Consider the following 72,089-nt stretch of genomic DNA (forward strand, 5'->3'; position numbering starts at 1 on the left):
GAGATTTTAAGAACATGTAGCACGAATAGATAAAAATCCTAAGACTATAAGAACATGTAGCATGAATTGATGAAAATCCTAAGACACATGCACCCTCAAACTTTCTCCCCTTTTTTGTCATGAATTGTCAAAGAAAGCTCAATCAACTATAGTGAAAGCATAAATCACACAAGTAAGGATATGATGATGTAATTAGCAGTAGCACGTAAGAAGGAAACCATAAAGAAGCAGTGCTTAGCAACATGTAAAACAACTAAAGCCAATCTCTCTTACCAAACAAATCAAAGTGTTCATGCTAACAAACACTTGCAATGATAAACCAAACTCTCCCACACTAAAAGCAACCACAAACACTGTACTGAAAACAATGAACAAGAAGAAAAAGACAAAAACAAAATATGGTGAAGCAAGCAAGGAATTTCTGATTTGTACCTTAAAATACACAAGATTATCCAAGAAACACAATTACATGAAAACACAATGTGCACTGCCTCTAGAAGATTCCTCATAAAAGAAAGTGATGCATTATGTGAAAAACATTGATCCGTGATAAAAGTGTGTGTGTGATTCTTGGAATTCGACAAACACAAGATTCAAATCCTAGTGGTGATCTAATAGCAGGACCTCCAGCAAAAGAATCTAAGCACAACAAAGGAAAGTCAAACCATTAGGAATCAAGGGGTATTTGGTAAGTAAAAGCGGAGGCTCTCCCTCAATCAATGAATCTTTTTCCTTTTTTTTTCCTTTCTTTTGCACATTTTTTTTTTCTTTTCTTTCTTTTGCACATTTTTTTCTTTTCTTTCTTTTGTACATTTTTTTCTTTCTTTTGCACACTCATTGGCGGCTAACACGCTCAAGAGTACGGAAATTGAACTCGAGAAGCATGGATATAATAAGGATAGCCTGGTTAGTGACTCTGAGGTAACCTTTTCCTCATGGCTGAACTACAAAGAACTGAGAGGAAAGCCGTGGAGATGCAAAAAGATGGAAGGTGGTTAAGAGATTCAACATCACCCATGATATGCTAATATAGGTCAATTTCTCTAGGAAAGCAAAAGATACAATGCCAGAAGTCCATAGAGAAAAACGATCACTAAGGCGGAAGACTCCGATATTTGTTAATCCAAGAGTGTCTACAGAATGAGACATACTAATCAAAGAATACACACTCCAAAATGAGTAATGACTAGAGAAAGCACACACATATTAACATGCAATAGATATTCTCATCAATTCCAATATGCAACAAGAACTTCTCAAAAATTTCAAGCTTGCAAAACCATACTAAGAAAATCTTTTTTTTTCTTTCTAAAATAAAGCAAGACAAAAAATAAACAAGCACACACTAAATGATGCCACACATTAAATGAACCAAAAAGAAAAAACACACAGAAACCCAAAAACAAAAAAAAATGAATAAACACCTTAACACAAGTCAAGTTTTCTCACCCAAACCACTTTAGTATAAACAAAGTTATGAGAATTGCGGTTCTTGAGTGGTGTCTTGACATTATGGTTCCCTTCCCTTTCAATGGGAACCCGTTTCGATGTGGTTTCCAACTTCCTATTCCTAAGTCTAGGCAAATGCAAACTCGCTCCATGTTTGGTCTCAAGCACATCAAAATAGCAAGGTCTATTATGACCCTTAACCTCATTACGATCAATGAAGTGTCTCCTATCCCACGGGATGTTGGAATTTCTTCCATCTCTATGAGACACTCTCTCTTGGATAGATCTGTTGTAGCTCATTCCTCTCTGTCTCACAAGTCAAGAGTTTTGCACAAAAAGCTTGTCGATCACTAGAAATCTTAATGACATCATTCTTAGCCTCATAAATCTCCTTCTTTAATTTGACATTCTCACTTTCGTAGGCTTTGAGTTTGATAGTGAGTTTGTCATTCAATTTAGATAAGTTAAGAGATTCATTGTACAACTTTACATAAGCTTGCTGAAGCTCTTCATCATCACTCCCTGAGGATTCATCATACGTGATACTCTCAACTAGCCTCTTCGGATACTCTATTTGTCTTTCAGTTTCGGAAGCCACTATGAAAGCAAGGAATTGTTTATGCCCCTCTTCACCTTATGCTTCGTTGTAACTTTCATCTTTATCAGACTCGAATTCATCATCCCAAGTGATAGTGAAGGCTTTCTTCTTCCTCAATCGATTAGGGCATTCTGAAGCAAAGTGACCAAATCCTTGGCATTTATAGCATTGAACTCTTTCATAGTTCCCTTGTGTCTTTCCTTTCTCCTTCTTGGTTATAGAATTAATTTTGAGTTTATCTTTGCCTTTGGATTTATGAGTTGATTCCGAAAGATTATGATTCTTTTTCAAAAAGGACTTTTTAAATTATTATACAAAAGTCTCTGTAATCTTGGAATCAATCTCACAATCCTCATCAGAATCTTTTCTAACTCTATAAGCACTACTCAAAGCAATATCATCCTTTTGTTTCTTTTTAAAATTCCTATGTGCCTCATATGTTTAGAGATTTCCAACCAAATGATCTAGCTTTAGGTTGTCAACATCTTGAGCCTCCTCAATAGTCGTAACTTTTGGTTGGAAGTGATCGGGCAAGGACCTTAAAAATTTTCCCACAATCTTGGATTCCGGTATTTTTTCACCTAAATTGAAGCTAGAAATTACAATGTCACTCAATTTCGCATAAAATTCATCAAAGGTATCACTATTTTTCATTGAAAGGTTTTTGAAACTAGACGTAAGCCTTTGAAGTTTTGAGCATTTAACCGAAGGACTGCCCTCATGAATAGTTTGTAAGATATCCCAAGCCTCTTTTACGACTTCACAATTGCAAATACGACTAAACTCTTCAGGTGTAACGGTACAAAAGAGTGAATTGATAGCTTTACTATTCCAGCTACTATTTTGGTAATCGATTGTGTCCCACTTATCAATTGGTTTGGGAAAGGTTACTCCATCAACAGTAATCGTTGGTTCAGTCCACCCATACATGACAGATTGCCAAACTTTTTCATCAATAAATTTTAAAAACGATCTCAACCGAGCTTTCCAAAAAGAATAATTGGATCCGACAAGTAGGGGTGGTCGAACCATAGAATTTCCCTCACAAATTGAATCCATTATCACAAATCAAACAAGATCTCGCTCTAAAAGAATATTTTTTTTTTTTTAAATAGACCAACTTGCTCTGATACCAATTGAAAATCTAGAAATCCCCTAGATATTGATTTGTGATTATGTATCAATTTTAAGCAGTAAATAACAATCCCAATCAAACAATCAAGATAAATCGACACAACGATTTTAATATGAAAAAATCACAATTGGAACGCCTCCAATTGTGATAAAAAACCACGGGCAAAAGTCACAAAATAATCCACTAAGAAGACATAAAGGAATTACACTAGTGTACTCTCAATTACCTAGCGAATCTACGTCCAAATCGGACCGACCCCTATGTGCCTCTTCCAACCCCGTCTTCACCTTGGAATTGTCTTGTACAACGTTGAATCCACAACGCCAATATCGAATATATGACGATGAGCCACTCCAGAATCCACCAAAGCTTCAGGCCCAAATTCCCTAGAACTTATCGAAGAACAACTCTCTCTTTTGTATTGAATGAAACAATCCTTTGATATATACTTCTCAAACCATGACTTAAACTCAAACAAACATCAAAGAAAACTAGCAAAGAAGCTCCAGATATAAACCCTAATATCAAAGAAGAAGATCTGGAAGTCGTCCTCTAAAATATGACTAAATCGCACTTTTTATAGCAAACAGATCCGCAATCTTTGCTCGAGCGCAAGAATGGCCACTTGGGCGGGAAAAAACAACTCCTAGTACTTTTGCAGGTGAGTGAAACTTCTGAACGATCGCAATCTCCGCTCGAGCGCAGGAATGGCCACTCAAGCGGACAAACAACTTTGACTGCAATTTTGCCTTTTACTTCAGGGGCGCTGCTCTGGACCCCCACGAGCTGACCGGGCAACTCGATCCCCGACATAGTCAGTGAAGTATCAATCATTAAAGAATTAAGATTACAAACTTCTCTACATAGGCACAATTCGGGTTGGATTCGCATCTAAACTCATAACCTCACTGAAATAAAATATCAAATACAATTACAACAGAAAGGAGTTTTGTCAAACGGGATTGCCAAGAATAAAAACATAGCAAATGTGATGAAGAACAAGAGAAGGCTTGGAGGAAACCCTAAGGTCTGATACCATGTTATAAGAGTAGTGAGAAAAGAGAAAAGAGAAACTCTTGTATTGACTTGCATAACAATGAATAAGTACAAACTCCTTTATATAGGAGAAAAGAAGCTAACTATGGTAATACACAAGTAAGGTATGTAAATATACAGAGAATATATACTATATTTAAAACATCAAAAAAATAGATATCTATATCAAAAATTATGGACTTATAAAATTTAGAAAATGAAATAAATAAAATTTTCGATAATGAAAAATGTAATGTCTACAACTCGCAGACATTGTGGTCGCATTGTACTAATGATGGAAAAGTTATATGAAACTTCTCAGTGTATAAAAATTTTATTGTGAGGTACTTTCACCAAAATCTTTGTTTTTATGATTTGTTATAATCAACCATATCATTTTAAATTTTTTAAAAAAAAATTAATTCTTGGTTCGAAATAAGTACACAAAGTCGATTAGTATTGTAGACGCCACACAAAATCACCCAATCATGACTAAACATGTGTTCGATCAAATTTTTAGACCACATGGGCTATAGCAACACTTATATTTTTCAATATTTCAAAATAATTGTCTATTTTTAAAATAGTCAAGGTATTTAATTTATAATTTTACATTATTCTCCATTTTGGATAAGTGTGAATACATTTAATTAATAAAAGATATTAGTTTTGAAAATTTTGGATAACATTACAAATTACAATGGCATTTAATGCATTTAGAAAATTCGATATGGACTACAATAAAGTGAAAAATATTTTCACAATGATTTTTGTAAAAAAAAAAAATATTTAGAAAAATATGACAATAATATTTTTAATATGAGTAATGTCACACATGCATGCATTTCTTACTCTTTTACCCATTGTATACAAGATAACAAGACACACGTTGCATAATACATGAAAAATCACTTGTTCATATTTAGTGAGAAAAAAAATGAAAATTAAATTAACTATTTCAATTTTTTACTTGCTAATAAATACCAGATGTATTCACAAGTACCTTAAAGTATGAAATCTTATACCTAATTTGGAGTATAATTATGACAAGTTCGTAGTGATAAAACAATATGTACTAGTATTTTGAAGAAAATATTTATTAAAAAATCCTATGAAATATCAATTATCTTTGTTGTTCACCATAGCAACTTGCCAAGTGGAAAAATGAGCACCCTCACGTCACCAAAAATTTATTGTATATGGAATAATATCTCACATAAGGGTGACGTTTTATTTTTCATCAAATACTTAACAATAAATTGACAAAATAAGTACATTACAACTTGATTGAAAATACAATGAATTAATCATTATAATTAAAAGATGAGAATCAAAATAAAATTGGATATTAAATATAAGAGTGTAAAGTGTAATTTATCATTTCTTCTTTAATGATAAAGTTTAGTATTCACAACTATGTGGTATATAAATTAGAAGTAATTAAAATTTATCTTTGCCTTGTAAATAGATTGATATCCATTATTTTTAGTTGCCTAAAAAAACAAAAACTACTTAAATATTTACTAAAGAGAGCATAAAAGAAAATCTTCATTAATTCACAAATAGTACTTCCAAAACTGAATCAAAAAAATTTGAATTCCTTACAAATTTAGAAAATCTTTACATTTAGAAAAAAAAAAATTTTAAGCTGAAATTGAGAGGGACTCCATCAGTCTCGCTCTCAGCCATCAACATTTCAAAGATATGGCTGCGTTGTGGTTGTACCCTCTTTGGTATTCCTATGTTTTCTTGGTTGTTTTTGCTGTGACCTGTATTGTACATTGTTATAGGGACATATTTTTTGAATAATGACACGTGGCCAAGGTGGCACCGAAGTGCCAGCCGAGGTGCCACGTGTCCTGGTCATGGCGCCGAGGTGATCTCGGCCAGGCCGAGGTTATCTGCGGAGATACTAGAATCCGAGATGAACGGATGAGGGACAAGAGTCCTAGAATGGGAGAGGACCTCAGCCTGGATAAGGATAAAACTTTTAGGGAGTTTATCTTTATCTATTGGAAATTCCAAGATAAGCATTAAGCTAGAGTCCAAGAGAAGCTAGACTTCTACAGGGATCAGGTAAGTGCTGGCTATAAAAGAAGGGCACCCTCGTGAGTCTAAGGTACGTTTTTTGTATTCTGGCTAGTGAATTAAGCATTGTTTGCCATCTTTGAGAAATATTGATTGCTGACTTGATCGTTGGAGTGTCCCTGAGTAGACGAACCACCGCCGGAGTCTTATCTTTCTGTGACAGGTCGTTCGGGCGCAATCTATTCTTCCGGTATTCTCCAACTGAGTACCTGTTTGGCAGTGTGATTACAAAACAGCACACACAATTTGGCGCCATCTGTGGAAAAGAAAGGAGAATAGATGGCCAACGATGGACAAAAAGAGAAGATTGGAGACGACATCCCTACTGGAAGTGGCAAACACTTTGATCCTAACGTAGAGGAAGATAACTGCAACGAAGAAACTCGAGATCAGAATCCCAGAGAGAAACACGTCGGCCAAGAGGGCGACGTACCAAAGAAGTCAGACCGAGGTGAGTATTATAATGAGGACGACCTCCAGGTATGGAAAGATTGTCTGCAGAGGGACGGCGAGATGAAGGGAATGGCGAACAAATTGGCAGACCTACAATCGGTAGTCAATTTCATGATGTAGAACAACGTCATGCTGCCACCGTTTCCGTTACAAGATATGTCGATTCCAACGGCCAAAAAAGATGCCCAAAAAGGGGGGCAGAAAACAGTTCCTCCAGTCCCCCAGCACACCAAGACCAAGGAACACTCTCACGGACCTTCAAGGGAGGTCGGGCGAGGAAAGTCAATGAAGGGAGATTCTCGGAGGACACATCATATCAAAGAAGCTAATCCCAAAGAACATCGGCATGTTCAAGGGAAGGAACTTTGTTTCGACACGACCAATGGAGGGAGGTCCAAGAGGACCCATAACGATACGGGGAGTAGCGCGACAAAGAGGAGCCGAGCTCCTGGACGGACCAAAGAGGATTTGAGAGATTACCTCCGGAGGAAATGAAAAGATGCCAAGGTAACCTCTCCGATCAAGCTGAGAACGCCATTCTCGGTAGAATTGGACAAATTTGAGGCCCCAAAGAGGTTCCACATACCGAGATTCCAGATATTCGACGATAAGTTTGACCCTAACTTTCACGTCGACTTGTACCTGAACTCAATGGCACTATACACTGGGAACGAGCCATTGCTCTGCAAGGTGTTCCTCTCATCCTTTGGGGAAATCGCATCAGACTGGTTTCACAAATTGCCGAAAGGAACGGTGAAAAGCTGGGAAGGCCTGGCCGAGATGTTCGTGGTCAGGTTTGTGACAAACAAGCTACAACCATTGAGGGTGGACTCCCTGATGGCTCTAAGAATAAGCGAGGATGAAAGTCTCAAGGCTTATGCCAAGAGGTATTATGAGGTATTCAACCGAATACCAAGATGCAACCAAGAAGTGGCGGTCGTGTCTTTTAAGAATGGCCTAAACGATGATTGTCCGCTTTGAAAATCACTGGCAAAGACACTGCCAAAAAGTATGGAAGAACTTATGGCCAAGATAAAGAAGTATGCGAGAGCCGAGGAAGACACGCCGGGGACAAAGGCGTCAAAAGAAGAGAAGAGAAACGGCTCGCCAAAGCGAGGCCAGGGTAACACTGGATACAACAAGCAAGAGACAGGATTGAAGGCTGCACAGGCAATCACAACTGTATTCTGAATTCCAGTTTACAAAGTCTTGGAAAGAATTCAGAATCAGCCTTATTATAGAGCACCTAAGAAAATTCCTGGCGAATTTATGGAAAGAAGTCTGGGGAAGCACTACGCCTACCATAATAAGGATGGGCATCTAACTCAGGGGTGCAAAGCCCTAAAAACACATTTGGAAGCCCTGGTAAGACAAGGTCATTTAAGGGACCTTGTAGAAGAGGCCAGAACGAGGGAGGAACAAGCAAGACTGCATCAGGCTCCGGCAGCACCACCCCCGCCAGCACCACAACCGTAGGCAGGCGAACCTCAAGTGATCAATGTAATTCACTCGAAGATGAATGAGAACGAGATACGTAGGAAAACTCAGAAGGTAAAAGACTTGCAGCATGTGTATCAGGTCCGGCAGAAAAGAACTAGGGCAGATGAGTGCCGAGGACCAATGGTGTCCTTTACTGAAAACGACCTAGAGATGGTGCAGCATCCGCACAACGATGCCTTGGTAATATCCCTCCAGGTTGGAGATTGCCAGGTAAAGCTAATTCTAGTTGACCAGGGGCAGCTCTTGTGACATTATGTATGTTAGGTGTTACAAGGAGCTTAACCGTCACCAAGATGATCTGGAACAATCCAATGCTCCAATGGTTAGGTTCAACGGAACGCCGACGTGGCCCCTAGAGACAATAAGTTTGGAAGTGCAGGCTGGAACCAAGAAGGTAAAAACGGAGTTCACAATAATTGACACCCCCTCCCCTTACAATGCTATCCTGCGAATGGCATGGCTGCATGCAATGGGGGCAGTTCCCTCAACATTACACCAGTTATTGCGGTTCCCAACAGAACATGGAATTGAGGAGGTCACGGGAGATCAAGTGTAGGCAAAAAATTGGTCCATGGCAACAATGAAATCCACCTACAGCATACGAGAAGCGGAAACAGTAGAGATTGAGGATGAGGGCATGGAGGTCCTAGAGGACGTCGGCAAAGAACTAGTCGAGAAAAGTGAGGAAGCCCTGAAGAAGATCTTAGTCCAGTAAGGGGATGAAGAGCGCTTCTTTCTTCTCGACTCTGGATTGGCCGAGGAAGAGGAAAAGGAATTAGAGGCATTCTTGAGAGCAAACCTTAAGGTGTTTGCCTGGACACCATACGAGATGCCTGGAATTGACCCCGAGGTCACTTGCCATAAACTGAATGTCGACAGGTCGGCCAAACCTGTCATCCAGCGAGCAAGAAGGCCTACGTTGATGCATGTTGAGGCAGTAGAAGAGGAAGTGGATAAACTTTTGGAAGCCAGAGCCATTCGAGAGGTAAACTACCCAACATGGCTATCAAACATGGTTGTTGTGAAGAAAAAGAATGGGAAGTGGAGGGTCTGTGTAGACTTCACCAGCCTGAACAAGGCTTGTCCCAAAGACAGTTTTCACTACCCAAGATTGACCAATTGGTGGATGCCACTTCAGGACATGGAATGATGAGTTTCCTAGACGCTTACAGGGAGTACCATCAGATAGCCATGTACCCCCCCCCCCGGATGAGGAGAAGACTGTATTTATCACCCCAAAATGGCTATATTGCTACAGAGTGATGTCTTTTGGGTTGAAAAATGTAGGAGCAACTTACCAAAGATTAGTGACTAAGATGTTCAGACATCTAGTAAGCAAAACAGTGGAGGTTTACATTGATGACATGGTCGTGAAGACCAAGGAACGCGAGGATCATCTAGCCAACCTAAAGACAGTCTTTGATATCCTAAGGACATTTCAGCTCTGACTCAATGCATCAAAGTGCGCATTTGGAGTTGGGTCAAGGAAGTTCCTAGGATACTTGGTCACCAGAAAGGGCATTGAGGCAAGCCCGGATCAAATCAAGGCCATCTTAGAATTGAAGAGCCCAACGTCTGCAAAACAAGTGCAGATGTTGACTGGAAGGGCTACACCCCTAAACAGAATCATAAGTAGAAGTTTTGACAAATGCAAACCTTTCTTCAATTTAGTGAAGAAAGCCACAGACTTCTTATGGACAGAAGAGTGCGAAGCCGCCTTAGCCGACTAGAAGAAATACTTGACCACCACTCCAGTTCTCTCAAATCCAGTACCTAGAGAGGAACTGTTCTTATACTTGGCGGTATTAGGACATGCAGTGAGTGCAGTGGCAATCAGAGAAGAAAAGTGAGAACAAATGGCAGTCTACTACATGAGTAAAACCCTAGCAGATGCAGAGACCAGATACCCACCCTTGGAGAAACTAACACTGGCTTTAGTAATGGCCTCCAAGAAGCTGAATCATTACTTTTAGGCCCACAAGATAGTGGTGTTAACTGAACATCCTTTGAAGTCCCTGTTGCAGCAGGGAGATCTGACTAGAAGGATAGCCACATGGGCAGTGGTGTTGGGCCAATATGACCTGGAATTCAGACCCAGAACAGCAATCAAAGGCCAAGTTTTAGCCGACTTCGTGGCCGAATTCACACCAGGCGCCATCATACATCGGGCTCCGTTGAGCCAAGGTTTACGATGTCTAGGTAAACGAGGAGAAACCTAGCTGGGGATAGCAGAACAGAGAAAATAAAAGAAACTCAGGCCCTGCAGTATTTACATCGACGACTCATTCCGCCTGTTTGTTAATGGAAGTTCAAATCGACAAGGAGCGAGGGCATGAGTAGTGCTAGTATCACCAGATGGGCAGATGCTGGAACAATCCATTCATTTGGAATTTAAGGCCTCAAACAACAAAGCAGAGTATGTAGCACTGATCGCAGGATTAAAGTTGGCAGCAGCAATGAAAGCCGACGAGGTGATGGTCTTTTGTGACTCCTAGCTTATCATCAACTAGGCAACGGGCGAATACGCAGCCCGAGATGAAAGAATGATGGCCTATGCAAAAGAGGTAGGCAGACTGATAGCATTATTCCAAAATTGCCGACTACGGCAAGTTAGCCGAGATGACAACAGCCATGCTAATGCCTTGGCCAATCTAGCTAGTGCAATGAAACTAGGAGAGACAAGGACAATAATGGTTGACTACTTGTCAGGTCCAAGTGTAGAACCACTGAACACAGAATATGAGGCAATGTGTGTAGAGATGGGACCAAGCTGGATGGATGTGATAATCATGTTCCTCAGAGATGGGAAACTACCAAATGATCATAAAGAAGCACACAAGATCAGACTGAAGTCGGCTAGGTTTAGTCTAACAGCAGAAGGACATCTCTACAAAAGATCTTTTACTGGTCCCCTTTTGAGGTGTGTGCATCATTCACAAGTTGAAGACTTCCTGTATGAAATACATGAAGGAGTATGTGGAAGCCACACTGGAGGCAGGTCACTTGCTCATAGGGCCATTATTCAGGGGTACTGGTGGCCCTACATATAGAAAGATGCTAAAACTTATGTTAGGAAGTGCGAAAAGTGCCAGAGGTTTGCACCTTTAATACACCAACCAGCAGTAGATTTGAACCCAGTGTCCAGCCCTTGGCCATTTGCCCAATGGAGCATGGATCTTGTTGGACAACTGCCTCAAGCAATTGGACAAAGGAAGTTCCTGCTAGTGGCAACAGATTACTTCACCAAGTGGGTGGAAGCTGAACCCCTTGCAAAGATTCGAGATATTGATGTGAAGAGCTTAATATGGAAGAATATCATTACCAGGTTTGGAATCCCAAGGGCAATAATAGCAGACAATAAAACACAGTTTGATAGCAAGTTGATCAAAAGCTTCTGTGCAAAGTACAAAATCAAGAATTATTACTCTACTCCAAGCTTCCCTCAAAGCAATGGACAAGCAGAAGTATCCAACAAAACTATCTTGGATAGGATTAAGAAGAGGCTGGAAGCAGCAAAGGGAAAGTAGGTAGATGAGTTGCCCAGTATACTCTGGGCATATCGAACTACGCCGAGAAGATCAACTGAAGAATCCCCATTCGCCATGGCCTATGGCACAGAAACAGTTATTCCACTGGAGGTCGGCATCCTAGGGATCAAAACCTAGGGGGTGAAGAATGAGACTAATGATGCATTTTTAGCCCAAGATCTGGACCTACTGGAAGAAAGAAGGAATAAAGTAGCAATTCAGCTGGGGGCATACTAGCAGCAGTTTGCTAGGGCTTACAATAAGAAGGTCAACCCATGAGAGTTTCAAGTCGGGGACCTCGTCCTGAGAAAGGTTGTCGACAACAAAAAGGATCCAGAGAGGTCAAACTTGGCCCAAATTGGGAGGGACCTTATAGAATCATCTCGGTCCTGGGCAATGGAGCATATCGGCTTAGAGACAGTGAAGACAAAGAGTTGCCAAGACCCTGGAATACTTGCAACCTGAAGTTCTTCTATCATTAGATTTTTTGTTTTTTAAAGCTTTTGTCAATTAGCCAAAGTAAATAATAAAATTTTTAGTTCGATTCTTTTTTCAAACTTGTGTAAACTAATTGACCAGTCCCTTGGCGATGTTTCTACTTAGACTTATTATATGGCAGAGTTGAATTGTACTTGTATATAATAGAGTTGAACTAAGTTGGCAATGTTTCTAATTGAAACATGACGAATAATTTAGACTTATTATATGGCAGAGTTGAATTATACTTGCATATAATAGAGTTGAACTAAGTTGGCGATGTTTCTGATCAAAACATGACGAATAACTTAGATTCATTATATGGCAGAAGTGAATTATACTTGCATATAATAGAGTTGAACTAAGTTGGATTAACCTAGATTTGCCATATTGGCAGATTCAAGCACAGATTAAAACTAAGTACATTTGAGTAAGATTAACAAAAGAACCAAGGTTGAGAACCTCGGTTAGTCTCTATTTGAATATAACTTCAGCAACAAGGTCATAGCCACATGCATAATGAGAAACTAAGTGGAACTTAAGTTCACATTAAGGGGCACGGAGTTGGAGAATAATGCTTAGGAGTTGGAATCTACAAGCTAAGGTTGGTTTAACACTTGTTGAAAATTTTTAAGAAAAATTTACAAGTTGAAGTTAAGCCAAGGTTATGTTGAAAGAAGTATCTATGTACTTGCCAAGATTACCATGTTGCCAAGACTTGGAAGATAATGGAAGACAAAAGTCTTGATAAGTAAAAGTAAAGTGGCAAGTTTTAAATAACACTTGTGAAAATATTTTTTACAATGTTTTCAAGTGTTAAGCCAAGGCCGAGATGAACAAGATTGGAAGTTATGTCTGAGGTATGTTAATCCAAGGAGACTATACAGCTAAAGGCATAAACTGAAGACATGCAAAATATTCTAAGTATGCAAGCAGTAGAGCTTACAAGCATATAAAATACTTGAAAGAAGAAATTATAGAGTGCATTCAGATAAGGAAGGTCAAGTACAAAAAGGCACTTCGGCCTGACATTGAAGATTACTTGTTTAGAGTACAAAAAGGCACATCGGTCAAATAAAAGCTAAACATTGTTCTAAAGAAAAAAGCACAAGGTACAAGAAATAAGGAAAAGCTTCAAAACTAGACTATTTGGCGTCATCGGCTGAATGGGTTTGGGGCTCAAAAAACATCTAGGAACTCTTCTCGCCAGCCTTCTCAATCGCGAGCTCGGCATCAATCTCTTCAAGAATCTGGTCGAGGCTCTTCTCGGCGCTAGGCGCCTCGGATGTTGTCTTCCCAGGGGAGACACCTTTTGAGACCTTGTCCCCCTCATCCTGAGTCAAGTCTAAGACTTGCTCATTCAGAGTTGGAGACTTAGCCCCAACTGCCTCAACCTTCTCGGTCTCAATGTCCTCGGCTTCATCCTCGAACTCAGCTTCGTCATCCGATCGGCTTGAAGTATGAGGGCATGGCAAGACAAGGCAGCTATCTTCTCAGATAGGTGAATCCTCGGGTACAGCCAACTCCTTCAAGGCAGCCATCCAACCAAGGGTGTAACCCTTGTTGCATACCTGTTTGACTTGCCTTTTGTAGTCCTCGCGGACATCGGCTGCCCCCTCGGCATATGTCTTCTCGTCCGCCGCTTTATCTCGGCGTCCTTTGTGGCCAAGGCAGCTAGGAGCTCGGCTTGGGCTTCGGTAATTTTTGCTTCAGCCTCTTTTTTTTCGACTTTAAAGACCTCAGCAACAGCCTCAGCAACGCTTGCCCTCTCCTCAGTCTCGTCTTGAGCTTGCTTGGCTGCCTCGGTCTGGTCTATCAGCCCCCTCATCTTGGCCTCGACGTAGTTTAGTGATTTGAGCAAGCCAGTAGCTTCCTTGGTCTTACGAGCCAATTCCTTCTTAATGTCGAAGGCTTGCATCGCGAAGGAGTAGGCGTGCTGGATAGCCTAGAAGAAATGAAAAAAACAAAAGTTAATAAAACTCTCTAAGTGTGGAAAAATAGAGAATGGAGAGTATTAAGTGTTAGGGGCTTACCTGTACAGAGTGCTGCAATATCAGTTCAAAATTTTCGTATTCGCTGACCTCGACATTGGGTTCGAGGTCTTGGGGAAGGAGCAAGGCAGTAGAGAGGGCATTGCCGACTTCAATGTCAGTCGCGCTGCCGACTCTGATTGGCTTGTCCTCGATTGTGATTGAAGAGGCCTAGGGGGCATCAAATTTCAGGGACCCCGAGGTTGTAGCAAACTTCGACCTCGGCTTCTTTGACCCGGTGGATTCGGAAGGAGCAGCCTCTGCGGGCCTCTTTTCGGCGGCGGAGGAACTTTTTTCCGCCTTGGCCATTTTTGAAATCAGCAAGATATCCTCAGACCCGACCTGAGTCACCATTGCCTTTGCTTGGGCTTTCTTCAGCCTCTTTGGCTTTGGCTTTGGCTTTGGCTTTGGCTATGGCTGGGATTGCGATGGGAAAGATTGGACCATAACGACACCTGGGATGTCGACCAACAGGTCTTCAACAACAGCCTTCTTGCGTCCCATCTCGTCAGAGGTCGCGGTAATTGTGACTCTTGTGCCGAAGTGGATTGCTGGCAGAGCTGCGGGTGGATTTGTTGGGTCATAAGCCGACACCTCAGAACTTCGGCATTTCTGGCTACGAGTTCTTTCTGCGGGGGCAAGCAGTGGAGCTCGACGTCGGCATTGGCGTTGAGAGAGTGGAATAAGTTGTGGAGTTGAAATTGATGGCTACTCTGCTGGGTCAGATGTGGAGGCTTGATATGGCCGAGGTGACGAAGTTGTGGAAGGAGTTGTTGCTGAAGGAGGAGACTTGCTCTTCTTCGGGACGTCGGGAAAAATGGATTTATAAGTTAGGATGTAGTTGAGCAGCAGAGGGGCTTTCCACTGGTCAATTGGCAAACCCAACAATTTCTTGAAATCCTTACTGGGATAGAATGTTTTGCGAAGTCCTTTGGCGGTTGAGGAAAAACTGCAAAGTAAAATAAACAGACGTTAGAACATAAAAAAGTGTCAGAAATAATAAAAGACTTGAAAGCAAGTAAAGTGACACTTGGCTCTTACCATTCCCCTCTCTGAAAACTGTTCGGCTTAAGGGGTAGAGGTGAAGGTCATCATCTACTAGGAACTCCCAGCTGCCCAAGACTATGAAGTAATCGTCTCCGGCACCCTTGTTGGAGTCTGGGAGGTCGGCGATGAGTTTGTATTCTGTGGATCTCGGTTTAAGGTAGTAGACATAACCCTTTTCTGACTTCAGGCCATACATTGTATAGCAGTATTGGATATCAGCTAGGGTTGTCCTAGCGTTTTCTCGGCTAGCTAAGGCAATAATACCGTTGATAACTCTATAAGAGTTAATTGCTAATTGCATTGGGTTGAGTTTATAGTAGTGAAGGATTTCTCGGAAGAGGATGTGAACAGGGAACCTAAGTCCACACTCTATGAAGGCTACTACTGGGAAGGGCATGGAGTCGTCTTGGGGCATGATGGAGTTCTCCTCCCCAGCCAACCTGAGATGAATGTCGGCAGGGATGGAGAACTCTTGTCTAAAGTACTCTAGCTTAGCAGAGGTATCTACCCTCCACCTAAACATACCCATGACATCAGCTAAAAGGGACAAGGTGTTGGATTTCAGAAGGAAGTGTTTTGTCTGGGTTTGAGTGGACCTTGGCTTAACTCAAAAACAGAAACTAGGGAAAGGGTTTTCAAGATCTAGGAGGAATTCGTTTCAATTTTTCCTAAGGACAGGAGTTCTAAAAAAAATCCCAAAACCTAAGATTATGAAAACAAGAATTGAAGGAAGAAATCTGGAAAACACAACAAGAAAACAAAGAATAACAAAAATTCAGACTCAAGAAAACCAGAAGGGGTTCAAAAACATTGCATAAAATGTAAAACATGCACAAATTGAAGACAGTGGCAGTTTACAAAGAACATCAAGTTTATGAATAGCATGTGTGTGTGTGTGTGTACCCAGAAACAGATTGGACAAAAACAAACTTATGAAACAAAACATGTTTAAACATGCGAAGGATGAAATTTAGAAAACAAGCAAAAGACTGGAGAATATGAATACATTCACCATGGTAGTAAACAGAAACAACAGAGTATGAAATTAAAAAGGGGAAAAATAGTAACTCACAGAAGAAAATGAAGCCGGTGTGAAGTACGCCGAGGTCAGACGGTGGTAGTGAGTAGAGAAGAATAGCAAATGCTTCGCCGGAGAAGGTGATCGGAGCAAGATGCAGAGCTTGAAGAGTTCAACAATGGAGGTAAGGGATTTTTAGAGAGATAAACTTGAAAGCTTGAAGAAAATCAAAGAACGTAAAGTGAAGAGACAGGAAGAGGGGAGAAATTTTGATCAAAATGCGAAAAGGCGGCAAAAACGCAGTTAATGTTCCTAGGACGACGTGTCTATCAAGCAGCGTGTGTAGAAGCGACGCGACCTGATGGCGCATGTCAGGTACAGTTCAATAGGGAAGAGACGCGTGGCAGAAACGATTGAGTTACTATGCGTGACAGCTCACACGCGTGTAAAAACTCTTAGAGTTCTTGATTTAATGAAGTAAATACCTCGGCTTGGGGGACGATCTCGATTAAAGAACTTGAAAAACTTGGTTCTTGGTTCTAAAGGCATTTGAGAAAACAGACTACAAGTCTTGGACATATAGAGCCGATGAATGATGACCTTGGTAATGAAGGATAGAATAAACTTAGCCGACATGCTATATGGTCAAAAGATATAGGTTCCATCACCTCAAGATGCCGAGGTAATAGAACCTAAGGGGCAGTTGTGGGGACGTATTTTTTAAATAATGACACATGGCCAAGGTGGCACCGACGTGCCAGCCAAGGTGCCACGTGTCCTAATCATAGCGCCGAAGTAATCTCGGTTAGGCCAAGGTTATCTGCGGAGATACCGGAATTTGAGATGAACGGATAAGGGACAAGAGTCCTAGAATGGGGAAGAACCTCAACCTGGATAAGGATAAAGCTTTTAGGGAGTTTATCTTTTATCTATTGGAGAGTCCAAGATAAGCATTAAGCCAGAGTCCAAGAGAAGCTAGGCTTCTACAAGGATCAGGTAAGTGCTGGCTATAAAAGAAGGGCACCCTCGTGGGTCTAAGGTACGCTTTTTGTATTCTGGCTAGTGAGTTAAGCACTGTTTTCTATCTTTGAGAGATATTGATTGCTAACTTGATCGTCGAAGTGCCCCCGGGTAGACGAACCACCGCCGGAGTCTTATCTTTCTGTGACAGGTCATTCTGGCGCAATCTATTCTGCCGGTGTTCTCTAGCTGAGTACCTGTTTGGCAGTGTGGTCAGAAAACAGCACACACAATTGTGATGCTAATGGAGAAGAAAGGAAGGCAAGCTATATTTTGTTTTTCAGCTATTATTTTTCTTCTTATTTGTATATATGTAGTGGTTTACTTTTAATTTTGAAAAAAAATTCAATTTTCCCCTCTACAATTATACATATGCCCCTCTTACGTTTTCCATATTCTTCTTTCAACAAACTCAGCACACCATTAACTAGAACACGGACATTGATTAACTCCTTATTTGCTTCACAAATAAATCTAAGAAAGCATTTAATTTATCATGTGTAGTTTACTAGCATTTTTTATTTTTATTTCCATTTTTTTAATTACTTTTGAGTTCTATAGATTTGAATGTTTGTAATTGTATGTTTGATATTGGAAATTTTTTGAAATATTGACGATTGATATTTTTACTAAACATGACCAAACTAAGTCTTGTGTGTCAAACCAACCTGGCCTAATAATTTGTTTTAGTACTGAACAAATATGAGGTTTGTTTATTATTGCAAGCACACAGACATTGCGTTATGATGATATTGCAGATTCACATTGTGTACATGGGAGCCCTTCCTCAAGGGGATCAGCATTCACCATCATCTCACCATCTCAGTATACTTTAAGAAGTTGTTGTGATGCAGCACACGCAGGTTTGAAGCAAGTTTTAAGCTAACTTAGGGTTAGGTTCAGTGAAATAAAGCTAAGGGTGGTTAGGGTTTGGTTATGAATGGTTTGGGCTTAAGGAAACAAGAATTTGTGACAGAAGAAAGACTGTTTATGGGCTGGAAATAGTAAACTATGAATAGAGACAATAGGAAAAGAGAAAAGGATGAAAAAAAAAAAAAAAAACTAGGAATCACTCCTATAATAGTAGAATCCCTTAGGCATCACACCTAGGGTTGGGTTGCATCACACAAATCCTAAATAGGCTCAAAGCTTTAAAAATTATATAAATTATGATTGTTATTTTATTAGAAGCAATAGATTGCTTTATATAGGACTATAAAACTTCCTAAACTAATTAGGACCAAAATAGGAAACTACTAAAACTATTACAAAATCTTTGACTTCTAAAACCTATTTAATATCAAATAAGACTCATAAACATATTAAACCAATACCAAGACCCATGGGTCAACCCAACGACCCTTTATTGAGACCCGCTCCATAAATTTTGCAAATCACAAAAATAGCCTTGACCCTAAAACTTAATAGGTGTTTTAGGTAAACTAAAAAAATACATTTTTTTTTACCTATATATATTTATTTGGGTCACATCAATCAATATCTATCAATATCTCCTCTCTACTTTTCTAACTACTTTCTCTATTTTTTTACATTTTTCTTTTATAAAAAATCAAAAAGTATACTTATTTAGAACATTCCAAACCACCTCATAAATATAAATTAATTTGAGTACTCAAATTAATTTATTCTAGATCCCAAGTGAGCCAGGCATCATCCAACACATGCCAAATCAAAACTTGAGCCTTAGAAGCATCTTTGCCACGCGGTTTATAAACTTTAGTATTACGCTGCCACTTTTCTCCATCAGATTGATTACAGGTAAACTCTACAAGCTTTTGATCTTATTGTTGCTATAAAGCTACTTTGTTGTGTTTACGCTTGTGCTCTCTCTCATTCTATGTCTCCAATCTCCATCTCTAGTTCTATAAACCAATCCTTCATCAGAAGCTATACAAGGAGTTTCAATGGATTTGCAGCCAATCTCACTGAACAAGAAAGACAAAAGTTGGCTAGTGAGTTTTTTTTTTGTTTTTTTTATTTTCTGTCATGTAAGTAATTTCAAGATAATAAGTATCGGATTTCATTTTTAGCGATCTTGATGCAGGGATGTGTGTATGAAATTAATATAAGAAAACAAGAACAATCACGAATAACTCGAATTCTCTGTAATTTATTAATAATGCAACAAAAGTTTATTTTACCTAAAAAAAAAGAATAATGCTTGGGACCCCCTTTTGGGGGTCACCCCCTCACCCCCCTTTGCCACGTGGCAGGGGGTGATTGGAGGAGCAGGAAAAAAAAGAAAAAGAAAAAGAAAAGGTAACCAATGAGAGAGAGAGGGGGTCAAAGGGGGTGGGGGGAAAAGGGGGGATGAATCATTACTCAAAAAAAAAATAGAAAATTTACTCATAAATTTTTTTATGAACCAATTAGCCCTTTGTTTTGGAAAGTTATATTTATTCGATTTTGTATCATTTGAATTTAATTGAATGTCTTTTTGTGATTCATTTTTTCAATTTTCTTATTCATTTTTGGAATGGAAATGGAAATGTGAGGTGTGGAAGATTCTTTTTTGGGGGATTGGTGGTGAAATGTTGATTGTCGAGTATGAAAATTTATATTTCTGTTCATGTGGTTTTCTGGTAATACATTAGGGTGTTAGAGTGCTACGTTTAAAAAAGTACACTAAAGAATTTTTGTGTGTTACATTGATTGGAGTGTTACGTTTAAAAAAATGCATTAAGAAGTTTTTTTAGAATGTTACGTTGTTACGTTTAAAAAAAACACACTAAGGAGTTTTTTAATATGTTATATTGGAATGCTACGTTTAAGAAAAATATGTTAATGAGTTTTTTAGTGTATTACATTAGAATGTTACGTTTGAGAAAAGTACACAAATAATTTTTTATGTGTTACATTGATTGGAGTATTACATTGATTGGAGTATTACATTTAAAACAAGTACACTAAGAAGTTTTTTAGAATGTTACATTATTACGTTTGAAAAAAGTACACTAAGGAGTTTTTAAGTGTGTTATATTGGAGTGTTACGCTTGACAAAAGTAAACTAAAGAGTTTTTTAGTGTATTATATTAGAGCGTTACATTTGGAAAAAGTACACTAACGAAGAAAAGTACACTAATGAGTTTTTTTAGAATGTTACGTTGTTACGTTTGAGAAAAGTATACTAAGGAATTTTTAAGTGTGTTATATTGGAGTGTTACGTTTAACGAAAGTAAACTAAGGAGTTTATTAGTGTATTAGAGTGTTACGTTTGAAAAAAAAAATGTACTAACGAGGTTTTTAGTGTGCTACATTGATTACGTTTGGAAAAAGTAAACTAATGAGTTTTATTGAAATGTTACGTTAGGGGTGAGTAGTGGATATACTGATCTGCCCAAACCGATCAAACCGAACCGAACCGAACCGATCCGCTACATTTTGGACGGATGCGTGATGACGAGCAGACGGTTACAAATTGATTTTTTCCAATCCGCCTAGTTTTAAACGGATGGCAGATTTAAGGTTCCTTAGGCCGCAACCGAACTGTCAAACCGCGAGCACCCTTAGTAATTTGTAAGACTTTGTATTTTTAATTTGTTTAGATATTATGTTTATGTTTTCAATTGAATTTTTTTAAAAATATTCTATTAAATATATTCTGTTGAAAAAGAGTTTTTAACTTGAATATATTTTTTGATTTTTAAATATAACTCTAAAAATAATAAATAAATAAGATGATATATGCTGGTTGGTTTTTGTTTTCTAAAACAAATATAGATGTAATAATACCGAGGCATACAATCTCTACTACTGTTCTGTTTATGGTTTTGGTGGTTTGAATTATTTTTATATTTTAAGAACCACAAATTGTAATATTTTACGTGGATGAGGTATGTTGTGATTGTAATATGTGGATTAGGCATGTAGTGATTGTAATATTCTAAAGTTTCAAACTTTCTTTCTTTGGATAAGGCATGCAGTGATTGTAATACTTTCTTAAGTCATTGGAGATTCCGTGACCGCAACCGACCCGCTCCCACCCCTATACGTTGTTACATTTGAGAAAAGTACACTAAGGAATTTTTTTGAAATGTTACATTGGAGTATTATGTTTTTAGAGTATTACGTTTGAAAAAAGTACACAAAGAAATTTTTTTGAATATATGTTACGTTTAGTAATTTCAATATTATGAGAAAACCTACATTTGTCCCTCAGCACATAACACACGTGTGTTCATGTTTAGCTCTTTATGTAATTCATACTAGAATAGCACCGTTGAATCTATAAGAAAAAATGGTGAACCAAAAAGTTCATAACATCACTATTTGATATTTATTGGTGTTTTACCCAAAAAAATATTTTGATCTAATTTTTCCTAAAATTTACATTTAGATTTTTATACTAAAATAACTCTTCATAATCAAGAAATATTTTAAAAAATGACATAAACTAATTTTTACTACTCAAAAATATCTAAAAAGGATAACACTAATTATTGTAGAATAAAAAATAGAAAAAAATAAATTAATACGAATGAAAATGTAATATTTTTAGTATATTCTATACTAAACAAAATATTTCTAATCAATTATTAATTCTAAAATAATAAAATAAAAATATTGATCTTTTTAAATCTTGTCTACGTCATATTCTCTATCTCAAAATACTTATACCCCATACTTAATGCACATAAAAGATAGAAATTTTAAAATAGAGGATTCCATGCAAGCTTTTATAATTATGTGTTTGACTATAATAATACATTGTTCATACTTTAATGTGCAGGTTTTGAGGGAGTAGTGTCAGGTTTTCCAAGTAGAGCTCTTCAACCTCAAACAACAAGATCCTGGGACATTATGGGATTCTCTGAGTGTGTCCCTAGGAATCCCACCTATGAGAGTGAGGTTATAGTGGGTGTTATTGGCACTGGAATATGGCCTGAATCAGAGAGTTTTATTGATGAAGGCTTTGGTCCTCCTCCCAAGAAATGGAAGGGTAAATGTAAAGGTGGCAAAAATTTACTTGCAACAAGTAATTCTTTCTTCTCCAAATCAAAACTTCTCTATATAAGAACATACATAAAGGTCATGTTTGGAGTATAGATTTAGGTAAGAATTTAAAAAGAGAGAGAGAAAGGGAAATATAACTACATTTCAGCTATATTTCACACACTTTTTTCTTTTCCCTTTTCATTTCTAAATTCCTACTCAAATTTATACTCCAAACATAGCCAAAAAAGGTAAAAGAAAAAAAAAGGGTGAAATTTATCATTTTTCTTAATCATTATGGTAATGCTATATATAACCAGTTTCTTTTCACCCTGATAACATGATAATATATTGTTCTTATTGATTTTTTCCCTTGATAATTACTTCCAAATGGGAGCTAATAATCCCTCAAATACTAGCATACGGTGATATCAAACAGTTATTACAACACTTTTGTATTATCATTGTTGATACTTTAGTACTATTGTGGTATATGTCTTGATTTTTAGGATCAATAAAATTAGAAACTCATAATTTAAACCATAAATTTTATCAAGAAAGGTGATATGTTGTTTAGATTCAATTCTTATATGATGAATCCTACATTTAAAATGAATCTAAATCACACATTAATTTTTTTGAATAAAAATTTTGGATGCGTAGTATTGTTATTTAAAGATTTCCAATTTTAAGCATCATGTTGAGTTTTATAGCAAGATCATTGGAGCAAGGTATTACAACTCGTATTACAACTCATTGACACCCACGATGAATCTGCAAGGGACACACTCACACTGCCTCCACAGCAGCTGGAAACAACATTCCAAATGCTAGCTTTATGTATTGCAAATGGAACTGCAAGAGGTGCACTACCCTCTGCCAGGATTGCTGCCTACAAAAACTGTCATCCAGACACTGGCTGCCAAGATTCTGACATACTCTCTGCCTCTGACGACGCCATCTGCTGATGGCATCGACGTCATTTCCATCTCGCTCGGACAAGAAAATGCACTCGATATCACCATAGACTCCCTATCAATTGGTTCTTTGCATGCCATGGAGAGAGGTGTACTGACAGTGCATTCTGCAGGAAACACTGGTTTGTCCACTGTTAGAGCGCCGGTGACTAGCGTTGCGCCATGGCTGCTTAGCGTGGCAGCGAGCATTATTGATTGCCGAATCATCAATAGAGTTGTTTTGGGGGGATGGAAAGACAGTGCTACTTGTATGTATCTTCAACATGTGAAATTTTTCTTCATTTCTCACTGTGAAATTTCTCAACTTTACAATGTTGGATTTGTGTCGAACAGGGTAATGCGGTTAATGGGTTCCATTTGAATGGATCGGAATTCTCTCTGGTACAAGGCATGGAAGTAACAGGTACTTGTGATGAATACAATCCTGGGTATAAAATCTGTTCTCCAACTTTCTTTTAGCCTCAATTTTCTTGGAGAGTAGTTCTACATGACTATAAAAGAGTTTAGCTACTTGGGCACAAAATCAGAATAGGGAAATGAGCCCTGCTGGGGAACCCCAGTGGGGGTGACCCCAGCACCCCCACCTCCACGTGGGGGCTATGACTTGTAGACAGAAAAAAATAAATAAATAAATAAATAAATTTGAGCCAATCACAAAACAGTAGGGGTGCTGGGAGTCACCCCACTTGGGGGTCCAACTCATTTTTCATAGGGAAATGTGCACAGAAGTTTCTATGCACTAATTTTGAGTGGGTTTCACCTAAAAAAAAAAACAAAACGTGCATTAAAAACGGATAAATGTGAAACTATGGCTGTAAACGAGTCCAACCGAGTTGAGTTTTCCGAACACAACTCAATAACCAAGCATAGTTGGCTCATTAAATATGATTTTATATTATAATGCATGTATAGCACATTATACATAATTTAATATATAAATAATATTTATCATATTATTTAAATAAATAATAAACAAGTCGAGTTAAATAATAAACAAGTCGAGCTTTATGAGGGCAGTGTATTCTAACTCGGGTTTGGCTCGTTTATTAAAGAAGTCTAAAAATTCAACTCAATTGAGTTTACATATGTAACAAACCTAACTGGACTGAATTGAATATAGGAGTAGCACGATTCATTTGCAGCCTAAGGTGAGATGCTAGAGTATTTTCTGAACGATTTTTAAGTATGTAGAACCGTTTGTTCTTAAATAAGACATCTAGAATTGCTAGAATTTTTTTTTTCATTTCAGGTTATGTGAAGTGGGTTGTTTGGACAGTAGTAAAGTGAAGGGAAAGATGGTGTTATGCAATGATGTGAAGGGTATGAATGAAGCTCATAGAGCTGGTGCCCTTGGATCTATTGTGTCACATGGGTCAAAGATGCCTCTTTTGTTGTCCCCTTACCTGCCTCACTTTTAAACCAAACAGACAATGCTCTGCTCCAATCCTACATCAGATCCACTAAGTAAGAATTGCACTTTTAAAACAAATTTCTGACTCAATTTGTGTGCATCTCTATGAAAGTTACAAACCGAGGTAAGTTATTCATGAACAGTTCAAGCTTAGGTTGCTTACGGTTTTGTTTAAACTCGTAGTGTTCGTTGGAATGATACAATTTGTGTTCAGCTCTTTCTTATAGAATGCCCCAAGCAAACATACTAAAACGTGAATTATTACACGATTCTGCTGCTCCCATAGTCGCTTCCTTTTCTTCGAAAGGTCCAAACATCATCATATCGGGAATTCTGAGGGTACATGCAGTAAATTCCCCAGCTTCCTTTTCCTTTTCTCATACCGTCTATTCATCAGACAAGATAAATGTGCTGCAGCCCGATATAACTGCACTGGGAATAGATATCTTGGCTGCATACTCACCGGTTGCTTCACCTGCAGATGACCTTCCCGATAAAAAGTCTGTTAAATTCAGTGTATTATCCAGGACCTCCATTTCGTGCCCCCATGTTGCTGGTGTGGCTGCTTATCTGACATCATTGCACCCCGACTGGTCTCCCTCGGCTATCAAATCTACTCTTATGACTACCAGTACTAATTTTCATGTCAAGCATTTCATGTTAGCCCTTTTTTTGTTTTTGTAAATTCTACTAAGTAGTCAAAATATTGACTGTAGCTCGGCCAATGAATGCCAAAAAGAACCCGGCTGCTGAATTTGGTTATGGAGCAGGGCATTTAGATCCAGTAAATTCTGCAAATCCAGGACTCGTATATGAAACCTTTAAAGACAACTACATCAAAATGTCATGCAGCATGGGGTACAATAGCAGTAAGCTCAGAAAGATGTTGGGTGATAACAGTAACTGCCCAGAGGGACCTAAAGGATCACCGAAGGAACTCAATTACCCTTCAATGACAGTTCAAGTAGAAGCAAAGAAGCCTTTCACAGCTAAATTTCCAAGAACGGTTACAAATGTAGGCTTTAAAAATTCCACATACAAAGCAAAAATCAGCAAAGACGATTTAGTCAATGTCAGCGTGGAGCCTATAATTCTCTCCTTTAATTCGCTAAATGAGAAGAAATCTTTTGTTGTGACCATCAGTGGAGAAGGATTGGATGATAGTAAGTCTGTATCGGCTTCACTGGTGTGGTCTGATGGCACCCATAGAGTGCAAAGTCCTATTGTTATATACACATCAATGTATTTCAATGCTTGATCATATGCTAAACTTCATATGATTTTTTGTTAAGTCACTAAAAAAGATTGATTCTGTATCACTGTGAAGCCTAGTATTCTCTCTTTCAAGTTACTAGGTAGACGAAAATCCTTCATTCCCTGTCAGCTACACTAGTTTGGTTGCACCTCATCCAACAAAATCATTCAAAGACAACAAGGGGAGACCAAATTAGGATAAATCACTTATTTTATTTAATAAGAACAAATACAATAAGCATCTTTGGCTATGGTATAACTGTATAGTATACATATTTTAAATTTTTGGTCCCAGATCTTATAATATACCCTCAAGCATGTTTATGTTCAAGAGTTTACACCTAGTATTCCAACATATAAATGTAATATATAGATATATATAATTTGAGTCTGATCCATTCCCATATCTTATCACTTAATCAGCCATGGTAACATATCTCAAACAGCAGCCACACCATCTTCAAGTGATGTATACTATCAGGGGGAAGTTTCAATTTAATTTGTAGGTAAGGTAATTGTACCTCATGGGTCAAAATGTTCTTCAATGAGCTTCATATGCTTTGATACAATGATATTTTTATGATGCTTCCCAGACCTTGTAATCTCTTCCCTCTGTAGCCAAAGACCATCTTTCAGGCCCACTTGGGGGCTCATAGTGGCCTGGACCTATCTTCATTGCCACTTTTTGTTCGATCACAGCTGCATAAACATCCCTTTCTGCCTTTGTTATTTTAATCTGAATCATACAGAGAGAGAGAGAGAGAGAGAGATGATTAGTAATTTGTTGGACCTGCATGTATAGGATATATAGAACTTAACATATATGTATATAACACAATCTAAGAATTGTTCTGCTTTTGTCATCTATCAAGTTGACCAAAATCTCATGCAAGGGCTCAATTGTGCTTGCTACATTTGAATAAAGGGTAGCAATGAAATTAATGATACTTACCGTACTCCGACAATGGATTTTGTTCCGGTTTCTCAAAGAGATAAGTTCCGAAATTTCAGATTTCATGTGAGAGAAAATGTGATCATAGAAAACTGCTGGTGTTCCAGGATGAGTCAGGATGTAAGCATACCCTTGCATCTCCTTTCCACCTGGAAATCTCCAATGACCCTTCAAGGAAAAAATGAATAAGAAAAAAAGAGAAAATAGGACAAAGGTAAACAAGTTAGATCATACTCTTACAATATCCAACATAAAAGCTATCAACATTAACTAGATTTGCTAGAATCTCTTCTTGTTGGTCAAATTTTCAAGCAACATGCAACAATTCAACAGCAGGTGGAAAAATATTTCAACCCTTGCCTGTCTGATGACTTTTTTTTATCTGTCCTTCCAAGCATCACTGCGAAGTTCAAACCATATGGCAAGTGGAGAGGTTCTAACATACGCCATAGGAATACACTCGGATCTTAAAAGAGGAAGGTGAGAGAAAGGGGTACAGCACAGGTACATTTTGTTTCATATATAATTTTCTAGTTGGTCAATCTTGGATAATTGAGCATAATAGCTTCTGGTAAAACAAAATAACAAAAACAATTATTTAAAAAAGAAGGGTAATCAGAATAATAAGTCTACCTGAGTAGAACCAGTATCATGATTTTCTATAAACGTAACAGCCCGGGATGGCCACCACCCAACAACCCCTGGAGGTCTTCCCTTCTGATCTGATAATCGCCAATATTCACATCTTTCAAGTGCCTATATAGAAGATTTGTTCTGTAAGTCTATTTTACGTTTGGACTGATAATATAAAGAGGAAATGTAACATAGGAAAGAGTGCAAGGAGGAGAGTATCAAAAAAGTAAAATCATTTTGAAAAATAAAATTTGAAGTTTTTCTCTTTTTGCACCACCTCCAAATATTCAGAGCAAAACCAGAGAATGTGCGGGAGATCCTAGGACATCAAACATTCAAAAAGAGTAGCAGGTATTGTGAAGATGAAATTTTGGTATTATTATTTTATTTTTGGGTTAAGGGTACTCTTGTATTTTTGTCATCTTTTACTCATTAGGGTTGGTTTCTATTTAAGTTGTATTAAGAACACATTTTAAAGTAAGTGAGATTTAAGCAATAATATTTTTCTTCTCTAAACTCACATGAAACTCACAGGTATAACTGGCTGTACAAATGAAGATGCTGATCATAGAAGTGGCATGGATGAAGCAAAGAATTGCTTTTGGATAGATTTAAATTTACATAGCAAACTAGCCATGCTTTATGTGAAAGAAAGATGGCAAGTAAGAAACAGTTAGTTCTACTAAAATGCAATATCTAGACAATTGCATGAAAGCCAACAGAGGACAGAGCTTCAAATGAATATAATCAACAGAAGTTGGAGTACCTATGCGGGAGAAGATGAAAGAAAATGCAAAGATGGTGTGGCCATGTTCACAAAACTTGAAACAGCACGAGTAAGAAGGTGACATGATGCAGATTGACATCTTTCTAAAGAGGCAAGGACAAACAGACATGTTGATGTACAGAGGAAAGACATGGAAGCTAATTGTCCAACAGAATCGCAAAACAGACATCATGCTGCCTAAAACTAAAAAAGAGAAATGATGGATCACCAAGTCAAAATAAAAGTGTATATTAACATCTTGTACAAATATCTATGTACTCCTAAAAACTAACAAGATTCTACCAAGTCATAATGTGAATCATATTAGATCCAGAATTTTAAAGTAACTGCTTGTATAAGGTACTGGGGATGCATAAATTGATTTCACAATGTGGAGAAAATCACTTTAATTGTTACCAAAAAAGAAAAAGAAAAAGAAAAAAGAAAATTAACTGTAATCTCAAAATGTATCTATGTTATGAAGCAAGAAATGCTGAGGGAAAATGTTAATTTTACATGCAGTTAGAAAGGCCATTCACTTGGTCCATTTCTAAAGTCATGTAAAAACAACAGACTGACTGTAATTTCTTCCAAAAGCCAAGAATAACATCTTGTGAATGAATGCTTACAGCATGAAGAATTCCTTTTGTCGTGACATCAAAAGCAGCAGCAGTTCCATTAGTATCATTGATCCAGTCAACAATTCTCTGCCTATGTGCATCTTGATTGTGATCCATCTCACCATATGTGTAATTGAGGGAATCCCAATACTCGCCTACAGCAAAGTAAGGTTCACTTGCTTCAATATAGTCCTTGACATATCCTCCCCAAAATCCCCGAACAAAATCAAGCCTCCATCCATCATACCCGATTTCTTCCCTGCAGGTCAAGTATCAGCAGCAAAAACTCAACATTCAAACTTACTGCCTAGTCAGAAGAGTCAGAAGAATCAGAAAGTGAGTACAGACCAGAGAAATATCACACGTCAACTTAATAAGAGTAAAGCTTCCATTGAACTTTCAATGCTCAAATGCAAAAATAAAAGATACAAATTATAAGTAATACATGAACCTTTTTAAATTTATACATATATTTGCATCCCTGAGTAGTTTATTTTTGTTTTGTTCAAATAATGGAATACTGACACCCAGAAGTGAAGAGACTAAACAGGTGCAATCATCATATTTGGAAATATAATAGAATCCAAACCAAAAAGAAGAAAATGCACAAATGTGTTATGGTAAATGAGGAACACAGTTTGACTTCATGATATATACACATCCAGGCAGATGTCCCTCTCAGACAGGTGAATATAGTTGATAAACAGCATCAAGGGATACACAGGTTGTACACAAAACAAAATTATGACCCTATATCCTATACTCTATAATCTACACTCTGTTGACCACAATGTCCAAAAACTCTCTAGAAAGGGCAAACAATCCCCATGATCCAACAAGTGAAATAGGACAGATAAAAATAATAAAGTCTAGCCCAAAATGCGCACAAGCAGAGGCAGAGGCACGTGTGGCCTGACTTTGTTTATCTTTGTATATATAGGCAATATATATTAATCAGCCCTACTCAGAATTTGAACACCGAAGTTCACATATTTTGAATTCCTCCCCTCCCACAGATCTGGAACACCCAACACACCCACCTCAAACTTTGTACACCAACCTCATAACCCACTCACAATCTTTTTTAATTCTAATGTAATACTCTCATAAACAATGCTACTTACCCAAAAAGTGTTTACAAAGTGAAGTGTATGGTATACATATAAAGTTGGCATGGAGTGGCCACACCCAAAATGTATCTAGTTCATACACTACATTTTTTTTTTTTTTTTTGGTTGATACGTTGCAGTACTGTAGCCTCATACAACGATCAAAAATATACCCTCAGATCAACAAAAGAAAAAGGTAATAGCCGAAAGATAGCTCTCTTGGTAAAAATAGATTATGTTGAATTAGTACACTAAATTTGGAAAAAAAACTGCCTTCAAGCACCATCAAGACTGGGTATGAGTTGTAGACTCATCGACAGCAAGCAATTGTAGCGCTCCATAAATTTATTTTGGATAGAAACAATTCATCAATATATTCAAATTCTCTTTTATTTGTGATTTGAGAAGTTTAAATTAGAAGGTTTATTGGAAGCGGATGATAGATATAGATATGTGTGAAGATTTATTGGAAGTGAATGATAGATATAGATATGTGTGATTTCTTTTATATAAATTCTAATTTAAGTTTTGGAATATAAACCCAACCAAAATTCATGGAGCCACCACTGCACACAAGATATCATATATCAAGGAAATTCTCAAAAAGGAAAGGCGAACATAACTAACCTCAGCCAACATAGCCATTCTTTGAGATCCTTCCTCACAAATTCTTGTGAATGATCAATATTTGGAGCAGCATGGAAACAATCTCCACTACTCTTGTTTCCCTTTCCCTGTATGACAGAAACAAGGTTTTTTAAACAATCTTCAATGTAAATACACAAAGCAAACATCCATCAACAGTCTAATCATTGCATACACAGTTAACAATAATTCCAGCAGAATGAGAAACTTTAGCGATCCTTCTTTTTGCTAAGAATTTATCCTAGTGAAAGAAAAGGATGCAGATTGGGATTTCTTAGTTAAGAAAAGTTAGCTTATGTATTAAAAGGTGCCAGCCAACCACAGGGAGCTCAAACTTGTACACACAATGTACACATAAAAGAAAACTATGATTCTACTATATATATATAAAAGATATACAACTCCCCAAAAAGACAGTAGAAGAAATTGAAGAAAAGTCTCCCTGAGCAAAAACAAAATATTGAACTCTCTACAGACTCAAAAGATCTCCTATTCCTCAATCTCCACAAGCACCACATTAGACATCAAAAACTTGTAAAAACTGGCCCTTCGATGAACCCTTCTCTATGAAACAAACACCTCCTTAATTGACCGCTGCATCACCTGCTCAACTCCAAACATAGGGAACAACATACTCCACACCTCTTTAGCAACAAGGTAATGCAATAAAATATTATTCACACTTTTCCCTGCACTCTTGCACATGCAGAACCAAGCTAACAAGACTTTTCCTTGCCTCAAATTGTCCATCATCTGGCCATCGTCTAAGAAAACAAAGTAACACTAACAGGAGCCTTTGAATGCCAAATCCCCTTCAACAGAAAGGATATCCCCCACCCAACCAGCTTCCGATAAAAGGAGACCACCAAAAATACTACCATTCTTAAGCCCTTTCCACACCTGCCCTAAAGTATTCCAGACAAAGCCTCAACTGACTCCGCCTCCCAATCCTAAAAAGGACTCCAAAAGATAAGAGTCCAAAGCACTTCCAACAATCCTCCAACAAGATACCTGAGTTAACCACCACAATCCCATAAAGATTTAGAAAAATCTCCCTGAAAGGCCTTGGCCCACACTAGGAGTACTGCCAAAACAGCACTTTGCATCCATTGCTAACGATGAAAGAAATCTTCCTTCACCCTCAAAACACTCCCAAATTTCCACACCATACAGCCCCTTATGTCATTAGTCAACCAATCCACCCAATTATGATCTAAGTAGCGCACACAAGGACAGGTGACATGACACATGGACATGCCAACAAGGCAATTTTTATTTTTATTTTTATTTTTAAAAGCTGGGCATAAGTTATTAAAAGTTTATATTTTTATAAATTTATTATATGTCAAATTTGAATAGAATATTCAAAAGTAATTGTTAAGTATTATTGTATAAGGGTAGTTAAGGATAGTTATGTCTTTTGTTCCTTTAGTCTTTTATTATAAGTATGTGTAACCTTTAGTCTTTTATTATAAGTATGTGTAACCCTAATAGGTTTATGAGAGTGAATAATATACAGTTCTCTTCCTTTTCTTTCTTTTATGCAAATCTAACATGGTATCAGAGCATCATCTTCCTTCTTGAAGATTCGTTTCTTTTTCTTGTTTCTTTCGTTCTTCCTTGTACACAGAAAAAATCAGAAAAAAAAAAAAAAAAAAAAAAAAAAAAAAAAAATCCTTTATGGTCGAAATTTGATGGGTTTTCACCCTAGATTTTTATTTTAATTTTTTGATGAGTTTTTGAGTGTTTTTCCAATTTTTGTTGATTTTTGGAAAAAACGATTGATTTTTTGGAAGCCCCTGCTGCGGCCTGTTTTTGGCTGTTTTTTCTCTTCCTCCCTCTACCTTGGGAGCCGACTGGGACTGATCTAGGGTTGGGAGGACTGGTTTTGATGATTTGGCAAGCTTTCACTCTATTTTTGTCAATTTTCCTCAGTTTCAGCACGTTTTCTCTCAGTTTCTGACTGGTTTTGGTCTCTCCAGCCCCTGTTTCGGCTCTGTTTTTGTCTCTAGAGGTAACTATTGTCCCTAAGTTGAGTTGGTGGATTGCCTCTGTTGGTTTTTGCTGTTTTTCGACTGGTATTTGCTTTTTTCCTATTGTGGGCATTTAATTTTCAATGGCTGAGGGTGAGACTAAGGATACAATTAGTGATGAGGGTGGCCTCCGTCGTGTTATGACTCTTACCGACAATCCCTCTCTTCAAATTAGTCCTGTTAAATTGGATGGTTCCAACTATTTGATTTGGTCCCGCTCATGTGGTCTTGCTATTGCTGCTCGCCGTTTGACTGGCTACATTACTGGTTCTCTTCCCCTACCGGATGGTGATGCCTCACTCCATACTCAATGGATTTCTGAAAATGCTCTTGTTATGACTTGGCTCATCAACTCTATGCAGCCCACTATTAGTCGGAGTTTCCTTTTATTAGATACTGCTCATAAGATTTGGACAGCTGCAGCCCAAATGTACTCCCAACAAGGTAATGATGCACAGGCGTATGAGTTGAGGAAGAAGCTTCGGAGCTTAGATCAGAAAGATAGATCACTCGCAGTCTACTATGCTGAGTTGAGTAGTTTGTGGCAGGAACTAGACTATTACCAAAGCTTCCAGGCTGTTTGTTCTCAGGATGCCACATTGTTTCAACAAACCGTTGAGAAAGAGCGTGTGTATGACTTCCTTGCTGGCTTGAACTTGGAGTATGATCAGATTCGCGTCCAGGTGTTGGGTCGTTCACCTTTTCCCACCCTACGCGAGGCTTATGCCCTTGTCCAGCAAGAGGAGAGTCGCCGTAGTGCTATGGTACATTCCTCTATTCAGGATCGTTCTGCTTTAGCTGTTGCTCCTCCTCCTCGGGCTCCTCGGCCGAGTCCAGTTCAGTCTGGGAGTCAGGGTACACTGGTTGATCGAGATCGCTTGAAGTGTGATTATTGTGGGAAAGACAGACATGATCGAGAGCATTGTTGGAAACTGAATGGTCGCCCTACTCGGGGTCGAGGTCGTGGTAGTACAGCTCGACCCCAAGCACATGTGTCCGAGATTGCTGTGAGTCCTTCTGAGCCCAACACTCTTTCCCAGGATGAGTTACACACTCTCAGACGTTTGATGGCTCGACTTGACTCTCCTTCTACCACAGCTTCTTCTACTTCTGCTTCTTCCAATTTTGCCAACACAGGTATTCCTGCTAGTGCTCTTAGTACCTTATCATCGCCTTCTTGGATTATTGATTCCGGTGCCACCGATCACATGACAGGTGCCTCTAGTCTTTTCTATTCTTATTCTCCTTGTTCCGGCCGAGACAAGGTTCGAGTGGCTGATGGCACTTTATCCTCTGTCTCTGGCAAGGGTTCAGTTCATTGTTCATCTTTGCTTTCTCTTTCCTCTGTGCTTCATGTTCCTACTTTTTCCACTAATCTGCTTTCTGTTAGTAGTCTTACTACTTCTCTAAATTGCTCAGTGACATTTTTTCCTACTCATTGTGTCTTTCAGGACCTGGCTACGGGGAAAACGATTGGCAATGGTAGAGCACAAGGTGGGCTGTACTTTCTGGATGCCGTTCCTCCTGTCGTCCCATCTCAAGCTCTCAAGTGCACTATTGGCTCCTCTCTTTCTCTCCTTCATCAGTGGCATCGCCGTTTGGGTCATCCTTCCTTTAATGTTTTAGAGAAACTTTTTCCTTCTTTAGTTCGTGATTGTCCTAGGAGTATTTTTGGTTGTGATGCTTGTGAACTTGCAAAGCATAAACGTACTTGTTACCCTTCAATTAATAAAAGAAGTACTTTTCCTTTTATGCTTATTCATACTGATGTGTGGGGCCCTTCCCCTGTGGTTTCTACTTCTGGGTATCGATGGTTTGTTACTTTTATTGATTGTTTTTCCCGTGTGACTTGGATTTACTTGCTTCGAACTAAGAGTGAAGTTTTTTCTTGTTTCCAAACTTTTCATAAAATGGTGACCAATCTTTTTAATGCTCAAATCAAAATTCTTCGTAGTGATAATGGGACTGAGTATGTTGATGGCGTTTTTCGGGCATATTTAGAGGAGCATGGCATGCTTTATCAGACTAGTTGTGTTGGTACTCCTCAACAGAATGGGGTTGCCGAACGCAAGAATGGCCATCTTCTTGAAGTTGCTCGCTCTCTCTTGTTTACCATGAATGTCCCTAAGTCTTTTTGGGGTGATGCTGTTCTTACCGCTGCTTACCTTATCAACCGTATGCCTTCCAGTGTCCTCCAATTCCAAATTCCTCTTCAACTGCTTCCTGTCGCATATCCCACCTCGTCTCTTCCTCCTCGGGTGTTTGGGTGTGTCTGTTTTGTTCATTTGCAACCTCGTACTCGTGGGAAACTCGATCCTAAGGCTGTGCGTTGTGTCTTTATTGGTTATTCTGCTACTCAGAAGGGTTACAAATGTTATGATCCTCACACTCGCAAAGTGTATGTCAGTATGGATGTCACTTTCCGTGAAGCTGTGTCCTTCTTTCCTTCTCCTCCGCCATCTCCTCCGGGGGAGAGTAGTGGTATGGATGAGATTGCGGATGAGGAGATGGCCTATCAACACGAGTTGTCTTTTTTCCTTCCTAGTCAGCGGACTATTATTTATGGTGAGGGGGAGCCTAATAGTTCTCTTGATGTGGAGCCTGACATTAGTGGTCGTTTGGACAGGGCTGATTTTAAGACTTATTCTCGACGTCCGAAAGAGCAAGCATCTCTTGTGCCACCAAACCCATCATCATCCCTCATGCCAGTTCCAGGTAATGCATCTCAGTCTATCCCTCTACCTGTAGTTGAGAGTCCTGTTGTCAATGATTCGAGTCTTCCTATTGCTCTTAGAAAGGGGGTTAGGGCATGTACTCAACACCCCATTTCTAAATTTGTGTCATACGATTCATTGTCTTCTACATATCGTGCTTTTGTTTCGTCTTTGTCTTCTGCATGTATTCCCCAGGGTTGGACAGAAGCTATCAATGATCCTAAGTGGAAAGTAGCTATGGTAGAAGAGATGCAAGCTCTAAGCAAGAATAACACTTGGGAGTTGGTTTCTCTTCCTAGTGGAAAAAAGCCTGTAGGGTGTAAATGGGTGTTCACCATCAAGCAGAAAGCAGATGGAACAATTGAACGGTACAAAGCACGGTTAGTGGCCAAGGGATTTACTCAGACATATGGAATTGATTACCAAGAAACCTTTGCTCCTGTGGCGAAGATGAATTCCATTCGAGCTATTCTCTCATGTGCAGCTAATTTGGGATGGCCTTTACAGCAGTTAGACGTGAAGAATGCATTTCTCCATGGTGATTTGGAGGAGGAGGTATATATGGATATACCACCAGGATTCTCATCTCAGTCTACAGTTGGGAAAGTTTGTAGGTTGAAAAAGGCGTTATATGGTTTAAAACAATCTCCTCGGGCTTGGTTTGACAGATTCCTAAAGGCTATGTTGAGGTTCGGGTATAAGCAAAGCAATGCAGATCACACAATGTTTGTCAAACGTCACGCAAATAAGGTAACTGTGCTTATAGTGTATGTGGATGACATAGTTGTGACAGGTAATGATGAGGAAGAAGTGACACATCTTAAGATGCTGTTGGCCAAGGAATTTGAGATCAAAGACCTTGGTTCATTGCGGTACTTTCTTGGGATTGAAGTTGCCAGATCTGACAAAGGCATCTTTCTTTCTCAGCGAAAGTATATTCTAGATCTTCTTGAGGAAACTGGCATATTAGGCTGCCGACCTGCTGATTCTCCAATTGAGGCTAATCACCATCTTTGTAGTGGTGTTGGTGATCTTGTGGAGAAGGAAAGGTACCAGCGACTTGTTGGAAGACTTATATATTTATCCCACACTCGTCCAGATATTGCCTATGCGGTTGGGATAGTGAGTCAATTTATGCATGAGCCTCGTGCCCCTCATTTGGATGCAGTGTATCGTATTTTGAGGTATCTTAAATCTGCTCCTGGAAAAGGGATTTTATTTTCCAATCATGGTCACTTGAGGTTGGAGGCATTCACAGATGCTGATTGGGCTGGTTCTATAGATGACAGGCGATCTACCTCCGGTTATTGTGCATTTGTGGGGGGAAATTTAGTGACATGGCGTAGTAAGAAACAAACAGTGGTGTCCAGATCTAGTGCAGAGGCAGAATACAGGGCTATGGCGCATGGTACATGTGAATTGATGTGGCTCCAGTCCTTGTTGAATGATATTGGGTTTGTTTGTAGTGAACCATTGACACTGTACTGTGACAACAAAGCTGCCATTAGTATTGCTCACAATCCTGTTCAGCATGATAGAACCAAGCATATTGAGATTGACAGACATTTCATCAAGGAGAAATTGAATAAGGGTTTCATATGTATGCCTTTTGTGAAGTCTGCAAATCAATTGGCTGATGTCTTTACTAAGGGTCTTAGTAGTAAAGTTTTCCATCCTATTTGCTGCAAGTTGGGCATGAGAGATATCTTTGCACCAACTTGAGGGGGAGTGTTAAGTATTATTGTATAAGGGTAGTTAAGGATAGTTATGTCTTTTGTTCCTTTAGTCTTTTATTATAAGTATGTGTAACCTTTAGTCTTTTATTATAAGTATGTGTAACCCTAATAGGTTTATGAGAGTGAATAATATACAGTTCTCTTCCTTTTCTTTCTTTTATGCAAATCTAACAGTAATAAATAAACAAAGCAACATAATATTAATTAAAATTAAAGAGCCATATATTCCATAATTTAAACATCAATATATCATTCACATAACAATTTCATTCTAAAGAATGCAAAACAATTGTAAAACATTGACATACACATAGTTGATGTGCAGAATATGAGAAATTAGGGTTAGGGTTAGAGGAGAAGAGAGAGAGAGAGAGAGAGAATTAAATAAATAGGTATTAGGGTGTGTAACAAACCTTCCACCTTAGCACACATTTATAATAAAACTAAATTATGACAATATGACAATAGTGCCCTCATTAATATAATATAAAAGACAACTGTTCCAACACACATGATGTATTCATCTTATAAATGTTTTAAAACATATTTACAGTGCACAAATTGAATTTTGAAGAGCATTGTTACTTTTCAATCCCAACCGACAAATACATTTCAGATGTATATTTCCTTTGTTCTTGTTTTGGTTTGAGTGTTTGAGAGCTTAGAGTACGAATCCTATCCTAATTGATCTCTCCCATGCATCAGTTCTACAGTTGCTGTTCAGTCTGGGTTTCAGAAGTGCTTCAAGAATGAGCTCATCACTCGAGAGATGGAAGTTGTGCTTGAGCAAAGATCTCAGCCTGAGTTTCAGAAATGCTGCAAGGGTGGATTTACCGCTCAAGTGACCAAAGTTGTGCTCGAGTGATGATTTTGTCTTCACAGGATTTTTGTCTTGAGTTTTAAAAATGCTGCAAGCCTATGTTCACCACTCGATCGATGAAAGTTGCACTCAAGCAGTCATTGTGAACAGAATTTGTTATAACCTTTTATTCCCTGAGATCTGAGTTTGATTCATCTGGTTCTCTCTTTGGAAAGTGTGAAAAACAAAGTAAGAGAATTGTGAGTGATTTTTAATGTTTCCCCTTGATAATTCATAGATTATTTCATACATCTCATGCAATTGTTGGAGCTCTTCAAGGTGGTTTCAATGATTCTATCTTCCAAGTGTTCAACCGGTGGATTCCGATCAAGTTGGTGATTGTGGATTCAACACCAAAGGGACAAATCCAAGAAGAGGATGGGCATTGAAGATTCGCAAGTGTTTCTAGATCAATCAAGCGGATTCGTTAAGAGATTGATTGGGCGAGACAACTTCGCGTAATCTTATTTTTCCTCATAGTGGATTTGTTGTTTAGCCTCTTGGCTAGTGGTTTTTCGTAATCACTATTGGAGGATTCCAATTGTGATTATTTTTCCACGTTAAAATCATTTGTGTTCAATTATTGATTGCTAAGTTTGGATCTAAATCAATTCACTTCCATTTGTTAATTGATTTAGATTACTCTTAGTTGTTTGTGAATTGTTGTTTCCATCCTTCTGCTTGTTGATATTGGAACTTGATCATAAATCACAATCTTGGGAATTAGGCTTTTCATAAACTGAACCGAACCACGTTTTTGTGGTTCGATTTTGTTTGGTTCCAAGATTTTCATGGTTCGGTTTGATTCCAAATTTTATGGAACTGTAAGTACTGGTTTGGTTTTGGTTTACTTTAAAACTGAACCCAACCACACCATGCTCACCCCTAGAAAATAGACACATTTGAGTTGTTGAAAAATCCATCAAACGCAACAAGTTATGACAGAAGAAGCTGAAAACCAGTTTCTGACAACTCTCAACAACTAAATCCTTTAATAATTACCACCAAAAATGACTAAAATCATTAATTTTTGCAGACTTTGACTTTGAATGATGTTAAATTAACATCCAAGATCAAAAGCTTCAATGACCCATCACAGGGAAGGAATTTACCTGGAAATGCGGATCATCTGCAACAACTGCACGATCGTCCCAATTTAGACGACCACCAAAAATATTCCAGACACCATTTTGATTCTGATACTCTGCACAGCGGTGATTTAAGACAGCATCTCCAAGAACTCTTACATTAACTTGATGGAATCTCTTCACAAGACCCTTCAGCTCATCAGTACTCCCATATCTGATCATTATTCCATAACAGAAATCAATAATTCACATGTATAATCAATTTACTTCCAATATAAAAGAAGAGAAATGAGAAGAGCTAAGAAAAGTCTTTCCAGGTTATCCATCTAAACGCAACAAAGAAACTCACAATTTAGAATTACTCCATTACGTGGAAAGAAATTTAATTTTAATTTTAATATCAATCGCATATGAGCACACAACCGAACAAGACCAAAAAATTTTAGTCTTATTTCTTTCAACAAAAATTGTCAAGTAAAATCTAAGAAAACACAGGAGCAAATTACAGATTCAACAAAGTCAAAGTATTAGATGTCAATGCAGTTTCTACACCTAAAAACTCTTTTTAAAAAAAAAAGGCAGAAACTACAAGCATGAAAAAAGAATAAACACAGGAGAAGGCACGTATGAATTTACTAGCAAAAATAGCTGCAAGCCTCTAGATCCTGTTCTATTTTTATTTGTATTATGAGCTTATTAAACAAGAAACGCAGGGAGAGGCAGCTGCATCAAATACCAACCAGGAAGTTTCTATACAGAGCTTATGGCTAAGTTCAGCATCAATTTTATGTATATGATAGTAAAATTATACTAAAAAGGCTAGTGCTAGTATGACCAAGAACTTTCGAAAAGAAGTATATTCTAGTAAAATATGTATAAAAAAAGACAAACAAAACAAAAAAAAAAGTTCGTTAAACCAAATATCAATCTTATTATACTAAGAAAATGAGATGTTAACATCATAGTTCATAACTATTCCTGCTAAATTCAGACCGTGGTGAACAAGAACGAGTTGATGGAAATATTAATCAAGATAAATGAGCTTGACTACGAAGGTAAATATTATAGGTTGTTTGTCCAAATGTAAAATCTTAATTTGTATCTTTAACATTTTTTCTCAAAATATCAAGTACAGTAATGCACATTAGTACTCCATATTAAGCATGTAAAATTCATACAAATCTTCATGCATTTTATAAGGCAGTACCTGGAATTCAAGTTATATAAATCCTTTGGCATGTATCCTTCAGGTGACACAGAATCTGTGGGCGGTGGTAACCAAACCACAGTGAAACCAAGAGAAGATAATTCTGCAACTTTTTCATGGAGTTCCATGTACCATCTTCGAGATTTATGAGATTCCCAGTTAAATCCTTGGCAGAGAATTTCAAATCCTGAACCTGTTGCTGAACATATTTTGGCAGCGGGTACTATTTCCTCAGCTTCCAGCACAACTTTCTCTGCAAAGGTTGGAATAGAGCTTCTGAAGATGCTGTAGGCTTCTGCAGCCAGCTTTTCGATTTCTTGAAGAATGCTTTCTTGAGCTTCTTTCATCCTTCTAATTTGACCCTTTTCAGAGGAAATATCAGTCACCAAATTTCTTATGTCATCGATGATTTCATCAGTATATGTGGCAGGAGAAGCTACTTGATTTGTCTCTACCTGACCTTCAGATTGGCCATGCCTAGATATTGCAGACAAGCCACTTGAACTTGAAAGGGGTATGTAAAAATCATTTCCCATATAATTCAACCATGTGTTGTCAGTTAGCTTGAGCACAAAAAGAAATCCGAGGTATCCTTCATCCAAAGTAAATAAACTTGAACCACCATGCCCACCTTTTTTCTGAAAGCATGATGCAAGCATAGTCATTAAAATATACAATAAAAAGAACAAAAACAAATGTATAGACATTCTTGACCAGAGTAAAACTGGCATATGAGAAATCCTAATCCAAACTAGCCAGATAAAAAAGGCAAAAGGAAGAATATGAGTGAAGGAATAACTTAAATGATTTTCGAACATCTACTAAGTACTTTCCAGGAGACACGAAGTTTTTCCAAGCAAGATACACTTCTTACTGGCTTTCATCTTAATTAAGTACCAAATAGAAGAAACAATTAGTAAGAAGTAATCACACTTACATAAACAAGATGCACTTATAGAAGAAACAAACAACATGCACTTCTTACAGGCTTTCAGGAGGAATAAAATGAGAAAAAAACCTGTGGCGTTTTCAACAACAAAAAAACACTCTGACAAATCTAACTGTCCTTCAATAACACATTTGGATGGAGCTGAAGGCTCGAAAGTTAAATCCCTCACCAAGACAGCCATTTCATCCCCTAACCAAGTCCCCGCCAACTCGGTTGCAATCCTAAAGCAAGATGGATTGCAAGAGGTCCGACCTGCTCCAAAGTGTTTATAAGACGGCCCTCGGCCCCAAAAGCAAGAACTGAAAGAAATCAGCATAGCCCCTGAAGGAGCACCCAGGTGTCCTATCTTCATTTGCAAAGATTTGCCAGCAGAACAAAGGCGGCCCCTCATCGACTTGATCAATAAGTATTCGGACATTTTTGCGTGGACATTTTAAGATATGCCAAGACTAGAGAAAGATGTTATCATGCATCGTTTGAACGTCATCACCCTGGCTCGCCCAGTCAAGCAAGGTGTAAGATTTTATAAGCCTGAGGTGGAGCTCAACATCAAGGACGAAGTGGTCAAGCTGCTTGGAGCAGGATTTATCAAACCTATCCAGCACCCCACCTGGCTCTCTAGCATCGTCCCAGTTATCAAAAAGAACGACCAAATTCGAGTGTGCATCGACTTCAGAGACCTAAACAAATCTTGCCCCAAAGACGAGTTCCCACTCCCAAGCATAGACACCTTCATTGATTCAGCAGCCGGGCACCATATGTTCTCATTCACGGATGGCTTCAGCAGCTACAACCAGATCAAGATGGCTCCAGAGGATGCTCCCAAGACGGCATTTCGCACTCCCATAGGTAACTTTTTCTATACTGCAATGCCCTTTGGATTAAAAAATGCGGGAACAACATACCAGAGAGCTATGACAGCCATCTTTCACGATATGTCGCACAAAACCTTGGAGTGTTACATCGATGATTTGGTAGTAAAATCCAAAGAAGAGAGAAGTCGCCTTAAAGACCTCCAAAGAGTCTTTGAACACTGTAAGAAATACAGGCTCCGAATGAACCCGCTTAAATGCGCATTCGGAGTCACTGCTGGCAAGTTCCTTGGCTGCATCGTTCATCACCATGGGATAGACCCTGACCCAGTAAAGGCCGCCACCATCAAAAATATACCATGACCAACAAATCTAGACGAGTTGAGAACCTTCCTTGGTCGGGCATCTTTCTTGAGACGATTTATCCCAGCTATGGCCGAAATTACATAACCCTTCAATTCATTACTAAAGAAGGATGTCAGGTTCATTTGGAATGAGGAACACCAACAAGCATTCGAAGAGGTGAAATCAGCTTTAACTGCCCCTCTCTCCATGACGACTCCTCATCCGGCAAGGCCCTTACTCCCGTACATCACTTCCACGCCAAAGTCGGTCGGGGCTCTGATCGCCCAGGAGATCGACAAACTCGAACGACCTGTGTACTACATAAGCAGAGTCATCCAAGGGACTGAGATCCGATATTCCCCCATTGAGAGCGGCACTGCCTCGCCCTAGTCTTCGCCACCAAAAAGATCCGTCATTACCTCCTTTCTTACCCCATCCATCTCATGACCTGGAGTGATCCCATCCGATTCCTCCTCACTAGGCCAACACCTCTCATTAGCAGAATATGACATCACTTGCAAAGCTCCTAAGGCCATCAAGAGTCAAGCGCTGGCTGACCTCTTCGGATGAACTGCCAGGAGACGAGTTCCCCAGTGGAGAACATGAGCCACCTTCGGATGAACTACCAGGAGACGAGTTCCAAGCCGCTGAAGTAAACACCGAAGCAGAGTGGAGTTTGAGCTTCGATGGATCATCCACCTCTAAAGGGGGAGGAGCTGGAATAGTCCTTACTTCCCCAAATCAAACCGAAGTCAATTTGTCGTATAAACTGGATTTTAAATGCTCTAACAATGAGGCAAAGTACGAAGCCCTGATACTAGGGCTATGATACTAGGGCTTATGATAGCACTCCATCTAGGAGTAAGTCTCTTATGTATCAAAGGCGACTCTAATCTCATGGTTAAGCAAACCAATAGAGACTATGCTATCAAAGAGCCCCCTTTGGCTTCATACAGAACCATCGTCCAAAGGTTGACAGACAAATTTGACACGGTAAGGATAGAACATGCTCCTCACTCCAGTAATTGACAACCGGACGCCCTCGCTATCTTGGCTTCTAAGGTAGAATTCGCGGAAGAATCAACCAAGATAAAAGTTCTAAAGCGCTCCATGCCGTGCTCGGTAACAACTATCTTTCCCGAAAAAGAACCCGCCAACTGGAGAGCCCTAATCATCAACGAACTCGTGCCCCCTCAGGTAAGCTATCTTTGAACGAAATCAAACATTTCACAATTTACCAAGGAGTCCTCTACTACGGAGGGCCTAGTTGTTTGTTAGCACGATGCATCGACCTCACTGAAGCCAAGTCCAAACTGGAAAGGGGTCACAATCATTCTTGCGGAACAGGAGACGTGAGCCTCTACAGGAGGCTACAACGACAAGGATATTATTGGCCTACCATGGCTAAGGAAGCAAACGACCTTCAAGGAAAGTGCACCAAATGCCAGGAATTTCCCCCAAAAGCTGAATGTAATTTCACAGAAATCACTTCCGATTGGCATCAGGTGTATATAGATTACCTCAAAGAAGATTCATTACCGCCAGACCGCTCCGCAGCTGCAATAATCAAGAAGCGAGCTCCGAAATTCTTTTTGCAAGAAGGGCAACCTTTTAGGCACGGCTTCGATGGGAAGCCATTACGTTGCTTAGCAGGAGCAGAAATCCATAAAGTTTTAGAACTTGCTCACAAATTGGAGCACCAAGGTGGAGCCAAGCTATTCCAACATCTTTTGCATATAGGTTATTATTGGCCTACCATGGAAGCAGATGCCAAAATGTATGCCAAACGCTGCAAACCTAGCCAACTCCATGGAAACCTCATTCACGCACCAGCCACCAATCTGCATAGTTCAAGCTCACCATGGCCTTTCCACACGTGGGTTATGGATCTTATTGGCCCTATCTCTCCACCGTCAAAGGGACACATATGGATTGTGGTAGCTACAGAGACTTACACTAAGTGGGTAGAAGCCATCCCCCTGAATAAGGCAGCTACAGATACTTACACTAAGTGGGTAGAAGTCATCCCCCTGAAGAAGGCAACAGGAGCCGCCATCTCCAATTTCATTCAAGAATTCATTATATGTCGTTTTGGTATACCCAAAGTAATCCTTTTAGATAATGGGACCCCTTTCATCAACCGCCAAGTCAAACAACTCTTGGTCTCCTACGACATTACACACCATAAATCAATGCCTTACTATCCCCAGGGGAATGGACAAGCTGAAGCAACCAACAAAACACTCCTTAAAATCCTTTCAAGGACTCTCAAGGATTATCAAAGGAATTGGGCACATGTGTTCCCAATGGCGCTCTGGGCATACAAAACGTCCAAAATAAGGCCAACTCAGATGACCCCCTTTTCATTGGTATATAGCACGAAAGCAGTCCTCCCAGTGGAAATCGCCATACCCTTAGCTCGAATGGCCCGTCGAAGTGGAACTACCCCGAACTCCAGACCATCAGAGCTGGAAGTCATTGATGAAAGAAAGGACAAGGCCCAGGCTAATCTTAAAGTTTACCAGAGCCGTATAGCTCGAGCTTACGATACTCTGGTACGCCCGAGATAGTTTCAAGAAGGTGATTTAGTGTTACAAGCTGCACCCCACGTCATTAGGGGAACATCAAACCACAAGTACACACCCAAGTGGCAGGGTCCTTATGTAGTAAAGGAAGTCAATGAAAATGGTTATTACAGAATTTTTGAGCCTGACTCTCAAACCCTCCTAAGCCCCATCAATGCAAAATGGTTAAAGGCTTACTATCCTTAGATATTACTCACTACTGTATGATATACTACAATAAGATGTATTGTGCCCATTCGGGCTTTTTCGTCAATGAATATCTTCGTTTTCCACACTTATTCTAACTATAATCACAAATAATAAAAGCAAATGCGAGTTAGCTAAGTATAAAATTGGCTCCATCAAGTAGTTGAAGATTTTCAATTACAAAAAAGAAAGGAAGGCCAAATCTCCAACATACAAAAAGTCTTAGACTATCATATGCTACAAAGCTATGATCCAACTAAATCAAATCAAGGCCCTGGAAGCTTGATCCTCTTCCCCCTGGCCTTCTTCTTCACTCGCCAGTCTTGCTTCAAGAATCGCTTTCTTTCTCCTCAAACTGGAAGTTGCCAACTCCGCTTCATTCAAGGCTTTCTGTGCTCGCACAAAAGATAGCTTACGTTCCTCCTCCACTCGCACAACAGCAACCAAAGCCTTATCTACCTCGCCTAGCTCAACTTTAGTCACCTAGGGCAACTTTACTCAAATGCATAGAGTTGAGCTCATTAGACTATTGTGTGCCCCAATTTGCCTGACTTCCTACATCTCAGGCAAATACGAAAGTCACAGCTTGTGACGCATTCTTCATCAAGATCACAAAATTTGGTGCACAACATGAACAAGGCATCATTCTTTACCTTCACTTGAAAATCTTCATCATCTTCCACAACTAGTGATCTCAGTTTTGCAAAACTTAACTAATAATGCGCCATTTTTCACATATAAATAAAATATTTTTTTAGCCATCTCTTTTTGTTAGACAGAACAAGCATTTGTTTGCTCATCAAATTCATTTTTTAAAGTATTGAAAGGATAAGATCTTAATAGTAAGTTTTTTGTTTTTTTGTCACCAGTAACACTGATAGATCTTTATATGTGTGTGTGTGTGTGTTTTTTTTTTTTTTGTGTGTGTGTGTGTGATTATATATAAAAAGGACAGTTGATAAGATCCATTACTTGTTCTCAAACCCCTTTGGCTCATCAAATTGTTAAGTTAAAATAATGGATAACTACAAGATGAAGAAAAGTAGCAACCATGTAGGAAATGCAGGCAAACTCATTCATGCTAGTAATCAAATCCCCATTTGTAAATGAGTCTATGGTATAGCAGCACATCTATATTTGTAAATTCAAGTATGTACGCACATGCATTATTTATACAGTTCCACTGTTTCTTATTTTGCTTTTGTAAATGAGATCATTCCCCACACAAACATAATTTGTGTTTTATGGATTTACTTTTCAACCAAAAACTGAATCTTATGCTCCATTACATCAAATCACAGAAAACACCCACTGATGGGAAACGAACGCTCGCACACACACGAGAGAGAGAGAGAGAGAGAGAGAGGGGGGGAGAGAGAGAGACAGAGAGAGTAATCCACAGTTATATACAGATGAAAAGCATATGATCCATTGTTCATTTGTCCCTCATTATATTCAATAATGTGCAAGAATCTGTTCCAGCAAGTTTCATTCTTGTTTCGTTGTAAGTTACAAGAGGCGATAGTCATGGAAGTAGGCTTGGAAAAAGAACTGAAGCATGGAACATTTGTCCTTTGACGATTTAAAGACTTGGGTTGTTTAGTAAAATAAAATGTCTCCAAACAACACATTCATCCACTGACACATATAAACGTATGCACATGTATGAAGACAATCGATTAAATTTTGAAGGGTAATAAGAATATTTATTGGAAGACATAGATAAGGCAGTTTAATGCATGGACCCAGCACCAACTTGAGAAGTTACCCACCGAGTCCAATAAAACTTACATAAGTTTGTAAAAGGTTTTGTTAGGATAGATTCCCTTTTTGTCATAAGAAAATGGCAAGCCACAACGTTCCATTGGATCTTGAGAGGAAGTGTTTTATATTGCAGAATATTTAAGCAACCACAGGCCACAATAGTTACAAACAACTTAGAAATATCTAAGTTAGCTGAGTGAAAGGAATGCATGCATATCACTGTATATCACCAAGTGTGTCATAAATACATGTAAGTACGTATAATACCACCAAATACCCAGCAATAACTGTATTTAATGGGAAACACCAAAGCACATGATTTCGATTTTACTAAAAATCTGTGTTAAATTATACCTTTAACAGCGTCCGCAATGCCTTATTCTTGAATACTACTGTTTCAGCAGGATATGGCTCAGCTGGAATCTCCCACTTCTTACCATCATCCTTGCAAACACCCCAGTGAACAACAACATCTCCAGGTAGATCCGTTTCCATATACAGAAGATTCTTGGCCATCTCCGGACATTTCCTGACAGAAACAGTTACTGAGTTACTAATAAGAACTTCTCTTACGATAGAATGCTCCTCATAGAACCCCTCAAGGCTCTTGTTTTTCTGATTAGGATATCTACTTTCACTGCTGTCTTCACCCTTGGGATGAGCTCCTTCTGATTTGAGAAGCACACTAGAAAGCTGTCCCAAAGCCCCTAGGAACCAATAAAGCTTGTCACTCAGTTCCTTGTCAAGACGTTAGGAAGCAAAGAAACATAAAAATCACTCCAACAAAAATATGATTAAATTAATTTAGGTAGCATGAGAAGGTAGTTTAAGGCTTTGGTCTATCCCGTATTCTGGATTCGGCAGATTTTTTTTTACATAGGTATTGTGGATTCAGCAGAATGACACATTGATTCATGAAGTTTATTTTATTGTCCACAGCTGTTTTCAGAAAATGAAATAATTTAAACACGAAACTGACTTGATGTCTACGCAAAACCCACATCTCACCATTATTCACTACACTCAACCGGTTCTTTTAACAAATGGATCTCATTAACAACCTTTCTCTAGAAAGAAAAAATAAAAGAAAGAAAGAAACTTTGTTATTATTAAATCATTGGTTCAAGTAGATTCAAATTATTTAAAGGCCCTTCCTGAACTGTGACACCAAAACAAGAAAAAGACAGGAGTGACTCAAAACAAGAAATATTTACAAGTGGAAAGATGCCCACAGCATCAATCCTCAACACAGACAGAGTCAGATACAGTTAATTATTTTGTACAACCTGGCCATATACCCAAGCCCTTTTTGGCTCCAACAAAATTGCCATCTTCGTGAAGGTTGTCAATGAGAACCACCTTGAAGTCTCTTCCTTTGTGCTGATACCAAGCTCCAGTTTCCTCATCCTGCAACAGAAGCCCCCAAAAGGAAAGAACAAATAGATAAAAATGAATAAATAAATTCATACATACTGAAAAGATTACATCAATTATGTATTATGTGTAACAAAAGCTTTCAGCTGCTAGAAATTTAAGAGCAAACCTTCAAAACAAAATTTATAGCTGCAATATCTCTGTTGGTACTAAAATTGATCTTCACTTCATAATACAAATCTCCTTCCACCACTGCTGATGATTTCTTCAAAGGAGTCTCGATTGCATAATCCTAAGAAGAAAAAAAAGAAAAAACAAAAAAAAAAAAAAAGAAGAGAAGCTCTTACTTATGGCAGCAAAATGGATGGAATAAAACTAGCTGAATTACTCAAATCCAAGAAATCAATAAAGACCTTAATGAGAATAGAGTCCGGAGGCCTCATCTCAACAGGAGGTTGATCCCATTCACTGAAAATTTCAAAAGATAAAATTGTAATTATCACAAGTTTTGAGATAATCCTAGGTCATTATTAAGATTTTACCATACATAAAATAAATGTAGTTATAAACCTCAAATCATCAAAATTAGACCCAAAATCCACAAGCTCGTGAAGAATAGAACTCAAACTCTGTTAACTAGTGCCTTCGTGTATTTTTTTACGCAAGTTTCCCAGCATCAAACCCAAAACTAAATGTATGAATAAAGAACAATTGGAAATATAAAGCAAACCTTTTTGAACAAACCTTCCACTTCAAAAAAAAACATAAAGCAAACCTGCCAAAGTCATTGACATAGTTTACTCCCCAGTGAAGAACCCACTTCCCTGGAAGATTACATCCCACTGTGAGCTGCCAATTTTCTTGGTCTTTCCCATTATCCAATCTGATAGATATCTTTCCCTCACCCTGTGATTCCAATCGACTAATAAACAACCCAATTCAAAAAAAAAAATTCTGTTTGGTTGCTGCAAGAACATTGTAACATTAAAAAGAAAAATACTAAATATTAGATAATTTAGAAACTCAATACAGTCAAATTTTATTTGAATATTAAAAAAAAGTGGGGGAGCTAAGCCAAGTTGATTGAGTTTTCAGAACATGTATTCCGCATTTTTTTTTTTTTTTTGAATTATAAACTAGTTTTACAAAAATAAACACAAAAAGTAAATAAATGAATAAATAATTTTTTTTCCGCCCCAAAAAGAAAAAATCATATGAAAATATAGTTTTTTTTTTCACTTCTTTCACATATTGAAGTAAATCTAAAATTCAACAAAGTTTGATAATGTCATTCAACTCCCCTCACCCCTCATTCCAAGTCAATCAATAATTGTGATCAAACCCAAAACATAATTTCTGTTTGGCAGCCAAGAAAACTAAGTAAAAAACAAAAACAAGAACAGAAAAAACAAAAACAAAAAATCCAATGAAAAACACTCAACAACACAACCAAATTACATGCTCAGCTAATGATCATAGTTTTTCATTCTCAAAGCCCAATTTATTTTCTACTTTCCCTCTCATCATCAATATACATATCTATCTATAACAAACATAAAAAATATATATAAGAGAAGTGAGAAAGTTTGGACCTTTTGAGTTCGTTTCAAGGGAAATGTCTCTTTGAAGAGAACTTCCTCAGATTCAAAGGTCTCCTCCACCAGAGCTGTATTTGTGGAGGTAGCTCTGAGAGGAAGAGAGAGAGGAGGTCTGAAGTTGCAGAAGATCGAGCCATGGGAGAGTGGTCTTGGTCTTCGTCTCGGTCTCGGAGTGTAATTTAATGAAAATGCTTTGGACTTTTTGTAATTTGGGCGAAAATTGGGGTGTTCTCTGCGACAATGGTAACCAAGAGGCTCCAGAGCGAATGTCGACATTATTATTGTTTTGATGAATCACTCAGAACAGAGAGAGAGAGAAACAGAGAGATAGAACATTTGTTAGCAATTCTTAGTGCGTATATATATATATATATATACGCACTAAGAATTAGTGATGGATATTTATTTTGAATTTTTTATTTTGTTAAAATTTTCTTCTTTTTTTTTTTTTTTGGCTTGAAATTATGAAATATCGCCTATAGTTGGTAGGGGGTATTTGTGATGATTTTTGAGATAACTCAAATAAATATATTTATCTAAAACTTATATAAATTATATCACATGTATCCTAAAACAGGCTTTTTTAAGTAATTTTTTAACTTTTTAGCTAAAATGTTATGTAAAAAAAATTAGTATGTTTGGAATAATTTTTTTACTTTTTACAAAAAAATATATAAAAAGTAAAGAGAAAATGAAATTTTTGACTTTTTAATATGAATTGTTGATTTTTTTATTTTTTTAATATTTTTTAAATTTTTTAATTAAAAAAAATTACTTGTCAAACGAGGCCTAAGTATCCTTAAACGACAATGCTACGTAGCTCAAATTTTGTGGCTCAAAAGTTGCTCAAATGGCCAAAACGACGTCGTTTAGAGTACAGAACAACATAAAAATAGCTAAAACGACGTCGTTTTGGCCATTTGAGCCACTTTTGAGCCACAAAATTTGAGCTACGAGACATTTTCCATCCTTAAAATATGCCACAGATATTTGGTTGCAAGGCATTTGAATATTTGAGAAATACTTGAGAGATAGAGACAACCATTCATTTCACATCAAAGCAATTCTAATGATCAAGTTAAAGAGTTTAGCGTATTTTAGAAAGTTTTTTTTTTTTAACCTATTAACTTTTTTTTGAAAAAATATATTAAAAAAAAAAAAAAAAGTAAAGAAGTGATATAATTTAAATAAACTAATAAATCAATAATTTGTTTTTTTTTTTTTAGTTACCAAAATAGGCCTTTGTCAAAATTAAAAAATGATTTAGAGGTTGTTTAGGAATTGATCTTTCACTTTGTTTGATTTGCTTTTCAAAAATTTATTTTAGAAATTAAACCAAACATGACTCATTTTTTACCAAAAACCAAGAAAAAAAATATTTTAAAAAAATAATATGACAATTTATAATAATTTTTTGGCTAAAAATTTAGGTTGCGTTTGGTAGAGTTTTGTAAATATGATTTGAGAGAATGAGTTGTATTTTGAATTTGTGAGTTATGGAATTATGATTTGAGTATAGAAAATTTGTTTGGTTATGGTTTTTAAATAAAGTGTTGAATTGAGTATGGAATTGAGTTTTAAAAGTTTGATTTGACATGTGAAGTAAGAAAATTTGTTTAGTTATGAGTTTTGGAAAGAGTTTTCAAAACTTAATTCAAATTGTTATAATTCATAACAAAACACACTACTTTTACACTATTGAAAATTTTGATCAACACTCATAACCAAACTCTTTTTAAAATTCAATTAAAAAAATTTATTATTAACAGAAAATAACATTAATTAATTTTAAATTAAAAATACTACAAAGGAAATAATTTTTTTTCAAAATAAATATTCAAAAAATTTAAATCATAAATATTTAAATAATTAAATAATCTAAAAAATTTAATAAGTAAAAAATTTAAATAAATATTCAAAAAATTTAAATCGTAAAAATTTAAATAATTTAAATATTCAAAAAATTTAAATAATTTAAAATGTTAATATTTTAAATTTAAAAACAACTCTACACTCAAATCGTAAGCGAACACATAAAACAAAACTCAATTAAGAAATTATTTTTAAAACTCATAACCAAACACATAACTCGAAACTCCATACTACTTTCACAACTCTACACTCAAATCATAGCCAAATACATAACAAAAAAATTAAAATATTTAAAAATATTTTTATAAAATAGAGCTTGAATTTATTTTTATAAAATATTTTAAAATTTAAAAAATTAAAATCGTAATATTTTGAAATTAAAATATTTAAAAATATTTTTAAAAATTAAAAAAATTAAAAAATCGTAACATATTTAAATATTAAAATATTTAAAATCTTAACAAAATTAAAATATATTTGAAATATTTAAAACATTAAAATATTGATTTGAATTGAGTTTTGAAAAGAGTTTTAAATTATGTGTTTGGTTATGAGTTTTGAAAAAACATGATTATTTTTTGAATTGAGTTTTGAGAAATGGGTGTAGAATTATGATTTTAAGGCTCAAAACAAATAATACACTCAGATCAATAGGTGGAACTATATTTTAATAGGCTTACCAAACGGAGCATTATCTTCTCAAATGAGGTCTTAGATTTCACAAATTATCTCTTTTGGGGAGCTAACTTTATTATCAAAAAAAAAAAAAATCAAATCAAATCAAATCTTGTGCTAAATTTAACTCAAAATATTTTTAATTAATTTCTAAATTAGTGACCCAATTCTGCATATAAACCAACTCATGATCTCACTTTCTAAACAATCAGAGCTCTAATATCATTTCTCACTACTTAGCTTATTGCCCAACAATTAGGGGTTGTTTGGGATGACCTAAATAAGTGTACTTTTTATCTTTTTACGAAAAGATGGGTAGAAAAGTAGAGAGATGATGTGATGAAAAAAAAGATAAAAAGATAAAAAGTGTGTACTTATTTAGGATAGCCAAACTTGACCTTAGTTTACCAACATAACTCAAAAAGCGTAAATCAATAATAATAGCCTACTTCATTCATGATATATCATTCTAATATTTCATATTCGATCGATGCATGGTGAATGATTTAATGAAAATGTCAAAGTTGATAAATAATGTGTAATTCAAGTAAACAAGTTAACGGTAATTTCATAATTATAAATATAAAAAAAAAATCCTAAATTCTCATCTTACCCAAATGCATATGGTAAATTATTATTTATTTATTTTTTATTTCACTTCACTTTCTATACTTTTCATTTTTATCATATTTAATTACTTGAGTTGAATGCATGATTGAGCATTTTAAAATATATTTTTATTTTAAATCATTTAAATCTTCATAAGGATTCTCAATAAAAACGCATAAATAAACAAAATATTGTTTCCTTTAGTATACAATTTTAGTTCTACACTCAAACTATTATATATCATATTTGCAGTTTTCTTTGACTAGTTATTGATGTTTGGGCCATATACTCTCATATTTATCATATTTAGTTACTTGAGTTGAATGCATGATTGAGCATTTTAAAATATATTTTTATTTTAAATCATTTAAATCTTCATAAGGGTTCTCAATAAAAACGCATAAATAAATAAAATATTATTTCCTATAGTATACAATTTTAGTTCTACACTCGAACTATCATAATTGCAGTTTTCGTTGACTAGTTATTGATGTTTAGGCCAAACAAGCTCCTTTGGCGTAAATTATTTCCCTTTTGGATAACACTCCAAGTAAGATATTGTCCTTATTATCTACGTCACACATAAGTGTTTGAGAAATATTTTGTAGCTCGAAAATTTTTCCTTCCGAATTTCTCGACTGTCTAAAATGATGTCGTTTTGGATAGTTATTTTTTTTTTCTCCTTTTGTCTGAAACTGAGGAAGAGAGAGGGAGAAATAGAGGGAGAAACAGAAGGAATGAGAGGAGAGAGGGAGAAAGAGAGAAGAGGAGAGGGGAGAAGGGAAACAGAGAGATAGAGACGGCTATGGCGATGGCAGTGCGAGTGACGGTGATGGAGGGTGCGCCGTTGGATGCTCACCCTTGCGATTTCTGGCTCTGATGTGTTGATGATTGTTAGAAATTGGGCGCCCATGTAACATGACCCTTTGAACCTTTTGAACCTTATTCATGTAAGTTTGAATTTGAATTCAAAACTTATTTGGATAACCATTCAGGATATCTATATCTATCATATCAATAGATATGGATAGATAGATATTGGTTGTTATATCTGATTAATATGTTTTATATATAATATATTTAATAGAACAGATACGTATAGATATGCGTTATGTGGTTTTTACCCATAACCTTTTTTTCCAAACTATTTCTCTGACTCTCTCCCATTAAACAACGATCAAGCCATAACCTTTTTTTCCAAACTATTTCTCTGACTCTCTCCCATTAAACAACGATCAAGCCATTTTGCACTGTGATTTGTGTAGGTGATATTCACTATTGTAATATCACTCCATTGCTGGGTTGATCAGATTCAGGAAGCACGTGATTTACCCACGAAGGTTCTTCGCTACAAGGTATGATTCTGATATTTTATCCGCTGCATTATTATGCTTTATGATTTACAATGATGAAGATGAAGATGATGTGTTGATGATGGTGATGCTGATGAAGATGTTGTTGTTGATTTTATTTATTTTTTTCCTAGTAGATCAAGATCTAAATCCAGATCTGAATGGGGGAAAAAAAATGTTGGCTGATGATGATGTGATGAAGAAGATGTCGTTGATGACTCCTTCTTCTTCTTCTTCTCTCATTCTTCTTCTTCTTCAGACAAACAAGAAGGAAAAAAGGAAAAAAAAAAACAATCCCAAAACAACTTTGTTTTGGAATTTCGGGCGATTCGGGGGGCTTTCAATTCGAGCTACGTAGCACGATTGTGTTTTGAGAATGTGATCAAAAGTTAGTTTTTGATTTTTTATCAAGTTTTTTTTATTTTTTTAAAAAGTAATTTGAAAAGTTGGTAAAAAATTATTTTTTGCCTTTTTTTATTAACATTTATTTATGATATCACATAACAATAAAATGACTAAACTATCTTACCTAATTTTAAAAAAATTACATTTTCATCCATATATAATCCTAAATAATATAAAAGTTACAATTATAATTTTATATGTAACTTTTTTCACGTTGCCAAATGATTTTTTACTAAAAGAGTCAATGTATCTTTCTAGAACGAAGCTGCAAACGCAATTTTTTAGTATGTTGCCAAAAGACCACATAGATGAGAGATGGGACAGATGGATCAAAACTATATGAAAGGAGCTTGGCAAAAGGCAGCGTATTTTTGCAAATATAGAATTTTATGGGAGATTTATGTAATATATACAAATAAGAGGGGTGTAAATGATAAATACATTTTTCCAAGAATCTCTGCACTTTCTATGGAAATTATTTACTTTTATTATGAGCACTTGGACAGCGAGACGTAGAAGATCAGAAAAAAGAAAATCATCTTTATGTGAATCTGAAGGGTCAAACGTTTACCATCTGCACAGCACTTGTACTTTGCTATAACCACTTCACTTTTCCATTGGTGCACTACCACCAATTTTGGCAAGTTTTTGATAAGCACAGATTCTCTCCTTGTACTCTTTTCTTGTAGGGTTTTCGAACCTATTTTTAGGCCTAATTTAAATAATTCGAATCGTTCATATTTTAAGATTTATTCACTATATCATAACTGTAAAAAATCAAGTTAATCAGATATTAGAAAGCATGTGTTCAGAAAAATCAAACTAAAAACTATTTTTTTAAAGAATTTAATAAATAGTTTTCGAAAACACATACTTTCTGATATTTGATCGACTTGATTTTTTACAGGTATGATACACTGAATAAATCTTAAAATATGAACAGTTCGGATTATCAAAATTGAGCCTAAAAGTTGGCCCAAAAACCCTGCAAGGAGGGAGTACAAGGGAGGATCCCGATTCAGTTTTGACTGCTCTCTAGATCTAAAGCCTTTTATTTTTTAAATAAATTGAAGATCTTTAATTCATAATGAATGATTAAAAATATAAAGATTACAAATCTTTGTTTTAAATCTTGGATAAATTACGCTCACATCCCTTGAGATATCTATACTATATATTAAACAAAAGAGAGTTTTTAACCCTAAGTCTTGTGGGAGCTCCAATCTCCCAATCTAAATTTCTTGATTTTTTGATTTTTTTTTTTTTAAAAAAAACCTTTGCATTTATTAACTTCTCCCAACCCCCAAGTCTTACCCTCATAGTAATACTTTAATGCATTAAGAACAAGTATAAAAAAAATTCTTTGAAATCCAACACATGAATTCTTTAAAAAGTCCCAACACATATGATTGTTATCCCTCATAATAACACTTTAATGCATTAAGAACAAGCATATAAAAAAATTCTTGAAAAGTCCAACTCATATGATTATCATCAAAATATTAAACTTTAATATAATATAATAAAAAAAAGACATTTAATTCTTTGAAAAGTCCAACACATATGATTATTATTAAAATATTAAACTTTAATATAATATAAAAACGAAAAAAAAAAAAGACATTTAAAAAAAAAAGACATTTAAAAATCACAATTCACATATATAGATAATTATCTATACTACATATTAAGTAAAAGGGAATTTTTAATCCCAAGCCTTGTGGGAGCTCCAATCTCTCAATCTAAATTTCTTAATTTTTTGATTTAAAAAAAAAATCTTAACATTTGTTAACTTCTCTTAACTTCCAAGTTTTATCATCATAATAACACTTTAATGCATTAAGAACAACCATAAAAAAAAATTATTTGAAATTCAACATATATGAATTCATTGAAAAGTCTCAACACATATGATTATTATCCTTTATAATAACACTTTAATGTATTAAGAACAAGCATAAAAAAAAATTCCTGAAAAGTGTAACATATATGATTATTATCAAAATATAAAAAATCTTAACATTTATTAACTTCTCTCAACTCCCAAGTCTTATTCTTATAATAACACTTTAATGCATTAAGAACAATTATAATTTTTTTTTTTTGAAATCCAACACATATGAATTCATTGAAATATCCCAACACATATGATTATTATTACTTATAATAACACTTTAATGTATTAAGAACAAGCATAAAAAAAATTTGAAAAGTCCAACACATATGATTATTATCAAAATATTATAAAAAATAAGACATTTAAAAAAAAATTAAAAATTACAATTCACATATATAGATAATTGTAAACGCAATCCGTGCATGGGAGCTCCAATCTCTCAATCTAAATTTTTTAAATTTTTTATTAAAAAAAAAAAGCTTAGCATTTATTGATTTAGTCAAAATCCTCTGATCAGCATTTATTAACTTTTTCCAATCCACATGTCTTTCCACATGGCTGCATTTATTGATTTGGTCAAAATCTACTGATCAAGATTTAAAATTCCTTCATACAAATAATTATAGATACAACCCGTGCATAATTATTGCAGTACCCTTTTCAACTTCTCCCATACACTATGGTTAGTGATAAGATTGTTAAATTATTTTTATAAAAAATCTTTAAAAACATAATTTATATATTAAAAAAAATCTAAAACAAATATAAATATCTATAATTATCTCGTGCATAGCACGGATGATAGTCTAGTTTATACTATATATTAAGCAAAAGGGGGTTTTTAACCCCAAGGCTTGTGGGAGCTCCAATCTCCTAATCCTAATTTTCTAAATTTTTGATTCCAAAAAAAAAAAAAATCTCAACATTTATTGACTTCTCCCAACCCAACCTCAGTATTTATTGACTTCTCCCAACCCACAATCCCTTTTGACTTCTCTCATAATTATTGCAACATCCTTTTCAATTTCTCTCATACACTATGGTTACACACAAAAATAAAAAATATATATATATATAAGAATTTAGCTATAGATCTCAAAAAGATATAACATCTAAATTTGAATTATGATTTAATAATATAATTATATATTTTTTACTATGTATATCTATCAAAATTTTAAATCACTTAATGGAGCAAATTAATCAATTTTTCAAAATTATTGATTTTTAATTTACAAAATAGATTAAAAAAACTATTTACTGATTTATTTATTTAATAACAAAAATATTTCATAAGCTCTCCCTCCTAATCTCTCTCACAAATTTTCAAAAAAAAAATATTAAAACTTACATTCATTTTCTCTTCTCCAAAAAATCAGATAATATTTTTTATTAAAATTGTAGATATGTACCTATATTTTATATATTATATTATAACATAACAAAAAAAACTAAAAAACTAAAAAAAAAATCTTTAAAGTTATCTAAATAAACTTTATATAAATAAAACTCACATATTTATCATATATCTAACTCACATCATAATTTACCTAAATAATAATAATTAAAAATAAATGAAAACCACAGATAAATTAACTAAAAAAAAAAATACCCACAACTCCATCTTAAATAAATTAAAAAAAAAATACCTGAATAGAAACCATACAAAAATAAAAATAAAAATAAAAAGATATATCTATCTATCTATCTATCTATACTATATATTAAGCAAAAGGGGGTTTTTAACCCCAAGCCTTGTGGAAGCTTCAATCTCCCAATCTAAATTTATTGGTTTTTTTATTTAAAAAAAAAATCTTAGCATTTATTAACATCTCCCAACTCTCAAGTCTTACCCTCATAATAACACTTTAATGCATTAAGAATAAGTATAAAAATTTTTTTTTGAAATCCAACACATATGAATTCATTGAAAAGTCCCAGCACATATAATTATTATCCCTCATAATAACACTTTAATGCATTAAGAACAAACATAAAAAAAAATTCTTGAAAAGTCCAACACATATGATTGTTATCAAAATATTAAACTTTAATATAATATAAAAAAGAAAAAAAATAAGACATTTAAAAAAAAATATTTAAAAATCACAATTCACATATATAGATAATTGTAAACACAATAAAATAGGAGGGCATTCATGTCTACAATTTTTTTTATAAGATCTCCTTCATTATAATAAGATAGCACTTTATTTCTCTCCTCTTATAATCTATATATGTATATATATATTATATATATTATCTGTACTATATATTAAGCAAAAGAGGTTTTTAACCCCCCAGGCCAGTGAGAGCTTCAATATCTCAATCTGAATTTTTATTTTTTATTTAAAAAAAAATCTCAGCATTTATTGATTTGGTCAAAATTCTCTGATCAGCATTTATTAAATTTTTTCAATCCACATGTTTTTCCACATGCCTGCATTTATTGATTTGGTCAAAATCCCTTAATCAGCATTTAAAATCCCATCATACAAATAATTATAGATGCAATCCATGCATAGTTACTACAGTACCCTTTTCAACTTCTCTCATACACTATACAAATAATTATAGATACAATCCATGTATAGTTACTACAGTACCCTTTTAAACTTCTCCCATACACTATGGTTAGTGATAAGATTGTTAAATTATTTTTATAAAAAATCTAAAAAAACATAATTTATATATTAAAAAAATCTAAAATAAATATAAAATATCTATAATTATCTCGTGCATAGCACGGGTGATAGGCTAGTAAATATATTAAAGAAAATGGAGTTTCTAAACCCCAAGCATTGTGGGAGCTCCAATTTCTCAATCTTAATTTTCTAAATTTTTTATTTTTTTTAAAAAAAAAAACCCTCAGCATTTATTGATTTGGTCAAAATCTGCTGATTAGCATTTATTAACTTTTTCCAATCCACATGCATGCATTTATTGATTTGGTCAAAATCCCTGATTAGCATTTAAAATCTCCTCATACAAATAATTATAGATACAGCCCGTGCATAGTTACTGCAGTAGCATTTTTAATTTCTCCTGTACACTATGGTTAGTGATAAGATTGTTAAATTATTTTTATAAAATATCTTTAAAAATATAATTTATATATTAAAAAAATTAAAACAAATATAAATATCTATAATTATCTCGTACATAGCATGGGTGATAAGCTAGTAACTTTAATATAAATATCCTTTCACGTTTTAAAAATTACAATTTTCTCATTGAGATTTAAAGTCAAATTACAAATTACCCCTTATATTTGTTAACTATTGGATGACCTAAGTGAAGTTGTTATAAGCTGTTTTGGAAAGTTAATTAGAAGATGATTTTTAAATTTTTTTCACTTTTTTTGAAAAAACATGTAACAAAATAGAGAGATGATATAATCCTAAATAGGTTAAAAGTTAGAAGATGATTTTTAGTCATCTTTCCAAAAAAAGGCTTATGTCAACTATTAAATTTTCTTAAATATCAATTTTACCCTTACTTTATTTCATTTCTCTTATTGTATCTATTTAGTGGTTTATGTTTGTGCTTCAAGGCACGATATAAATAATATTGAGATTAAAATGTAATTGAATAAAAATGTAATTTATCCTAAAACATCCCTCATGGAAACCACTCACAACCAACCAAAAAAATTACAACCACCCACCATTACAGCCCCACACCCACACAAAACATAAAACCCATGTCCACCACCACTAACCCCTCCACTTCGTATAACAACTCAGCTAAAAATCAAACCCACATAAGCCAAACCAACAACAAACAAGAGTAGAGAGAGAAAGTGTGAGCAATAGTGAGAAAGAGATAAAGAGTTGTGATGGTAGAGGGAGTAGTTGCGCTACGGCTGCTGAAAAAATGAACCCTATTGTTACCGTCGGTGAACATAGAGTGGCATTGGGATAGAGGACTTGGTAGAGGAATGTAAGGGAGGCTGTGTATGTTTCCAATTGTTGAGTAGTGGTTGTGGTGGCCAGAATTAATGGAGAAGAGAGAGAGATTGCTGACTATGGAAGTGGCAAAGGATATAGGGAGTTCGATGGGTTGGGGGTGGACATGGTGTATGGTGGAAAGTTTGGAGATGATGAGAAAGTGTTTAGGGTTGCAATGTTTGGGTAGGTTGAGAGGGTAATACAGTAAATTCAAACCCTTGAAGTCTTTAGGGAGTGTTAGTATAATTTATTCTAAATTTAAAAAAAAAAAATGGTTAAGTAATATCTTAAAACTTATAATAGATGGTAGTTATAAATCATTCATTTTAGATTTTAATGATGTATTGTAAATCAATCATTTTAGAAATCATCTTGGCTTTTGATTAAAGTATCCTAAGAATTTTTTTCAAGTGTTGCCATATATAAATATTTTTCAATTTATTAGTATATCAAGAGATAAAGATTTGAAAATAAAATTTAAGATTTTAAGTTCAAATTATTTTAAAAATCACTAAAGATTTGTTCGATTACTAATTTTAATATGGGGAACTTACTGATAAGTCTCATGTAACAAGTTCAAAATCCAATTAATCCCAAAACAAAATACTTGTACCAATTAGTCCAACACATTTTAATTGTTACCAAAAAATCTTTTTTTTTTTTTTTTTAAATTTATAGACACTGTTCACATCTTACTACCGTCGGACTTCCGTTTAACGGTCGCCGGAGACTCACCGGAATGTCTAGAATATTGCCGGAAAAAAATAATTAAAAAACATGTTATGAAACTGTAAAATTTTACAGTTCTAAAGAATGTTATAAAACTGCAAAATTTTACAGTTTTAAACCATGATTCATTCCAGCACCCAAAAAAAAAAATTTGAAACTGCAAAATTTTACAGTTTTCACCGCCTGTAACTAAAACTCGAAAACTGCTTGTTCAGAATTCGAAAATTTTCTCCATTAGAACAGAAAAACAGAAGTGTATAGCAGAGAGAGAGAAAAAAAAAAAAGAGATCGAAGGGGAAAGACGGATGTCTAACCAAATCTGTGTAGATCTACTCAGATCTGATGTAGATCTGAGTAGATCTATATCAGATCTAAGTAGATCCATTCATCTTCTTCTTCGGAAAATATATCATCTTTTTCGTCGGAGTTGATTTCAATGCTTGGTAGTTATCAATGAACCCCGATCAATGGAGAAAGATATGATCACCGATGGTCCACTTCCATGACAAACACGGTGACAGAAAAATGTAGAAAAAAAAAAGAGAGAGGAAGGGAAGCAAAAAGCAGAGAGAGAGAGAGGAAAGGACTTTTGGGTGTAGTGAAAAAGTTATGGGATTAAATGGAGATCACATGTTTCCCATGAGACCTATGGGTAATTTCCCCTTTTAATATTTTAAAAGTAATAGAGGCACATGCAAATTTATCTAAACATTCAATTATTTTAAAAAAATAAAACTTGAATATGGGCCGTAGAATGTAAGCTAGTTGGGCAACCAAAAAAGAGAAAAAAAACAAACGTAAACCGAAAATGGGGTCACTGTCATGTAGTGGGCATAATTGTGACTGTTGTGTACCTCTTGGAGCTTATTTTGGATGTTATTTGGATAATTTGAATTATTTATATTTTAGAGAATATTAAATAAAATATATTTATAAAAAATTAAATTGATCGGATATCAATAGCATTTTCATCAAATCACATTTGCTTTCAGTTTTATACTTCTAATCTTATTTGCAATTCATTTTTTTATCTACAAACTTGATTTGATGAAGATGCTATTGACATCCAATTAATTTATTTTCTTACAAATATATCGTACTTGATATTCTTTAAAAAATAAATGATTTGAATTATCAAAATATAACCTAAAATGAACCCCACAAAGCGCATAAAAGCTACTGGGGGTGTTTGGCAAATGCTATTTTTTTGGCTTTTTAGGCTAAAATTCACAAAAAAATAAAATACATTAAAATAGCCAATAAGACAAAGGGGGTGTTTGGCAAGAAAAAAAATAGCCTAATTTAGGCTAAAATTCATAAAAAGACAAAATAGGCTAAAATAACTAATAAGACAAAATATCACATCAAACCTATAATCATTTCACTTTTTCTCTCACAAATATCATATCAAACCACAAAAAAATTCAATCATCTTCCCAAACACAAAAATTTTAACCTACTAAAATAACCAAAAACTAAAATAGCCTACTAAAATAGTAACTTCCCAAACGAAGCCAAAATATCACATTAAACCCATAATCATTTCATTTTTTCTCTCACAAATATCACATCCAATTACCAAAAAACTCAATTAACTTTTCAAACACAAAAAATTTTAATCTACTAAAATAATAAAAAACTAAAATAATTTGCTAAAATAATAACTTTCCAAACACCAAGAGCATTACGCCCACGGTAACCCTTTATCCACATAAACCACTAGCCTAAGGGTTCGTTTGGCAAGGAGAGTTTGGGGTTTTTTTGGCTATTTTAGCCACAAAAGACAAAATAGGCTATTTTAGCCACAAAAAACAAAATATCACATCCAACCCATATTCATTACACTCTTCTCTCAAAAAAAAAGTCAAAAAAGCCAAAAAGTCAAAAAGTCCTTCCCAAACCAAACTTTTTAGCCCAGGCTAAAATAGCCAAAAAAGTCAAAAAGCTAAAAAGCTAACCCACTTCCCAAACGGAGGCTAAATAGACACATGTCAAACGAGGCATCAGAATAGTTTCTTTTGGCATTGGTTTAAAAGTAGGTTTATTTTGATAATTTTTTTTTTAGTCATCTAACATATCAATTTATTGTAAAAATTATACTTTAACGGCTCTAAAAAAATTATTAAACTTTATTAGCATACTTTAGGAATAACTTTTTTGACTTTCGATGTTTGGAAAATAAATTTTTATGTAGAATTTTTTAGTTATAGGATATTATTGATTTTTTTTTTAATTGAAAATTAAAAAATATTTGAGAGCCACAATTTTTGTAGTTCAAATGGTTCGAAATTGTTAAAACGACGTCGTTTTGACAATTTTGAAGTTGTTTTGTACTCAAAACGACGTCGTTTTAATAATTTCAAATCATTTGAGTCACAAAAATTGTAACCCTCAACCGTTGCTGTTAAAAATTCATCAATAAAGTAACTATTTAGCAAACTCCAAAGAAAAAGCCTTTATTTATGCCATTGTAGTATAGTACGAGATTTCTCCCTCTCACTTGAGTGTTTTTTTTTTGTTTTTGGCTCGCCGTGTGTCATTTCCAAATTAAGCTGTGGTTTGAGATGTTTTAAATAAGTATATTTTTTGATTTTTTATGAAATATAGGTTGAGTTTGAAATGATGTGATAGATAGATGATGTGATTTAAATAAAATGATGTGACTTAAATAAGATAGTGACTTTTTGACTTTTTTAGTGTATACCAAACAAGACCTAAGAGCATCGCCAACGGTACATTAATTTTTTCACAAAATCTGAGTAAAAAATAGTTCATTTTCTCAATCTGATATGACTTGCTCCAACGGTGTGCATCAAAGGAAGGGACGTCCGGTTCAGGTCGACCAGTAAAGCTAATTTTTTTTTTTAAAACCTGTTTGAACCTTTTGACCTGTTTAAACCTATCTATTTGAAAGAGAACCGTTCGACTGATTGATCAGCCGGACATCCGGCTGGTTGACCGGTTGGCCACGCCCAACGGTAACACGCAGTGAAATACTAAAATCTGGAGCGTGTTCTCACTTTAATAAAAATTTTGTTTCATTTTCATTTTAATATCAATTTAATAAAATCATTAGAGTGAGAAAAAATGATTTTTTTATCAAATTTTAAATTTGATGTCAAATTTGATAAATCGTTGGTGAAGGCCTTAGAGCATCTCCAACGGTTACTCAGATTTTTCACCAAATTTGAGTCAAAAATGACTCATTTTACCAATTTGATACCACTCGCTCCAACGGTGTACTTTCATCAAATTTGTACCAGGGGCAACCGGTTGGTCGACCGGTTAAGCGAAATTTTTTTTTTTTTTTTTGATTTTTTTTTGAACCTTTTAGTGGTCGACTGGCTGGTCGACCGGTTAAGCAAAATTTTTTTTTTTTTTTTTTTTTTTTTACTGTTTGAACATTTTTCTTCGAACCGTTTGAACCTTTAGGCGGTTAACCGGTTGGTCAACCGGCCGGGCAACCGGCTGGTTGACCGGTTGGTCTCTCCCAACGGTTAGGAACAGTGATTTGGTAAAATGCTTCGCTTGTTCTTATTTTGGTACAAGATTTGCTGAATTCTGGATTTGATATCGATTTGGTGAAACCGTTGGAGCTCAAAAAAGTGACTTTTTCATCAAATTTTAAATTTGATATCAGGTTTGCTGAAGCGTTGGAGATTGTCTTAGCAGATATCAAATGACCTTTTTACGCCTGTTTGTTTTTGTTTTTGTTTTTAAAAAAATTTCCATCAGAACGGATCTTTTATGTCAGAACCTGCATATAGCTGGACTGCTATCACAGAGTGTAGGTGAAGAGTAGTTACATCAATGAAGATGAATAAAAAAATATAACTGTGCAAGAATATATATGTTTAAAAAAATAAATAAAAATAAGATTGATTGTTAACTGCAGTTACATTAATGGAGAGTATTTTTTTATTAAAAAAGTGAAAAAAAATATTTTTAAATATATATATATATAATAATATAACTGTAGTTACATCAATAAAGTGTATTTTTTAAAAAAAATATTTTTACATAAAAAAATCGGTGAAGGTAGCTATATGCATACCAATATTATGGAGTATTTTAAAAAGTTGATAAAAATTTAATTTTTTTGACTTTTTAGTTTTTTTTTTTTTTGACAAAAAAGTTGAATTCTTTTAGATTAAAAAATTTGATTTTTTTGATTTAAAAAATCAAAAACTTAATTTTTTTTAACTTGTTGGCAAAATGCTCCTATATGCCAACAGCCCCGATAGCACTTAAACCTAACAGTCCATGGTTACCAGAAGGAAAATGAGTGGAAGTTCTAATTAAAACTATCATTAATGATGTGACAGTAAGTCTCACTCATTGTCACAATATGTGTTGTATCTGGTTTTTTTTTTTTTACTTTTTCACCTTATTAGTGATGGATTTAAAACTACCAAATTAGTGGTCTCTAACCTGATTGTTGCAAGAATTTCTGCTCCATCACTTCACCTGACCCCATGTCAGGTGAAGTCCCATGCTCACGGCTTGACTAGCAAATTTTGAAGGCAAAAATGTCAGTTTACTTATTTTTAATTTAGGCTTAGTTTGGAAAGACTAAATAAGTGTACTTTTTGACTTTTTATGAAATATGAGTTGGGTTTGGGTTGGGTTTGAAGTGATGTGTTAGAGAGGTGATGTGACTTAAATAAAATGATGTGACTTAAATAAGATAGTGACTTTTTAATTTTTTGTCTTTTTTCAATCATGCCAAACTTGGCCTTATTTATATTATTTTATCTCATAACTTTTTATAGAAAGTCCAAAATTTTTTTCTAAGGTTAATTATATTAAGATTAAGTTTGACAACTTAAAAATAATCTATCTTTTTATCTTTTTTTCATCACATCACCTCTCTATTTTTTTACACATCTTTTTGTAAAAAGACAAAAAGTACACTTATTTAGGTCATCCTAAACAACCCTTAATAGTCCTTATAGTTTGGGATTTGTGTCATTTTGGTCCCTGACTTTTTAATTGTGACACATTTGACCTTGAATTCTAAATTTTGTTTCAAATAAGGACAATTAAAAATATCATTAGATTTTTCAAGGGTAAAATCGTCAATTTAATAAAATATAAATTAATTTGACAAAAATACATGTCAAAAAAATATTTTTAATTTTTTAAAAATTATTTTTATCCACCAATGATAAAATTATGTAAAATTAATAAAAATTACATGATTAATTTTTTTAAATTAATTTTACATGATCATCATCTAAACACATAATAAAAATTAATTTGGTAAATAAATAAATAAATGTCTAAAAGATTTATCAATTTTACATAATTTTATTTTTAGTGGGTAGAAATAATTTTAAAAACTCAAAAATATTTGTTTGACATTTATTTTTGTCAAATTAGTTTATATTTTATCAAATTGACAATTTTACCATTGAAAAATCTAATGATATTTTCAATTGTTTTTATTTGGAACAAGATTCAAAATTCAGGATCAAATGTGTCACAATTGAAAAGTCATAGATCAAAGTTACATAAGCTCCAAACTATAAGGACTATTTGTGTAGTTTGCCCTTCTTTCTAAACATATCAATATTTTTTATATCATATTTTAGTTAAAAAAGTAAAAAATTATTAAAAAAATATGTTCCTAAATGAGGCCTTAAGAGCATCTCTAATGTGATGATTAAAATTGAATATTAAATTGTATGTTAACTAATATAAAGTAGGTAAAAATTTAATTTTTTAATTTTTTTAAAAAAATGTACAAAAAAAAAATGAAAGAGAGAGAGATAATGCAATCCAAAAAGGTTAAAAACTAAAAAATTGACTTTTAACCTTATTCCTAAAATAGGCTAGAGTTGGATTCAATTTTCCATGCCAAATATTTGTTAATTTAAAAAATAAATAAGTGTTCCAACAATATAGCTAAAGTATGTGTTAAGTCAATATAACAATTAAAAATAACAATAGAAAATGTTAGAAATTTCAAATAAATTATCATATTTTTTATCAAATCATATAAAAAGTTTGATAAAAAAATATAATAATTTATTTAAATCCGTCATATAACTCACAATACTTTCAATTCCTCCATCCCCCTTTTCTTGTCTCACTCCTCTCGAAATTGCAGCGTCTATTATCCACTCCCCCTCTCTCTCTCTCTCTCTCTCTCTCTCTCTCTCTCTCTCTCTCTCTCTCTCCTTCTTACTCATTTTCCACAATTAAAACATAAGTTTCTTTTTATGACCGGGTAGTCGGGTCAATTTACCCTTTAGGCTTGGTTAGAGGTTAAAATAGTCACAAAAAATAAAATAGACTATTTTAGTCACAAAAAATAAAACATTAAATCCAATCTATAATCATTACAATCCTCTTTCACAAAAAAAGTTAAAAAAACTAAAAAGTCAAAAAATCCTTCCCAAACCAGACTAAAATAGCCAAAAAATTAAAAAGTCAAAAAGTCAACTTACTTTCCAAACAGAGGCTAATTTCAAGATCTTAAAAATAATGATCAAACAAATTTTTAGTTATTCTTTGAGGTAACTTAAATTTGAGATTTTAAATGTTGTTTTTAAATTTTTACCGCTCAATCAAATTCTTAAAATTCACCATTAGGGTCCGTTTGGAAAGAACTAAATTGGATTTTTTTGGCTATTTTAGTCACAAAAGATAAAATTGGCTATTTTAGTCACAAAAAACAAAATATCACATCCAACCCATAATCATTACACTCTTCTCTCACAAAAAAAGTCAAAAAAATCAAAAAATTAAAAAGTCATTCCCAAACCAAACTTTTTAACCTAAATTAAAATAGTCAAAAAAATTAAAAAACCAAAAAACTAACTCACTTCCCAAACAGAGGCTTAAAACATAAGTTAACGGATGATATTAACATTTTACACCACACGAATTGACACATCTATTGAAAGGGGAGAAAAAGTACAACAAAAAAAAATTTGCTAATTGAATCTGTTGCGATATTTGGTGAAGCTTAAATCCAACAACAATGTGGCAGTATATGTACTGTAACATCTTCGAAATCACCTAGGAAAATGATAGGTTGCTCTACATAACGTGTACAACTTGTCCCTTTGCTTCTTCAATGACAGCAATTGATTAAAATTCTTGGTGCAAATGACTACACACAAACAAATTTATGCAACGCATTCGAAAAAAAAAAAAAAAAACATTCATGCAACATTCTAATTGGTGGGTTCTATGGCCCCGTTTGTAGAGTGGTCGGTAGAATCATATAGGTGGAGGTTTTTATCTTTGAAAATAAACGGCCCTATAATTCTTGTGCAAAATTATATGGTTCTACTGACCGTGAAATAGTAGTACGATTTTGATCACTAAAGCATGGGTGATGATCAGTTCAGTGGGACCTATTTTACTTTTTTAACAAAAAGAAATTTCTAAGTGGTGGTTTGGTATTTATTTTTTTAACAAAAATGATTTGCACCCCCAATTTTTCAAACCCTCATGACCCCCAGTGTTTTCTTATTGGCTGGAAATTTTTTTTTTTTTTTTTCCTATCTGCCAATCACAATGCCCCATGTGGACTGGGGGTGCTGGGGGTCACCCCCACTGGGGGTCCCCAGCACGGTTGATTTTTTTAATTTACCTTTTTGAGTTGGGACTTTTTTAATTTGGGATTAAAGAGTTGTTTGATTTAATTTTTTTGATTTTTATTAGAGAAAAAGTAAAATGATTATAGTTTAGATGTAACATTTTGTCTTATTAATTTATTTAACCTATTTTGTCTTTTGTATTTTTTTCACCCAACTAAATTAGCCAAACGAAGTCTAAATGTAAATTCGTTGTAATATTCGAGACCATATAATTTTGCAATATTGGTAAAAATTTGGCTTGGGTTAAATTGACATAGTAGATTCGATTGGAAAAACTAATAATTTTTACAAACAATAAACCGATCAAGCAATTTTAGTTAGTGCCTTATGTCTTGGCAGATTCAAAAACTTCTTTGAAAATTGTAATGTAAAGAAACAAAGGCTTAAACAATCTAAAATTTTAATTAATAATACTTAAACTTGTCACTTAATTACAATAATCAAATTACAAGTATCAAGCATCACAAATCAATAGCGTTCAAAGCACTAGGCACGAGATTAACTGATAATCTACTCCTAAGTTGTTAGCAAAAATTTAGTTTAGGCCCAATTGGCAATGATTGATCAACAGGCTTAAACAAATTTTAATAAATATAAGAAGATCAGGTTTTGTGGTTGAGTTATATGCCTTAAACAGATTAAAGACTTCCCTGGAGGTAATTAAGTGAAGAAGGATTTGAACCGAAAGAATATGTATTTATTCAATTAAATTGTCACTTGCTATCAGTTATAAGAACTCAAACAATAACAAAGAAATGAAAAATACAACAATCAAAAGAAAGAAGAGAAGTGGGGATTGGAAAAAAACTATTACTAATATACTCCTAAGAGCATCTGCATCAAACTAGCTAAAATCATTTTTTAGCTATATGTGTGATACTGTTCATAAAAAATGGACTACATTAGTCTCGTTACTGTTCATCACTAATATACGAGTGCTGCAGCACCTCGCTACAACAAGGAGATTAGTGTTACCAGATGTCTACTCGGAAGTCCGGCCAGTCAACCGATGAACGGCCAATTTATTATTTTTTTTAAGAATTATTTGGTTGGCAACTCATCAATTTAATAAAAAAAGAAAGAATAATAAACATAATAAGAAAATAATATTTTAATAAAATTAAGTTAGAATACAGAGTTTGATACTGTAAGTACTAAAAAGGTGACTAGCTAAAATAATGAAATAACTTTTTTAGCTATAATTTGACTAAAAATTTGAAGAAGCTGATACGAATGCTCTAACAAATGTTAAGTTACTCTTAGATAAATATCACGTTTTATGAATAGTGGTTGAGATTGATTCATTTCTCTTTGTATCTCTCTTGGCCTATTTATAGGCTTAGCCATATGAGAGAAAGAGATAATATATGCCCACGGTTTCCTCAACAAGCCTATGATTTGCTCAACATTTTCCATATCTCATGTTTGATAGAAAACACTTTACAGATTTGGTACTTGATTTGATTTTGGCTCCTTGATCTCAGCAACTAACTTTCAAATTGCTGCAATAGCTAACTTTCTGCCGTCCATTTAACATGTCATTATGTCACGTCCTTAACACATCTGTTATGCCACGTTAGCATGCATGTCGATAAAAATAATAATTGAAAAATCTAAAAATCTCTTAGACGTTGATTTGTGATTATGTATCAATTTTAAGCAGTAAACAACAATCCAAATCAAACAATCAAGACAAATCGACACAACGATTTTACGTAGAAAAACCACAATTGGACACCTCCAATTGTAATAAAAAAAAACCACGGGCAACAGGCACAAAACAATCAACTAAGAAGATATAAAGGAATTACACAGGTATACTCTCAATTACCTAGCGAATCCACGCCCGAATTGAACCAACCTCTATGTGCCTCTTCCAACCCCGTCTTCACCTCGGAATTGTCTTGACGATGAGCCACTCCGGAATCCACCAAAGTTTCAGGCTCGAATTCTTCAGAATCCATCGAAAAATAACTCTCTCTTTTGTGTAGAACAAACAAATAATCCTTTGATATATACTCTTTAAACCGTGAGTTGAATACTCAGTCAAAATATCAAAGAAAACTAGCAAAATATCCCCAGATATAAACCCTAGAATCCAAGAAGAAGATCTGGAGAAGTAATCCTAGATTTGGAGCAACTTGCGAATTGATAGAATCTGAAATCGCGAGGTCCGCTCGAGTATGGGAATTGACGCTCGAGCGGGGACACTATATGAAATGCTCCGCACTAGGGTGTACGCTCGAGCGGGGAAATGGATGCTCAAGCGTAAAAACACGGATCACAGTATTTTTGCAGACTCACCAAACTTTTGGAACTCAACATTCTTCGCTCAAGCGGGGGAATGGACGTTCGAGCGGGGAGGCAACTTTGAATGCATTTTTGCATTTTGCTTCGGCCGTGAGCTAACCGGGTAGGTCGACCCCCGTCATAATCAGCGAAGTGGCAATCTTGAAAGCATTAACATCACAAACTTCTCTGCAATGCACAATTCGGGTTGGATTCGTATCTAATAAACTCATAGCCTAACAGAAATAAAATGTGCGAAAATAAATACAACTGAAAGGAGTTTTGTCAAACGGGATTGCCAAGAATAAAAACCTAACAATAATAAAAACAAATATGGTCAAGGTTATTCCTTAAAAATAGTTATGATTTCAATTGAGAGATCATAATAGAACTTGATCATAATTAATAAGCCACAATCAACAGAAAAACAAAATGTGGTGCAAGCATAAGTATAAGAACTATTCCTAAATAAGTTATTGTTCCTCCTAAATTTTAGAAGTGTTGTGAATTTGGTTAAAAGTCTTTTTATCTTTAAATTCTCAACTCTTATATGACTTCACTAGTCATGTCATGTTGTCACGTGTCCATTTGCCTTCACTAGTCATGTCATGTTGTCACATGTCCATTTGTTAAAAACTTTCACTTACTTATGATCTACAACTGTTTTTAACTTTTTTTTGCTCTTGAAAGATGCCATGTGTCTTGTCCTTAATCCTTACTTTTAGGCCATCATATTTCATGCTTATAATTT

General features: G+C 35.4%; 2 protein-coding genes across 4 annotated transcripts; one reads left to right on the plus strand and one right to left on the minus strand.

The window, feature by feature from the left end:
- Positions 1–19,235: 19,235 nt before the first annotated feature.
- LOC114298787 (subtilisin-like protease SBT4.3) lies at positions 19,236–25,976 on the plus strand. Its single transcript, XM_082895264.1, is given in 8 exon segments — positions 19,236–19,350; positions 22,128–22,426; positions 23,044–23,292; positions 23,294–23,521; positions 23,641–23,735; positions 24,557–24,679; positions 24,946–25,363; positions 25,458–25,976. Coding segments are annotated over 8 exon segments (2,046 nt in total).
- Positions 25,977–26,165: 189 nt separating this feature from the next.
- On the minus strand, positions 26,166–50,413 carry AMY3 (alpha-amylase-like 3). 3 transcript variants are annotated; one of them, XM_082894432.1, is made up of 13 exons: positions 49,942–50,413; positions 49,080–49,255; positions 48,763–48,817; positions 48,519–48,641; positions 48,262–48,382; positions 47,330–47,682; positions 40,335–40,972; positions 39,152–39,341; positions 30,680–30,786; positions 28,953–29,202; positions 27,558–27,680; positions 26,925–27,092; positions 26,166–26,708 (listed from the first exon to the last, which is right to left on the minus strand). In XM_082894432.1, the coding sequence occupies exons 1-13, from the start codon at positions 50,221–50,223 to the stop codon at positions 26,550–26,552; spliced, it is 2,745 nt and encodes a 914-aa protein (XP_082750558.1). In that variant the 5' UTR covers positions 50,224–50,413; the 3' UTR covers positions 26,166–26,549. The 3 variants fall into 3 exon arrangements, with proteins under 3 accessions (XP_082750558.1, XP_028099207.2, XP_082750559.1); XM_028243406.2 differs by having other exon boundaries at positions 49,125–49,255; positions 49,942–50,409; XM_082894433.1 differs by having other exon boundaries at positions 49,094–49,255; positions 49,942–50,294.
- Between the last annotated feature and the right edge of the window lie 21,676 nt (positions 50,414–72,089).

This window comes from Camellia sinensis, chromosome 11, assembly GCF_055761805.1.
Source record: "Camellia sinensis isolate YWXY chromosome 11, ASM5576180v1, whole genome shotgun sequence".
NCBI lineage: Eukaryota > Viridiplantae > Streptophyta > Magnoliopsida > Ericales > Theaceae > Camellia > Camellia sinensis.

Coding starts and splice junctions, on each gene's coding strand:
- AMY3 (XM_082894432.1), bottom strand. CDS start 50,223: ATGTCGACATTCGCTCTGGAGCCTCTTGGTTACCATTGTCGCAGAGAA. Junction 47,683..48,261: donor GGGCTTGGGTATATGGCCAG/GTTGTACAAAAT, acceptor ATTGGTTCCTAG/GGGCTTTGGGACAGCTTTCT. Junction 30,787..39,151: donor CAGATGATCCGCATTTCCAG/GTAAATTCCTTC, acceptor TCTGTCATACAG/GGAAAGGGAAACAAGAGTAG.